Source organism: Chiroxiphia lanceolata, chromosome 8 (assembly GCF_009829145.1).
Source record: "Chiroxiphia lanceolata isolate bChiLan1 chromosome 8, bChiLan1.pri, whole genome shotgun sequence".
NCBI classification, from domain to species: domain Eukaryota; kingdom Metazoa; phylum Chordata; class Aves; order Passeriformes; family Pipridae; genus Chiroxiphia; species Chiroxiphia lanceolata.
In genome coordinates, this window is record NC_045644.1 from 33,898,488 (window position 1) to 33,953,192 (window position 54,705).

The following is a 54,705-nucleotide window of genomic DNA, read 5'->3' on the forward strand; positions in this document are numbered from 1 at the left end:
AATCCTTTATGTCCTCTCTCACACTTCTCCAGAATTCCCGTTTCCTTGTGGGGAATGTTGTTTATAAACAGAAAAATGTTGCTGTAAACAGAGTGAGTTGTCCTAATGTTGAAAGTTTGCCTCACATAAAGACTTTTTTTTTTCCTTGAAAGGCCTCCCACACATTTGTGTTCTTATCACACAGCAACTATTTGATGTTAAACTGGGAATGTTTTCAAAAACTTGAGATGCTTATTTTGCCTCATCTCAAATTATTTTTGATTACAAAGCTATGTATCACACGCATGATTGTGAGGGTTATTGGATGCAATTATTTGTATCTGGAAATAAGACAAATGTAAATACTTTACTTCCTTCTTCACACGGGTTTTATGTTGTCATTTATTTTTATGCTTAGTGCTTGAAAATCTTCTTCAGATTCCTCCTGCCCTCCCAGTATGGTTCAGTACACTGACAAGTCTTACAGGTATCTTTTTCCTTTGCTAAATTCCAAGCCTCAGCAGGGAAGATCCAGGTAAGACTTTCCATTACCTGTGAAATAAAAGTCACTCACACATGTGAGGTTTTTCTCTTATGATTTCAAAGCACCTTGACCTTGTTTTCAAAAAGAAGTGGGGAATAGACTCTAAAGCATTAATCCACAGAAATGTGCTAAAGCTCTTACTCATCGCTTAAAAAGAGGCAAGATATTTTTATTTCCATTTTAATGACAGTCAAAATACAGCTGTGTGTATGAAATGCCTTACTCAAGGTCACAGAGTAGCCCAGGAAAACACAGGTCCTCACCTCATGCCCTTTTTCTTCAGGAGATGGTGCAATCCACAATTAATATAACCTGAAGGAATATTCCATTGCTTCTTTTCCCCACCAAATCCAATTCTATACAGATACAAAATTGTTTACTTTGGCAGAGCCAAAAACCAAACTCCAGCGAACCTGCATGATTTTTTTACAGCAACAAAGGGAAAGCTGAAACCATGGATGACTCTTTATCACTCCGTTGTTCCCAGACACCCTCCTGAAGTAAAACCGCGGGTTGGAGTGGTCTGGGTTAATAATGTATCTCCCAGTGCATTACAGTAGCCCTCAAATGTCTTTATTGTGAAATTGGTGCAACGACACAAAGTATTTGTATAGGCATGATGATATAAACCCAGTTTCATATAACAATGTACCTGAGTTAGAGGTAACCCGCACTCTTCTGTCTGCACCATCCCGCGCTCACGGATTTGGCGCTGCCAAGGCTCGCAACACAATCGCTTATTGCGTCTCTCGGAGTTCAAGCTCCTGAATCCGTGTGACTGCGGGGAAGAAAAGCAAAGCCCTCAGCTTTCGTTCAGAAGGGAAGTTTGCAGCCCCCGTGGATGAGTTGGAAAGCCTGCGAGAGCCCGGAACGCCAGACGACACAAAGAGCCGCCGACACTCTTTGTTACGGCCGTTCCCGGCCAGCTTGGGGATGCTGGAATATTTGGGCTGGAGGCACCGTGGCGAGGCAGGCAGGTCACCTTGCTAAAGGGACAGAGGGACGGGTGGCTCCCCGTAACAAAAAACAGGCGACTCACGAGCTTTAGCCCAAGCTGGGGTTGCCTTGAAACCTCTCCCGTCTCCAAACTCCCCCACCCTGGGAAAGGATGGGAAGGCTTTCTGCCTTTATGCTCCCGACCGCCACAAGCCCACTGGGACCGGGGCCAAGGGGACCCTTTCCCCGCTGGGCGGGGAGGGGGTTCCTGCCCCCGCTGCAGCCCTGGGGCCCGGGCAAGGAGGGCGGCAGCCGACAGAGGGGGGTTGTTGCGGGCCCGGGCTGCAGTGACTCCTCCTAGAGGCGGTATGTGCGGAGCGGGAGGAAGCCCCTGCCGCCCCCCTCAGCAGCAGCCGCCATCGCCATCGGAACATACAATACGGGCAGAGCTGCCGAGGCGGAGCGAGGGCGGGGGGAGCCCGACAGGGAGAGTGGGGAGGGCAGGCGAGGGGGGGCCAGGAGAGGAGGAAAAGAGGGGGAGGAAAAAGAGGAAGGGAGAAGAAGAAGGAGGAGGAGGCGGCGACGGCGGCGGCAGGTGAGGGGAGCGGCGGCGCGGGGGCTCCGGGGGCCGCGGCGAGGCCGGCCCTGCTCCTCTCCTTCCCCCTCTGCCCGGCCGCACGACCTACCTCCTCCTCCTCCTCTTCCTCCTTCTCTTCCCGCCGCCGCCGATGCCTTTCTTCGGGAAGGTCCGGCCGGGGCTGTGAGGGGAGGGGGGGGGCGGCCGTGAGGGGGGCGGGGGTCGCGAGGCGGCGGCGCGCGCGGGGCCGGCCCCGGGGAGGGTGTGTGTGTGTGTGTGTGTGTGTGTGTGGGGACGGGGGGGCGGGGGGGGCGGCTCTTCCTCGCTCGCTGCCTCCTCCTCGCCCCCGCCGCGCTTCCCATGTTGAGGCCGCGGCGCCGCCGCCCCTCAGCGGGGCAGCGGGAGAAGCCTCGGCGGCGGCGGCGAACGCTGAGGGCGGGGAGGGGGCGTGGGGGGGGAGCGTTTGCGCGGGAAAGCCGCGGCCACACCCCCCACACCACACCCCGCCGCGCCCCAGCGCGCCTGCGCGCCCGGGCGGCACCGCCCGCCCCTCGCCCGTCCATCAAGCGGCTCGAGGCCAATCAGCGCGCTTTCCCCGCGGCCCGGGCTGCCGCAGCGGCCAATCAGCGCGGGGGTGGGCGGGGCGGCGGTGTCTGGGCAACGTCGAGGCGCGCGCGGAGCGGGCGGGCCCAGAGGGGCGCGGGGCGGGCTCTGAGGCGGGACGGGGCGTTCCCCTGGTTCGGCCGCGCTCAAACGGCTCCGGACATTCGGTCTGGGTCTCAGTAGCGAGGCCCATCCCCTCAGCCGCTGTGCTTTGTGAGGGGGAGCTGCCCAGGCAGGGCCCCCGGGGTTTGGGGTGCTCGGGAAGCTGCTTTCGCAGGAACGCGCTCTGTGTCTGGTCCTGGGGTCCGGCGGATACCCCACCTGCCCGCTGCACAGCGCTGTGTTTGTGCCCTGCGTGTGCCTCACTGCGGGCATTCGCATAACCAGCACTTGCTCTGGGGCTCCTGGATTATTTTTCACAAGTATCTTGTGTGTATATGGGTGTGCAGCCGACGTTGGCCCATGATAAAACGTTTGTGGGTTCCTTGTCAGCTCGTAACTGTTCTAGTACATCTTTGGCTGGAGATGAGGGCAGTGCAAGTGTGTTGATAGTCCCACGTGTCCTTTGTTTCAGTCTTTGCCTGCCGAGTTCGAGCTCTCTCGGTGTTTGGAAGTCAAGATGCTCCGAGGGCTGGCGCCCCTCTGCTCTGGAGCCAGGCTGGGAGAGATGGGGGTGTTCATCTGGAGAAGAGAAGGATCCAGGGAGACCTTATTGCAGCCTTCCAGTACTTGAATAAAAAAGAGAAAGAGGGACTTTTTACATGGGCAGGACAAAGGGGATTGGTTTTAAACTAAAAGAGATTTACATAAGATATGCGGAAGAAATTCTTCCCTGTGAGGGTGCTGAGGCCCTGGCACAGGGTGCCAAGAGAAGCTGTGGCTGCCCCATCCCTGGAAGTGTCCAAGGCCAGGTTGGACAGGGCTTGGAGCAACCTGGGCTAGTGGAAGGTGTCCCCGCCCATGGCAGAGGGTGGAATGAGATGATCTTTAAGGTTCCTTCCAATCCAAACCATTCTGTGATTCTAGGTACCGCCAGCCTGGTTCTGCAAACCACTCTGCTGTTCTGGGGTAACTGCTATTAAATAACAGCCAAATGTTTTCAATCCCTCTTGGGAAATCCCACATCACCTGTGTAAAATCCACTTGGCTATTTAAAAACAAAAAGCAATTCCTCCTCCTCAGAATTTGCTATTCTCTACCAGTGTTGCAAGAGTTTTGGTGCTATATTGTTCAAACTAATCTTTCTTTTACTGTTGTCTGTGGTTTTTCTTAGAGAAAAATTTAGATTTGGTGTCTCTTAGGCATTTTGTACAGCACTGAACTCTCTGATGCGAGTCCCTTCTTTCTGGCCCCATCTTGACACGCTAATTTCTGAAATTGTTTTCTGGCCAAGTCCAGGTTCTTTGGGGGGTTTCATCTGTTTCTGTGTCAGCAAGTTGTTCATATTTTCCAAAAGTTATATGTGCTTTTCCTGTCCAAAGATGATTCTGTCCTGTGTAGGACGGACAGAAATGTAGTTGTAAGGTGGCTGTGGTAAAGCTTGATCCACTGGGATGTGCTGTGAGATGCAGATGGCACAATGGTGAGAGGAATATCCCAGGGCAGTCTGTCATCTCAGGGTCCTTGTGGAGCAGTCCTCACCCTCTGCTGATAACTGTGGTGGGAGAAAAGAGGGTGGTCACATCTGCAGAGGAGGGACCCTACAAGTGGCCAAAGCAGACCTACCTGAGAGAGGTGAGGAGGCAGAGCTCTCTCCAGCAGGCAGAAGGAAAATGTCACTGGCTGTCTGGGCTCTGAAGAAGGTAAAACTCAACAGATGAATGCCCAGCTTGCAGAAGTCTACCCTGTTTCCATCACAGAGAGCTATGGGAGATGTGGTAGCTGCTCAATCCCCCATAGCAACACAGGGATGTTGGAGTCATGGCAGAGTAGGAGTGTGCTGTGACCAATTAAGGGATTGGGAAAATTAATCACTTTAAATTGCCCAGGCCTCGTGATGTCATGGTAGCCAGATATAGACTCTTCCAGCTCAGCGAGGACGGACTTCGCACGAACGGCACAGGCGTATCTTTAAATGGAGGCTGTGCTTTGTGAGGACAAACGTAGAGATGATGAATCAGCTGGCACAGAGGGAATTCATGTGGGTAGACTCGAGAGCTTTTCAAATGAGAAACCCTTCAGGCTTGGCTGTGTCATCAGAAGAGAATAATTAGGATGGCAGTGCCCAACTTGTAGTTCTTTACCTGTTGGTTGCAGTCCAGGTGAGTGCCCTACCTAACTGTGGCAGGGCTGAGCTCAGGGGCATCCTCCAAGGTGATGGTGCTGCAAAGGAAACCAAACCCTTGCCTGTGGGATTCCTTTGTCCAGGTCCACAGGAGCTGATGTGCACATTTCTTTGTCCAGGTCCACAGGAGCTGATGTGACTATGCCATAGCTTGGCTTTCTACCAAAAAATTGCCTCCTGTAGGATTCAAGACAAGACAAGAACACAGTGTTGTCTGTATTGCTCCTCACTGTACCCTGGTCCACGTTAAGTTGCAAAGAAGAGAGAGAGAGAGAGACAATGCTAGCAGAGTTTTGAAACCTCTTTTGTATTTACAAATATATCTCAAAAAGTCACACAATCATAACCTGCTCTGTCAGCTGCAGTGTATTTGGAAAAATATTTTGGGATTCCAAAAGTTGGCTTGGCAGCAGGGGATAAAAATTACTGAGGCTTGCTGTGAGAGAGAAGGGGAAAATAAAGGAGTAGACGGGGTGGAATGTTCAGTGAGGCAATGGAAGAATGAGGCAGAAGCGAGTAATTAAACATAAATTTATATAATGCTACAGCATGCCCAGGGCAATGTGGTTAGTTATATACAAATATGTTTAGATTTTCTATCACAGACATCAAGTACAACTATGGTTTTTCTGTGGGTGTAATCTCTTGATGTTTGCCTTTTCCCATTGATTTACAAGCAAGTGGGATTTGATACTATGGGAACAAACATATGAGGAGTGAGCTTAATATGATTTTGATACATGTAGTGTACTCTGCCAGCATGGCTCTCTGTAGGGATTTCAGTGGTGGACTGAACTCTTGGGTGGTGGAACCAGTTCCTGCCCTACTTGCATACACTTATTAAGTTCCACCTTAAAATGAGTTACTGTTGCTCGTATTGTTCAGAAGTGAAGGCTGTTCCAGAAATTGGCTCCTCTGATGGCTAAGAAACCTACTTCCCTACGTTTATTCAGTAGTTTGAGTGTCGGTTACCTCGAATGAAAAAGACACATTTTAAGGGTTGTTATTATTATGAAACTGAAAGTCTGTAAGGAGTTTGTCACAAATTGCAAGTTTCATTGAGGAAAGGGCCTTGGGAGATCACCTCCAGTCCCAGGGCAGATCCAATGCTGTCCAGTGATTTCTGGCATTCATTCTGTAACTGTTTTAAAGCTGTGGGAAGGTTCTGCTGCCTCCTGTCTGACTGAGTCCGGTGCTCTGCTCCCCCCCTGCTACACAGCTTCTGTGAGAGCCACTGCTGTAGGGAACACTCACTCTCTCCACCTTCGCAGCATCCTCTTACATCTCTGAAGCAATCTCTTAAACTTGTCATGTCTCCCCACTCCCCTTTCTACCTTCCCTTTGAGCTCTGTTACCACCACTCGTGATTCCAGGCTGGCAGTCAGCAGGGAGCTTGGAGTGGGATGATGAGCAACAGCAATTTTGATGTGTCCCTGTCTGATAGGTTTACTGCTTTAATCTTTCCCAACTTTTCTTATCATGCCCACGTAATGTGTTGCACACAGAATAAAAAAATTGGCTGATCCACAAGGACATGCCAGGGTTTTATAGATCCCTGCTGATATTGTTTTCCTTGACGCCATAAACGAAACCAGTGTTCAAGTTGGGTTATTGTAGAAACTGCCCCTTGGCTTTGGCTGTTATGGAGATGGTTTCTGGGAATGCCTGGCTTTGTATGGACAGATGACTCTCTTTGTACATGCACTTCATTTATATTAATCAGGACAAGATTGAAACAGGTTTCTGTACCCTGCTTGGGTGAACGTTGATTGTTCCCGAGGGCTTGCAGTGGTGTCAAATGAAATGTATTTTTATTTTTCGGGAAGGCTGTTTAAAATGAAGATTGTAATAAAGCTTAACAATATCACCTAAATTCATAGTTTATTTTTTTGCCCCCAAATTATCTCCCTCCTTGTGTTTCCTTGTTTCACTGGGGTGAATGAATACTGGGAATGAAGTAGCTGTGCCTTCACTGACAGAAATACCACCTGTGGCAGACCTGCTCTTCGTTGGCTTCAGAGGAGTAACCAGGCTGGTAATTTGGCCTCCAGGGCAGCTGTCAAAATGGAGTTAAAACCAAGTTTTGTAAACAGAGTTAAAACATCCCCATTATTTGGCTGAGAACTAGGGGTGTAATAGGACCACTCGCATCCTTTGGAGTGGAGTGGCAGATTCCAGGGTTTGTTGCCTGTTTGCCTGTAATCTCATGAAAAATACGGAGAAAAATGAGGTTTGTTTTCTTTATTCCTGATATTGCTTTTTTGACGGTGCAGTTCAAAAGCAAAGTTACAGCAAATATCCCAGTTATCCAACTTGTAATGAATAATGCCTCAGGTATTGAGGGCGGGCTTGGATTTTTTTTCCTCCTGGAACAACAACAACAATGCACAAAGATGTTTCCCACGCGCTGAACACCGACCCTGTTTGCCTTCTCTTGCAGCTTGTGGATTTGGAGCAAGGAGTTCGGAGTCACCAGGGGGGTGAGAAGCACAAGGCTGCGAGATGTCGGGCCGGAGCGGGAAGAAGAAAATGTCCAAACTGTCCCGTTCGAGCAGGGCTGGTGTCATTTTCCCCGTGGGGAGGATGATGCGCTACCTGAAGAAAGGGACGTACAAGTACCGGATCGGTGTGGGAGCGCCCGTGTACATGGCAGCTGTCATAGAGTACCTCGCAGGTAAACCAAGAACCTGGGCCTGCAGCTGCTGAGCACGCACAGGAGCCAGGCGTGTCCAAGGGATGGGGCAGGAGCGTGTGGAGCACTTCTGAAAATCAGGCTCTGCCAGTGCAGCACTTGCTGATGTTTGCTAAAAATGCTGAGGAGGTTAACTTGTTTCTTGAAGAGACCAAGTGTGGAAGTTTTCTCCTATAGAGGCACCAGCTGGACAGGATAATAACTGATAGTATATTATTATGTTAAGCTTTTGACACACCTAAATGTGACCAGTGACAGGACCTGAGGGAGTGGCCTGAAGTTGTGCCAGAGGAGATTTAGGTTGGATATTAGAACAAGGTTCTTCCCCTAGATGGTGGTCAGGCACTGACCAGGCTCCCCAGGCGGGGGTCACAGCACCAAGGCTGGCAGAGCTCAAGGAGTGTTTAATGATCCTCTCAGGCCCATGGTGTGACTCTTGGGGATGGTCCTGTGCAGGGCCAGGAGCTGGACTCGATAATCCTTACGGGTCCCTTCCAGCTCAGCAGATTCTGTGATTCTGTGAATAACAGGAGAAAAAAAAGTAAACCTACCTTGTACACCTCTTGTGCTTTTCAAGTGAGCTACCTGTTTTGCTGGCTGTGTTTCTCCTTGCAGGACAGTGTCAAAAGTGTTATGAAATACAAAGGTTGTTCTTTTGTATTTTAAAAACACTTTTGCTTTGCCTAAGTGTGTAAAGAAAGTGCTTCAGGGTTTAAACCTTCCCACCAAGTACCCCAAGTTTTCTTTTTCCTTCCTTTCTGAAACTGAACTCAGAGGAAGGGGCAGGTGTCACGTGGTGATACAATATCCTGTGATTCTGTACAGTAATGTTTCGGAGTGTCCTGTGGTCACATCTGCTCAGTTTCTTATTTAATTATGGAAAATAACACTTTAGGAAATTGTTAGAACTCACGGTGCAGGGAGGATTCTGGTTCAGGTTACTCAGGTGTTACAGATCAAGACTGAGGTGCATTAGAGAATCAGTGAGGAGCCACAGCCTGGATGGAACTAGTTGAGTGGATTGTGTTTCAGGAGCATAGTTTATTGCCAAAGTGGCAGGAAGAAGCTTGCATGGAGTCTTGGTGTCCATGTAAAAGCATGCCAGGCTTTACATAAACATCTCTGTCTTTTTTACACATGAAGGCCTGTTCTCACTACCAGGCAATAAAAGCACTATTTTCTTTCAAAGGTGTGGAGAAAATGTAAAATCTCTCTATTAAATTTCACTAATTTCACCATTAAAATTAAATTTCTGATGATGTCTAATAGCATATTACAGAAACTTCCATGTTTGTGCTGGTGCATTGCAGGATGAGAATTGACTATTTTTGTTGTTTTCTGAGGCTACTTCTGGAACTGGAGTGACAAAGTATTGCTTGTGTTGAAGAAATCACACTAACTTTTATAACATAATATGCTGCACTGTGACTCTGCTGACCCTCTGTCTGGGGGGGAATATGTCTTTTCTTTTCCCGCTCCACATGGATCCAGAGCATTCAAAGGAGCTTCTAGGATAAACATTTGGAGATGGTTGTTCTGAACTGTGGCAATTATTACAAGGTGCAGTAATAAATTGTCAGCAGCACATCTGGTGTGTGCAGCATTTCAGTAGTGCAGACTGAGTTATGGTCAGCACTGTTGACCTATTACCTGAACTAGAACAATGTATATCTTGGCTCTGCTCCTGGCTAGTAAATGCAGTTTAATTTGGGTCATTAATATTATATGGACAGATTACGTGTGGGCCTACTCTTTGTTTTAGGAAAAAAAGGAATGTGTAGTGAACTGGGCAAGAAAATTGCTAGAGGTGTGGGCTGGGAGCCCACATAAATTGTAAAGGAATGCTATTTTAAGCTGCTTGGTTGAGCAGAGAACCCAAGCCTGCATATATTGTCATAGAATGGAGTAATATTTCTGAGCAAACACCTATTGTTGGTGGATAGTGGCCTTTCCAAAACAAAGTTTCTGTGCTCTGTCCAGAGTTTTGTTTGGAAATACTACAAAGGTGGAGAGTTCGATTAAAAAAACAGTGTGGCAACATCTAACCCTGCTGATTTAGTTATTCCTAATACTTTGTGTGAATAAAGTCTTTGGTTTTGGTAAGCCTGTAGAAACAAAATGTGTTTTTCCAAGGCTGTTGTTAAAGGGGGTATTACATGTCAAACTGGCAAATTTTCTTAACATTATCTGATGCTTCCTGTTACAAATGCCATTCTTTTCTCGTGGACTTGCAGCTAGGAAATGCTGGTTACTCAGGATGAAAGGCTGCATGCAGGGGAACTGCTTCAGGCTAAATCTGGGACGGTGGCAATAAGGGAGTTTGGCTTTTTAGCTGTTTCACAGAAGCAGGTCAAACCATATATTTTTGTTGTGTTAAGGCATTCATGAGAACTTCTTTAAATCCCTGAGTGCTTCTCTGCATTTGAGCAGAGATTTGATGCTTTACAAAAGGGGAAGGGTGATCTCTATGCCTTTCATTTAAATCTCTCTATGCTGTTTTATATCTTAGGCTGGAAAATCATATTGCAAAACTGCAGCTTAATTCCTGTCTAGAAAGTTTTGTTTGCTGGAACAGCGTTGGGCTCCACTGGCTTCAGAGTTAAAGCTCTGGAAAATTGGACTCGGTCCCATTGGATTTATGGAGTCTGCAGCAGACTCATGCTCTGAGTGTGCACAGGGCTGACTGCAGTCACAGTCATCTAAATCAAACATCAGCTGCATGTGTCCCACAGTGCACCTTCCCAAAAAGCAGGCAGAGAATGCAGATGCCCCTTGATTAGGAGGCAGAAGTCATGTGAAGGGGGTGCTGCTCAGAGGAACTCATGGAAGATGCCAATGGAAAGCCATCCCCTCTAAATTAGGGAAGAACACATCACCAGGAAAGGCTTCTTCCTTTACAGAAATCACCTGGCATGATCTGCCTCACACAACTTATCCCAAAGGGGAGGTGGAAAACAAGATAAATAACCTGTATGAAGTCTTTCCAGTTTGCTATCAGTAATTCTCATAGACCTTTCTTATCAGTCCAGCTTCACAGAAACAGGCTGAGCTCAGCTGAACAAATACCTTTGGCCTGGCTAGGAGGCTTTTACTTCACAGGTGCTCCAAATGTGTTGATCCATCAGCCAGAGAAACCTCTTTTTTCTGGTATGTCACAGGATGAGGAGATGTAATCCCATTCAGGTCATGGCTTGGCTGCTGCTCGTGTCGGCTGGAAGGGAGTTATATCCTTCCCTGGTCTGAGTGCTTATCAAACAAGAGAAAAGGCTCCTTTAAAGATACTTTAAAAAGAAGTGTTGGGTAGAGCCAGTGGAGAGTTCTGGGCGCTGCTCTGTAGCCCAGCATTCGATGTGTGCCAGAGTCCCTCAAGGAGCTGGTTTGCTTGTAGCCCCCCTGTGCTGAAGACGTCTGGACTTGAAGTTACACTTCTGGTGTGGAGGCATCTTTGTGGGTTTTGAATCTTGAGGGAAGCAAGGTTGTTTCACATTTTGCTTTAATTCTTACTGCCTGCTGCTGAGAGCACATAAAGTAAAACCAATTTATGGCTGAGAATATCAAGATGCCCGATTCCCAGAGAGCTTGTTGTAGTACCTGCTTTTGTTATAGGACCTATATTCTCGGACTAGTCTTAGAATTTAGGTAACCTCAGCTGTTAAGATGTTTCTGCTTGAAATGTAAAGCACTTTCTTTACAAATCTGTTATTATCAGCAGAGGATGTGACAACTGAAGCCTCTAGTTTTGATGTGTATTTTGCAAGTGCCATTTTATATTATTAAGACTGTGAGTCCCTGCCTCTACCATTAGAAAAATATGCATATAAACCACCATTAGAAGGAGGTAATTTGATTATTTACCTATGCAGATATTTGGCGTCCTTTGGTAAGTTGTATATACATTTTCCACAATCTGCCATACATCACCTCTGCCTCGGATTCCCTTCTTCCCAGTGTCCTGTGGTGGATGGCTGGCATTTGAGTGTTCTGCCTTTTTTGCTCTTGACATTAGGCAGAGGACATTTGGGTGCACCATCAGGATGCTGCTGGCCAAAGGACCCAAACCTGGGGGAGTGGGGTGAGCACACAGGTAGCAGGATGTGCCTGTTGTTGGCACACCTGAAAGAACTTCAGTTCCCATGCAGGTAAGTATGTGTTGCTTTTTTGGATTTCCCCCCCCCCCCCCCGATGCAATTTTCCTCTGCTATCAGCACACATCTGCAAAACCCACTGGAGAAGCCTGGGTCTCTTTTCTTGTTCTCTGCTGGTCTGCACAATGGATGGAATCTGTTCCTGCTGTCTGCTGCTGCCTTAGCTCCACTGGCAGAGGCCTGGGAGAGGGTCTGAAACTTCCAGCCCCGTGGGGGTGAATATAGCTGGATTATGCAGAATTTCTTTTCAGTCTCTGTTAAAATCCAGGACAGACTCTAGGAAATGCTAGAGCTGAGAGGTTCCTCCCCTAACTCTTACAATTCACTGTGAATATGCACATAAATTTAAAAAGACAGCCTTTTACATCTCCAGCATTCATTTAAATATGTTCACTGTGTACTAGTGAAAACTGGAAGACAAATATGTACTTTTGTTATTCTTACTGAGTGATATTGAAAACTTGTATTTTTCCCAAGAGCCAAGAGCTAAGCCTCATGTTGAAATCATCTGGATTTTAGCCAGACAGCATTATGTACGTTTCCACTAGATTCTTCATTAAAGTTCTTCTTCTTATAATAGTTACAGTTCTTTATTTAGGAGTAAGGTATCATTAGGACACTGATAGGCTGTAGTTTTCATACCCCTGTATGAAATGCAAAACACAAACAAATGCAAACAACAAACCCCAAAACCAAAAGACAGGGACACTGTATGCTTTTAAAATGAAACAAAGTTTAAATATGATTTTTGTGATTATTTGGAGGGGAGGGGGGAAAAAATCCCTTCTTCCTTCCCAGTGTTTCAGTAGAGTTCTTACCTGAGAAATAACTTCTGAATAAGGGCCAAACTGTGTAAGTTAATGAATTCTAATGATTGTTTACTGCAGTCCAAATAAACTTAGAAAGATGTGTCTGTATTTCCTCCATAACACTTAGGAGAAGCTCGGTGACTTTGGTTGCAGTATAAATGTTACTGCTAATTTAGAGAAACTACTTTTGAAGTGACCTCCTGTTCCCAGAGATGTAGAAGGAACCTTCTGTCAATATTTCGTGCACTGAAGCTCTTACGTTGTCTCTGCTTGCACCTAAGGCAAACCTCTTGTATCTTGATCTGAAATGAAGCTTCTCACGGATTTTCAGTGCCCTTTTATTCCAGCAGTGCCTGGCTAGTGTGTTGGCTTTCCAAGTATTTCTTCAAATGCACCTCAGTCTTCATCTTACCTGGTCCTGAGAATCCTTGCTGTTTGGCAGAGCTGTCTGTGCCAGGTTTGGGGTTTCACTGCATGCTTGACTGTTCTGTTGTTACAGTGCTACTGCTAAATTTTGGACTGCTGATGTACATTTTTATAGGGTAGTTCTTTTGCCTTTTTGAAAGAATTATGACTTGGGGCTTGTAAAAGAAATGACGTGAACCGAGCTTAGCATATTTTCTGCTAGCTCTCCTTCAGGGGGTACTGGGAAGGACAAATTAATTGACGTAAATTTACAAATACATTGAGTGGGATTTGGTTTCTGCCTTTCCGTAGCAAAGACCCTTTAAATCTGAAAACATCCCGAGAAGGTAAATGGATATTAAGAAGGAATGTAAAGCGTGACTGCAGCGTGTACCTGAGGTGCATTTTTGTTGCTCATTTTTATCTCGGTGTGTTGCAGCTGAAATTCTAGAGCTGGCGGGAAACGCGGCGCGGGACAACAAGAAAGGGAGAATTGCCCCCAGACACATCCTCCTGGCAGTTGCAAATGATGAGGAACTGAATCAGGTACCTGTTCACTTTTTAGTGCAGGAGTCAAGTGCTGTGGCATAGGGGAAGGCTGGAAACAGTTTAGTCTGAGACATGAACATGGTTGTCAGAGCAGAAGGCAAGACCTTCTTAAATAAAAGCAAACAAAACCAAAGGTTCTGAGATACCTTATCTTAAATCTTATGGACATAAATTTTGCTTCTTTTGTAGCCTGTGGGTCCTGTTGAAGTGTGTAGGCTTGATGCTTCATTCTTCTCAGGGACATGCAACACTTGAAGAAAATGTACCTTCTGCAAGACCATTTCCCAAAAAGCTTAGAAATGTGTGTTTTCTATTATACTGGCTGTGAGGCCGTCTTGGGTAGGGATCTGGCTCACTCTGTTGCTGCCTCCCCACCCATTTGCCCATTAGCTGTGGTTTGCAGTGCTCTGACTCTCAGGATCATGTGCTCTGACTCTCAGGATCATGTGCTCTGACTCTCAGGATCACTTCTGCTAAACTTGGTGAGTGAGGACAGAAATCATCAGGATGGCCTGTAAATAGTACTATTCAGGGATGCCAAAAAGGTTCAGGCAGCATCAGAGTATCTCTTCTTGGTGGACCCCATGTTAAGATGGATGACATCATTCACACTTTGAATACTCCCGCACTTATTTTATCTGCTTTAAATAATGAAAATGTGGTGCCCATGAAGTCATGTGACTCTGTTTCTACTCAAGCAGACTGAAAAGTCAAAGCAGAGGCCAGGAGAGAAGGAAAAGCATGCTAACACTACCAGCCCTTTCCCAGCTCTGTGGTTCTGGCTGGTGACCTGTGAACTGGGATCTATAGAGATCCAGTGTTGTCTGTTAGGAATTAGCCAGACATCGTCCTCCACATAATATCACAGCCCACTCCTGTTGTTTGTCTCTGCAGAGCAGGTCCTTGGGGCTCTTCCTTGCTTTGTCACTGCATGTTTCCCTGCCAAAGGGGTCTGCATCCAGTCCTTTGAGCAGGGCTGTGGGACAGGCACTTTCTTAAGCAGCCCACAGGCACTTTTCTTATTTTACCCACACTCAGTGTTTCTGAGTCACCAAAGACAAGTTTGCACAAGGATCACTGCACTGGAAGAGACAAGAGTGATTGTACAGCAGCAGAGTTCCCAGGATGTGCTGACTGACTTTGCTGTCACCTGCCAAGGTCCTTTGTATTGTGGATTTTCTCCCTAACAGTTTTTTGGTGGTGCAGGCTAAGAGGATCTGTAATATGCTCCTCTACACTGCTTCTCCTGGCAGTTGCTGAAAGGTGTGACTATTGCAAGTGGGGGTGTCCTGCCCAGAATTCAGCCTGAGCTTCTGGCCAAGAAACGGGGTGCCAAAGGGAAGTCTGAGACCATCCTTTCCCCTGCTCCTGAGAAGAAGGGGAGGAAATCCATGGTGAACAAAAAGAGTGGGAAGAAGGCAAAGTCTCCCAAGGCCCGGACATCCAAAAAGGTAAGCACAAGGCAGGTGCACATTCCATGCTGCCCTTTGCAGTACTTTCTTGATAACTGTGTGGAATCTCTTTACCTCCACGCTAACTGTGTGGCAGTGAGCTCTTGCTTTCAAACATTGTCTACTGGAGGGATGTCATGCCTTCAGCCTTGTGCAGTTGCTGAATTGCTGTTAGAGATTTTCCTAACTGCCCAGAGAACTTGTCCTGACGTGCTATGGCAGTGCCATTGTGACAAGCTCTTTGTTCCATGTGTTCTTAGCTGTGCTGTTGTTAGTGGTTTTTAAAAGAAGAATAAATGAATCAGAACTTGAGCACTGCACCTTCCCTCGTGGTTGCCCTTCCTCTGTCACTATCCAAAATGGTTTAATTTGGTAAAGCAGTAACCCAGATCAGTGCTCTTGGTTTGTTGTTCCAGAGCATGCACCTTAAAATGCTGCTTGGTTTTGTTTGGGTAGGATTAGATGATATTAAACTTTGACTTAAGCTTTTTAAACTTGCATTAAGCACATTTTTCTAGAGGCCTTTAAGCTTTGATAGAGTTCCGTAGCTGAGGATATGCAGAGACAATTTTTGAAAAGAAAACAGGAGTTGCTTAATAGGATGTTTATTAGGATGCCTCTGTGTATTGATCTCAGCCACCACCTTACTTTGAATTGTGCACATCAGAGTTTGAACTTGTTAGGAAAAGTTAGCTTCTTGACATACCTTAAAGCAAATACTGAAAGATGTGAGGAGATGCTCCTGCAGCCCTCTAGGGCTGGTGTGTTTGCTGCTCCTGGAGCTAAGCAGCAAGAAGGATTTATGATTTATTAACTGAGACTTAACAGGGTTTTTTTCAGATCACAAAGTTGTTTTTTCTTCAGATTGGGATATTTGACTGGGTTACTGAGTTACTAAATCTGATTTATTATGAGCTCTGCTCTGTTAGCAACAAAAATAAACTAGCACACACCCACCCATAAATACAACTTTAATTGTTAGTGAAACTACAGATGGCTGTGGGTGCCCCGAATCTGAATGTAACCACAAATGTATGTAATACCTCAGATGAACCACTGATGTTTAGCATTATATAAATAGAGCAGACCTCTGTTGTTATATAATCTTTGGGATTAGAAGGCTACAAGTAATATACTGATCTGAGAAGATTAGATTTATAGTAACTAATTAAATCTATCCATTACTCAATAATGGTATATGTTGATTTTTTTTTTCCCTTTTGAGAGTCCTTGCTTCCCTGCTTTTTTTGTCCCCTCAAATAGAACAAACAAAAAGACAATGAAAAAGAAGGAGCTTCAAACTCAACATCTGAGGATGGACCTGGGGATGGTTTCACTATCTTGTCCTCCAAGAGCCTTGTGCCAGGACAAAAGGTAATATGAAGTTAGAATGGATTGTGGGGCCTGGCATTAACAAAAGGATGAGTTTGATCCAACAGCACTGCAAAATCTCTGTGTTCTGCCTTAGTGGTTCCAAATTTAAGGCCAAAACTCACTCAAGTCATTGGCAAGGTCTCAAAAGTATGTCTGCAGATAAGTGCTGGTCAGCCCCTCTGCAGAGATCCACACTGAATCATTTCTTGGCCTAAGCAGGACTTGGGTTTTGATCGGTTTGGCTTTGTCTATGTTGTGCTGACATACTGCCAAACCAGGTTTAAACTTCTAGGCTATTTATTGTTTCTAAAAGAGTATTTCTGGGCCAGGTCCCAGGATCACCCAGAGCTTGTTGGTTTGTGCCAGAAGCCTGGATGCTCCATCTGAAAGTGGGCTGTGGGACTCTGCTTTGTCAGTGTTCCAACTGAGGACCTCACCAGAGCTGCAGAACATTCCTACTGCTCCATCTCAGCACAGGCTGTGGCATCCTGCCTGGCCAGAGTTACAAAACTGTCCCACCAAAATACATCTCCTTGGTGTTCCATCGACTGTGCCCTGTGTTTATTACTTTTTGTTCCCCTGTAGTCTCCAAGAACAAGAGGGTTTTTTTTGTCTTCCTTAATTTTTGAACCCTCTGAATTAAATTGGAGGTTTTCTTACAGATTTAGCTATGGGAATATAATTAATTTTTTGTTATTATTTATGCCAGGAATGAGTAATTAATCACTGGGGTTGTGAAGCCTTCATAGATCAGGATAGTGCTCAGCCCATCTTCTCAGCCCCCTTACAGTAGTTCTCTGAGGGCAAGTGCTTCTACAGGAGAAACACTTTTTAGTTTCCTTATTTTTCTCTTTAAACCAGAGCATTTCCAAAATCAGCCCTTTTTTCTCCAAAGTGTGATGCTAGAACACTGATTTTTCTAGCAGTAACTTCCTCTGGAGCAAACTCCCAAGCTGTGGGCATATCACCAAATAATTGGAGCGGTGTGCAAATTAATTAATCAAAAGCTGAAAATCAGAATCACACACACTGAACACAATAAAATAACTGATCTCTGAAAGACTGAATCCAGACTTCTTTCATTTTAGTTTTTTTGTGGTATGAAAATGCTTTTGCATTCGCATTACTATTTTATTTTTTTCCTATCCCCTCATTATTATTTTTCAGCTTTCTCTGACACAGAGTGACATCAGCCATATTGGCTCCATGAAAGTAGAAGGCATCGTTCACCCCACAACTGCTGAAATAGATCTCAAGGAGGAAATAGGTGAGGTTCTGCTACAGGCAGAAAAAAACAGGTCTAGAGTTGGAACAGTAGCTGGTCTACTGGCTGCCTGCTGAGATCTCATCCTGTTTCATCTGAATCTTCCCCAGGCCATAAATATCATTTACAACACTTCTGAAAATCAGGCTGGATCTGACTAGGTATAACAGGCTAATCACTAATTTATCTTTGTTTTGTTTTTTTTAATGATGCCTTGTGACAAGCAAAACACAGATAATTGGTTGAAGCACATGAGCAGCAAAGGTGTAAATAATCATTACTGCTGTCTTTTCTTGGATTATTTTTATGTTTACCTCTGAAATTTCTCTTACAAAACTTATACATTAATAGCACTGCTAATTATGCTTTTCAGTATAGGATATGACATAATTTAGAAATACTCATGTACAAAGCCTTATCCTGCTCATGTGAAATAAGGAAATATTATCATTACAAATACAGAAATTGAAGCAGGAGGGAGGTAAAAAGCTATTAGTCCCTCAGGTAGGGGGGCACAGAATCTAGGCTTTGGGATCATTGTTTTGTAGTCATCAAGACCTTCACTGGCATCTCAGCTGTGTTTGTTTCAGCAAGTAGTAGGGTTTGTATGCTGAACTGATTCTGGAGGCTGAAAATCTGAGTCCTGAAAATTCTCACTATTTTAGCCATAAATCAGAGTAAGTAAGATAGCTTTCTTGCAGATATTTATATTAAAGTAATTTCCAGTAGTATAATAGAGGGCTCTTCAAAATCAATAAAAAGTAACTTTATCTGTGTCTAGGCACAGTGGCAAACATAAACATCAGCTGCTGCTGATACAGGGAGACGGGATAATAAGTGTACAGTGTTCTTTGAAAGAATGCAGAGTTGTTTTTCCACGCTGATGCTCTGAAGCCAAGGCCTTTTGCTCCGTGTCCTTGCAGGCAAAGCGTTGGAAAAGGCTGGAGGAAAAGAGTTTTTAGAAACAGTGAAAGAGCTTCGCAAATCTCAAGGACCTTTGGAAGTTGCTGAAGGTAAAAAGGATACTGCAGTCTGCCTTGGAACCAGCTCATTTCATATGTTCTTTTCTCTGGACATTCTGGTCTGTTCTGGATTATATATGTGCCTTTGCTTGTGTGATGTAAATGTTTCCTCTTCGAAGCTGCTGCTGATGTGAACAACCTGCTGAGGGGGCAAAAAAGGAGGAATAGGATGCCTGTGTGCTGTGTACGTTCTGTCTTTGGGCTGATTAATTTCTCTTAGGCAACTTCTGTCTGCAGGAGCCCCAAACCTAAGAAAATCTTGTGCTGTCACCTATGTGCCGTCTTTCCTGCTCTGTTTGTACTGATTTTTGGAAGAGCAATTGCTTAGGCACTACAACTAAACTATTAGAAGAACTCCCTGCAAGGGTTTAATGCATCTGTAGCAGTGAATGGGTTGAGACTTGAGCTTGTGCTTTCCTTTGTGGACAAATTAAACCAGTTTATAGGGATTAAAGGTGGCTGGAAGACGGATTACAGAAAGTTATAATATGTCTTATTTGACTTAGTATCTCAATACTCAAGAAAGTAAATGCTTTAAATTGTCTCATTTTGGAAATTTTCTAAATGAGTAGCCTACTTTTATAATCTCAAATGACAGGGAAATTTTTATACGAGATAATGTGCTTCACTTTCACATCTAATCAAATTTATCTGCCCTAAAATCAAAGTAAACTGCTTTTCTCTGTAATGGTGGACATGTGAATACATCAAAGTTTTTCATCCTTGGGCTAATTTCATCCTGCACAGCTAATATCAGAGAGTTTAACCTGAGTTTCCCCAGACCCAGATTTCCAGTAGTTCTGATGGTCACAGTTACAACAAAATCAAACTGATACCATGCTGTGGACTCTGCAGGTCCTGGAGAAATATTAGGCTTTCTGAAAAATTAATCTGAGTTTCCTAATTGGACATAACTGGTGGGGACCTTCAACAAGCATCTTTGATTTTCTTGTCCTTATCTGAAATTACCCAGCTGTGTAAATATTACTCCCCAACACTCTGGAGCTGTAATATGATGGTGATGATGATGCAGGATATTTGTGCAAAGCATTCGGTGACAGCACTGCAGAAATGTCTGTTGGAGGATGAGCGCTGCCGTGTTCAGGGCAAGGTTTCGGTACTTTGCATAAAAAAACCTCAGAGGCCATGCTGAATGAGAGAGCTGAAAACCATTATTGAATAACTGTGTGCTAACCAAATGAGCTCTGGGTTCTTTGGTCTCCAAAGAAATAACCATTGATCACAAAGGTAATGATGAGACAGTCAGATTATGATTGCGAGCGAGCCACTGTGGCGTGTCGTAATTCCAAATGTATTTCTTTGGAGAGGTAATGTAATTAAGAAGTGCATTGGGTTGAGAGGTCAGCGCAGGGTGGTTCCTGTTCGACACTAAATGTTACGTTTCCGTTTGTGTTAGCTGCACTCACTCAGTCTAGCGGCCTAGCAGCAAAGTTTGTCATCCACTGTCACATCCCACAGTGGGGCTCGGACAAGTGTGAAGAGCAGCTCGAGGAGACTGTCAAGAACTGCTTAACAGCTGCAGAAGACAAGAAGTTGAAGTCCGTGGCGTTCCCCCCGTTTCCCAGCGGCAGGTAGGACTCTGGCTGCACAGGAGGGTTCTGTGTCAGGGAGCAGTGGTGTAATTAGCTGTCAGAGAGCTGCTGCTGTGGCAGAGAGGTGCCCTCTGCTCTGTGACCCTGCCTCTGCCCCTGCCATCCAACACCGTGCTGCTCCAGGGGAAACCAGCCTCGAGGGCAGCGCTGGCAGGACACTGCCAGAAAGCCTTTGTGAAGAGAAATTAGCCACCTCACAGGAGAACTGACTGAGCTTGCTGTGTTTTATATTGCTGGGCACTCGTTTTCATTCCTCTGTTACGGGCCTACACCCCCTCAGGTCCCTTCGTTTGGCTGTAGGGGTCTTATTAAAACTGAGGGCAGGTAACAGGGATGCAACCTGAGGTAGGTAAGTAGGTGTGGGGTGCTCACTTAAGTCACCCTGGCAATATATATTAAACAGACTAGTCACACAAAATCTCTTTTTTTCAAAAGAAAATGTTTCTCAAATGTATATTTGCTTTAAAAAGGGAACTATGAAACTAGCTGTGAAGCTACGTGTTTCTGTCTCAGTGACTAGCAAACAAAATGTGGTTGACTAAGAAATCCGAAGTATTTATCTTTTTCTTTTTTTTTTTTTCTTTTTAACTTCTTTTTAAACCAACAGTTTGTTGGTCTCTGATCACAAGAAACGTTAGACAAGCCCTGCTAACTGCAGAACTTGTTCTTCTGTGTTAAGAGTTCGAAGGCTTATATTTGATTTGAAATGTATCTGCTGGTTTTGGTAGTAGGGCCCAAAGAGTAGAGTACATAGTACAGTCCAGTTGTGTTGGCCCGACAGTGACTAAAATGAAAGTAAAACTGTGTTTTGATCAGTGGAATCACCCCACATCACTGAATACACAGGAGGTGAAAGTGCCATTTTTACACAGACAATTTTCAAAGCAGAATAATATTTTTATGAATCAGGACAAAAGAATAAATAGAGAGGCAGTGCAATATTTAGTGATTTTTTTTTATATACAGATCTTTTTGTTTATGGTTTTCATTTTTAATAATAAAGAGCACTTTTCAAAAATGAACTGTAGCTTTTAATGCCAATAGAAATAGTTTTGAGACCTCTTGTCTTCTGTGAGCATAGAATTAGAATAATCCAGTCTTGGACCATTAGTCTTGATGCAGATCCTTCTGCTGCTTTGTTCCGTGTCACTGTCTGTTGCTCTTACAATTACTCCTGCTAACAGAAAATAGAATAGATCTTATCAAGTGGTAAGATTTATCAAAGGACCTCAAAATTTTCTGAAAAAAGGGAAGAATTTTTCAAATTGGACTTAATGGCTTTGTTTTCGTTTTATTCTCCCTACATGTCTGCACAGGAAATAATAGTTTTGTGAGCAGATCACGAATTATGCTGCATCAGTCCTGTGAATTTTTTACATTTTCCTCTGTCCCATCCTAGGGACTGTTTGCAGTAACTGATGTAACGCTACAATAGATGGGATATCTCAGTTGAGCCAGATCTTTTTGATGTGTTCAGTATGAAATCACTCACATAGAACTGAGTAAAGAGAAGTGAGAAGTACTAAACATAGAAAGTGAAATACAAAACACATGAAAATGTTACCAAAAAGTGGGGGGGGGGGAAGGAAAAAACACTGCAAAGGCAGTTCTGGTTGCTGTTAGAAGAAATACTGTAATCTCTCAAGTGGAATGGCTTATCTGTGTATTCTGCTGTAGCCCCACCAAAGATCTGTAAGTATAAGTTAGACAAACCTTTTCCAGAGCACAAAAGTTTTATATGTAATCCTATCTCAGAGGAAGGGCACGGCCTAGGTTGTGCTGACCAACTATTTTTGGCGTGGATCAAAATTCCTCTGGAGCATTATCACACAGCAGAATCTAAATAGGAATTAAAAAGCCCACATACTGTAACAACTGGTAGCTTTTAGGTGTTCAGATTGTAGGTTAGAGAATATTACCATCAAAATGAGTGAATGAGTGTGTCTTGACCTTAATTTGGCTTGGAACTGTAATTTCAATTATTTTCACAGGAGTCCCAGGCAAAGTATTTTTAATGACAGAGTGAGGAAGTCAGCTAAGTAGGTGATGTTTTGGTTTTGTTGGGGTTTTTTTTTCAGTTTTCAGCTAAAAAATATAATCATCCTTTGAACTTTCTAACCTGCCCAGCATGGCACGGAAAAGTTTAATTCTAAGGGGGGGAGCATTAAAAAAAACCTTTGTGTGGTTATAAAAAGGAGAAGCAACTGAAAACAGCAGCTATGCCAGCAAGGAGACTGATATAGCAGCAGGTGAATATTGCTATCAAAACCTTGGGGTTTGCTTCTGGATTTGCCAGACTGCGACTGGCACTGTCTTGGCAGCAGCGCTGGCTGGTTGTTCATCACTGGTACATCACATGTACCCAGTGCCTGCCCTGTGACACTCACCTGTGCTCTTCTCTTCCCCTCCCACACAGAAACTGCTTCCCAAAACAGACGGCAGCCCAGGTGACTCTCAGAGCTATTTCCACCCATTTTGATGGCACCAGCTCTTCCTCCTTGAAGAATATTTATTTCCTGCTCTTCGACAGTGAAAGCATCGGCATCTACGTGCAAGAAATGGCCAAGCTAGACACCAAGTAGCAGTGGCAGCCAAATGAAATTTTATTTTTCAACAAACTTGAGTAGCATTAAAAACATTAGAGGTGGGTTTTATTTTTTCAATGTGATGAGGAGGGGGAGTGTTAGTAGTGTGATGTGTTGTGACTTGATGAAGAGCTGTGACTAGAGATGAGAGGGGTTTAGTCCGATTTCTTCATGCTATCAGCATCCTCTAGCCATTTCTATCACCTTAAGCAATTGAGTTACCATCTGTTTTTGGGAGTTTAGTGTCCCTTGGTACTTTAGTTTAGGAGTTTTTAAAGAGTAACCTCATTTTAGATTTGTAGTGATGATTTCTCCACACACACCACTTTAAAGAAAGCTCTTAAAAATGTTCTGCTCCCTTTTCCCCTCTCTTGAGGGTAGATGGTAAATTGCCTTCAGCCCACAGAGAGAGGGGAAAAGGATTTTAGAAGTGATGCATGAGAAGCTTCTGTTTTGCTTTTAACTCACAATAACCTCTGTAATTACTGAGAATATTTCATGGTGATTTTGTTTGTTTTATAAGAAAAAAAATGTGTCAAGTGTGGTTATTGTTATAATCCCTAATTTTGTTCTGGGAATTTCTCACCTTAAAAAAAAAAAAAAAGAAAGCAGCATCAACTCTAATTAAGTACTTGCTCTATCACAACAGCAGTTTTTCTGGCTGAAGTGTAATGCTATAAGTGACGTGATCAAAGCATCTGTGGTGATTTTGACACAAAGCTGCATTAATGCATTATATGCATTATATAGATATATTATAATATATATAATATATATGTAATAATTTAATAATATTATAATATATATATTATATATAATATATATAATATGTAATAATATAATAATACGTTATTATAGGAATATATATATATTCCTGTCGAATCCCAGGATTATATTAGCCCCTCCCAGGTTTTAGGCAGGCTTTTCCCTGGCAGCACTGAGAGCCATTCTCCCTGCATGCTGCAGAACAGATTCCAGATCTGTAAGAGGCAGGTACTTTTTAGAAGGGCAAGAATAGAGAAAGCCAGGGAAAAAAGAAAACCCACATAACAAATAAAACACGGAGATTCTGAAACCCACAGTGTTTATTGTTACAAATCAAGGTAAGCCAAGCTTCTTGCTCAGAGATATCTCAGCAGGGGAGTAAAAGAGACATTCCTTCCCTGTTTTTTATCATGGGAACTTCTGTGCAAATTGTTTGGGAAGTGCTTCCTTCCCCTTTAGAGCAAGACAGGGCGCTCTGTTAATGTGGCACCGGTGGTCGAGGAGGTGCTGCAGGAGACAGCACCAGCCAGTCCAAGCAACAGGAATGCACCTCACCCTCCAGTGGCTGTTTTCCTTGCTGGCTTGTTCCTGGTGTCCTCCTAAGAGGGCATTGTCTGTCCCATCGTCTTCCAGCTCTTGGAGACGAACAGGTCCCGGCTCTTGGCAATGGTCACCAAGAGACGTCCCACGTAGTACCCATTCACCTGGCCCACACCATCATTCCTGCCCATGGACAGCAGGAATGTTAGTGACCCTGGAAAGAAGATGTAGAGGCTTAAGTTAAGCAACTGCTGTCCAGATCCGCTGCATCCATGTGGAACAGCTCTCAACACAGCTATGGTTAGTGTTTACATCAGTGCTTTATGATTGAGACCCATCGCCCAGCTAGATTTTTGTATAGTTTGTTGTACAGTTGAAGAGGAGAAAGGCAAGCCATCTCCTTGTTCAAACTAGTGTGATGAATAGCAGACTCCCACCAGTAAATTTTTCAGGAAGACATTGGTGAAGAAAGGACACGTTGTGTCAGTAGACTGGCACAGGTAGTAGGCAGCTACAGTCTTTGGCAAGGACTAAGATGAAGTCTGAGCTATCAACTGACGTAGTCAGCCCCAGCTGTCATCAGTGTCCTCTAATCAGTGTCCTAAGCAAGTTGAACAGCTGTTCCCTGCAGCAAAGCAGCCCAACACCTAAGGCCAGGAGCTGGGAGATGGCCTTACCTGGCTCGTAGGTTTTAAGAGGCTTCTGTGTGAGGCTGTTGATGATGTTTGTCACCACGATGTCGGCGTGGAGCCCGGCATGGTAGGCCATCTTGGGCTCTTTGAGATCTGCACAGTCCCCAATGGCGTAGATGTTCTCATAGCCTTCCACCTGGAGGTGCTTGTTCACTTTCAAAGCACCATTACTTGCCATTTTGTCACCTGTTTGGCCAAACAGAAGGTTTTTATATGCAGCTTTGTGTTGGTTCTTGTGGCCCAAGACTCCAAAATACTGCTGATGTTATTGACACAAAGTAAGGAGCTGGCTTTTCACCCTTTTTCTATGTGCCAGGGTAGAGATGCTTTTTGCCTTGCTGTGGTTAATCACTGCAGTCTCATGCAGTGCATCATCCTTTGATATTTCAGTAGAATATCCCCTGCAGGTCGTATACAGTTCATTCCTCACCTCACACCCCTCAAGCACAAGATACTGAAGGGCTGTGCTGGTTCCCCCACCCAGTGGGGTTTTTTTCACTTACCAAATGCAGCAGCATACGCTGAAGAGTTAATCTTTATCCCCGTGCACAGCACCACCATGTCAGCAACCACCTCGGTGCCCTTTTCTGTCCTCACCACCATGTCCTTCTGGAACTGGTTTGGCGTGAGGTTTTCCACATCCCTGACCCTTTCACCTGTTGCAACAGAGAGCCCTGGGTCACAAACCTTTGCTAAGCTGCTGTTTCCAGCTAGCCCAGAGGAACAGGAATTCAAGGGAGCCACACTTTGTCAGAAAGAGGACATCAGGAGATGCTTTGGCTAAAGGAAGAGCAGCCCATAGATCCTCAGAGGCATTGTTAAGTACGTACTTAGCAGGAGCCGCACTCCTTTCCTGAGGAGAATCTCCTTGACCTCCTGACGGACGCTGGAGAGCAGCTCCACATCAGCCAGGGCAGGTTTGGAGTGCATGAGGATGACCTGTTGGAGACAGAACAGCAAACGGGGACACAGGAGTGGGACAGGACTCACTGCATGCCATGTGGGAGCAGCTGTAGCTGGCTTCCCTCTCCCTGCAAGGAGAGTGAGCCAAGGAGAGGCTTTTAGTGCCAGTTGCTGCTGGTGGCAGGCCATAGGGTGCTCTCAGTAACTCCTGATGTGCAATCATCTTGGATACCTCCAGCAGCACCACCACAGAACAGTCTCAGAGAACAGGATGAAGTTCATTGTAACAGAGATGCTCCTACCTCTTTGGCTGGGTACTCCGTTTTGATCTCAGCAGCCATCTCAGCTCCAGCAGAACCACCTCCCACTACCAGGATGCGCCCAGATTTCTCAACCTTGAAGAGGCAACTCGTGTTACGATAGAACCGCAAAAGGTCTGATGCCTTCAGCCACTCCGCGAACGTTCTGAGGCACAGCACAGGCCCAACAGCAACAAACCACTTAGTTCGTTAAGAGGAAACAAAAAGTGAGAACCCTGTGCTCTCCTCCTGCCTACACTGTAACACTGTTGAGCATTTCAGGTTTCCCCTTGTGCAGAATGCTAGACAAGCCTTGATGAGCTCCTTGTCCTGGCCTGTCCCTATAGGCATTTTATTGTGGAATCTTGTTCTAGGACACAGATGGCTACAGATATCCATAGTGCTGCCTGGGACAGGTAGGCTGAACAAAGGCAGGCGGCACCTGCTAGGAAATAAGTTGATTCCTCACCTCTTTAACCATGTCTTCATAGGTCTGGATGGCACTTTCCATGTCAATAACTTTGTTGAACTTGCCGGGGAATGGCCCATCACTGCCTGTTGCAAGAATGAGATGGGAGTAGTGAAGCTCCTGGGAGGGCAGAAAGTGGAATGGGATGTTAGACCTCTTGAAAATGGAGCCTAGGACACAGTGGTTGCCTCCTAGGTTCTAGTCACTCATTTCCTCTTCTCCAGCCCTTCCTGGTAACTAGGAAAGTGCTTGTTATTGTCAGGAAGTGACTTTAGGAGACCTGGTCCAGGTGACACCAAGTAACTGCCATTCTCAGGGTCTGAGAGAAGCACCATTCAGGTGAGCTGGGAGCTTTAAAGAAATTACCATAAGTTTACAGGGTAAAGTTATGTTTATTTTACACTTTATGTTTAACTTATGTGTTATTTATGCTGGACAGTCACAGCTGGCTCCAGAGCATAGCGTCTCTCCTTCACCCTCTTCTGAACAGAAGTGGGATGCTCTGGCTGGAAAGAGTGACTGGAGCTGCTGCCCTTGTCTCTTCCTGCAGTTAAATAAGGGTCTGAGCTCCAGGGTTAATTGCTGAGCTCTAAATCCAGTTCTAAGAATAAAAGCTCATCTGAGCAGGAGATGGGATGGGGTATTTACTGCACACCCACATCCCACACAGCTCTAGGCCACTCAGCTTGGCTGGAAGGGATGGTGCCATGCAGGGAATGACGGGGGCTGTTGCCCTGCTCCTCAGGATGGTGAAAACACCACCTGACTCTCTGCACTAGCAGGTGATCCCATAAGGCAGCCAGGTCATTGCAACACCCACCTCACCGTCACTGAGCAGGACTTGTTGCCTCCCAGGGTCTATGCCCACAACCTTGCCTTGTCGGAAGCTGTCCCCAAAGGTGATGGAGTAGGAGATGAAAGTCTTCTTGGCAAATCCTGTGGTAAGAGGAGACAGTAGAGAAGAGCTCTCCCTCTGTGGAGGCTAAACCCCTCCTCCCTTCTGCCCTCAGGCCATCCTTCCTCAGACAAAAGCACAGCATATACCTGGGACCTTGGGCTGTGCTGTGTGCTATCTCTGCCCAGTAATGAGCTTCAGGACCCTGGCCTCCTGGTGATAAGATCAGCTCCTCAGGTGATGCCCTTGCTTTGTCTCTGCTCCCCATATCTCCTGTACTGATTTGCCAGTAAGTGCTTCTGTGGTCTCTGGAATTTTGGGCTGGGTGTCAGAGGCTTTTTTCATGTTATCTGCCTCTCAGACCAAGTTTTTGCCATCCTTTTGATGCTTGTTCACAGCCTCGAACATGAGATTTTCCCCCTAAACCCCCAGTGGCTGGAGAAATGGGGTTAGCCCAGCCTCCCAAGGGAGATTCCAGACAAGCCTGAGTAGCTCTCCAACATGATTTTATCATCCAGGGCCTCACTGATGAGCTGCTCGACATCTCAAGGGCCAGATACAGAGAGTGATTCATTCAACCCTTCCAGCTGCTGCTGCTTTTAGCTTAGTCACCTACTAAACTCTTGAAATAAACACAAAGGGATCGTCTGAATAGTTTTTGCCCAGTTTTCCCGGCGGATCTGCAATTAAGTTAACACAGACGGGCCGTGGGTCCTCCCGGAGCCAAGTACTTGTTTTCCAGACGGAAAACATCAAGCCTCTCAGCTCGGCAGGGGCGGAGGAGGCAGTGCGAGCACCCCGTTCCCTGCCGCTCGCGGGTAACTCCGCAGCCCCCGGTGGGACAGCGGAGCTGCCGCGGGGGTCCGGGGTGGGCTGAGCTCTTACCGCTCTCCACGGCGGCCCGGAGCGCTGCCACGTTGTGGTGGAAAGCATCCCTCACGTCCACCAGCACGAAGGGCACGGCCCAGGACTTGAGCAGGCTGGCGGCCGCCGTCCCCCCGAAGCCGCCCCCGACCACCACCACCCGCACGGAGTCGTCCAGGGACAGGCGGGACCCCATCGCGGGCAGGGCAGCGCTGGGCTCCGCAGGAGCGGAACGCAGGGGTTGTCCCGGGGGGAACGCAGCCTTCCCGGGCGGAGCTGCGGGGCGGAGCCGGGCTCCCGGGCGCTGAGACCGGCCTCCAGGCCTTGGCTTAGCCGGGCGGGGGGTGGGTGTCCTGCCAGGCGAGTGCCGGAGTCCCGAGAGCAGAGCGCTTCACCTTCCACCTGCCTGAAGTGTTCCCCCCCTCCCCCCGTACATCCCCCACGCGACAAGAGGAGCAACGATCTTACAAACCAAGGGCTGTGTTCTTAAATTCGCAAGTCTGCAGGCCGGGTGAATAGCGCGGCAGAGGACGTCTCACTCCATCTGGAAAAACAACCCCTTGGAGAGGAGATTGACGATCACAGAATCACAGAATCAATGAGGCGGGGGAAGACCTCTGAGATCATTGAGTCCAGCCTATGACTGAACACCAGTATGTCAACTAAACCATGGCACTAAGTGCCACGTCCAGCCTTTCCTTAAAGCACCTTCAGGGGCGCTGATTCCACTACCTCCTTGGGCAGCACCTTCCAGTGTCTAATCACTCTTTCTGTGAAGAAATTCTTCCTGACGTCCAACCTAAACACAGAAAACAGATGTATCCGCTCTGAGTGGAGCAGGAGAGGGGGCTGTGCAAGAAGGATGGAGGGGAGATCACAGAATCACAAAACGGTTTTGGATGGAAGGGACCTTAAAGACCATCTAGTTGTAACTCCCCATGGACAGGGACACAGGATGAGCTCAGCATCACCACGGTGGAGATAGTGGGATGTAAGGAGGAGCAGGGAAGGGCTCAGGAGGTAGCAAAGGCCCCTGCAGAAGGGGAGCAGGGAGTGGAGAAGGTTGACAGTAAAACGTCCAGATCGTAAAATGTCCGCAGCACGGAAGTTTCCCTGAAGACTTTCGGCTCCTGTGGCATTCCAGATAAATATGGCTGCTGGCCATGTAGATAAATATAGCTGCTGTGCACACTGAGGTGCTGTGAGCTGGCAGAGCCGCCCTCGCGCTCCCTTGCTCCTCATTCTCCTTCAGTGAACCACAGCCCGCTGTGCCAAACCCCTTCCCAGCGGGGTCCCCAGCAAAACTCCCCACCCTACCTCGCGGGAGGGAGACGACGAAGGAATTCGCATCTCTTCCCGGGAAAGCAGGGCCTGAACTCAGGATTGCCGCCAGAGGGTGCAGCCGGCTTGGCCGTGGGGACACGGGACGCGGGCGTCCCAATCCAGGGCACTCTCCCCTCGGCCGCAGGAGAGGCTCGGGGCTGGGAAAGGAGGGTGACAAAAGGGTGGTAAGAAGCGGGGGACGTTCCTGAATCCCACACTGTTCAGCCTGGAAGAGAGCTGGAAGGAAAGGGATAGAACAGCCGACAATAAAGGTGGAGGGGAGGAAGGTCCTTGGTGGGAAAGCCCATGGCTCTGCTGAAATACTCCCAGGGCAGGTTGGTGCTGTTTGTTACACAGGACTCGGCTGGAAATGCTGAAGTTTTCAATGGTAGAAAAATCATTTTGATTAATGCGTGCAATATAAATCCTCCAGAGCTGCTAAACATCGAGGCATCTGTCCTGGCCAGGAAATCCAGGAGCTGTGAATGTCCAGAGGCTGGGAAGTATCTCCAGGGTAACAGTGCTCCAGATCTGCTCCCTGTCCTCTCTTCTGGTACTGGCTACCGGGTACCATGGTACCTCTGCGAGGAGGCTGCTGGAAGAGCCTGGCAATGGCCAGCTTTGGGAAAGCACCATTCAACGCAAAAATTGTAAAAAACCAAACCTGCCTCCATTTCTAAAGGGATGAACTCTGGAATCAAAACCTGGTTTAAGCTCTTCCCTCAAATTACATGAGCTGGCTTGTTTGGCACCTGGTGTGTGTGAACCCATCCCATCCTGGCAGGGTTGTCCTTACCTCCATAACTCCCCTGGCTCTTTATCCTGTGGAGCAAAGCTGGATCAAAGGCCCATTCTGAGCAGATGAGGATGCTGAGGATGAGTTACCACTTTCCATGTGCTGCTGCCCTCTCCCCCTTCCTCTGCACCCTTATGCCCAGCGCTGGCTTTTCCAGAGGCAGTTTTGGGATTTTCACACCAGGCATTTGCACATATTTTACAGCACATACCCACTGCTGAGAGCAGTGGATTACTCCAGGAGTATTCCCCTGATTTCCCCTATCATCTGGTATGATCAGGCTGGACACCAGAAGATCAGGGCAACCTTTCAAAAAAAGGGGGGAAATATCTGGACCAGTGAGTTGGAGATGCACCAACAAAGGAAGAAAAGGCCAGTGCCAAAAAGGGTGCCCAAAGCAAGCAGGGAGGGTAAAAGGAGACATTATGAAAACCTCACATCCAGCCCCAGGCAAACAGGAAGAAATTCCGAGTGCCCAAGGCTGCTGCTTGGGTTTGGCAGAGGAGATGTTTTGATGATATTTCTCTGGCTGGCTGCAGGCAGATGGCTGAGGTAAAAGCTGCCCAGCCTCAGAGAGGGGTTTGCCTTCTGCTGGTGATCTGTGGGGCACGGGCAGGCAGGAGGCCAGGAGCAGCAATCAGGCTCCCCGGGCTTTTCCTCACAGCTGCCCTGTGGACTGAACGCTCCCTGCGGGATGGCAGGGATCCAGTGGGAAGGAAGAGGTGTAGAGAAGGGGCTCTGCCACTCTGAGACAGGCAGCATGGGTACATATATGTATCCTCTCCTCATCAGGTTTAATGCAACATCCGCCAGAGCTAATAATCCCTCTGAGTATGACTAACCCAAGGATGGGTACAAAGCTGCTGTGTGGGGAGACCTTACAATCCCACAAGTGGCCCTGCTCTGCACTCACCTAAACCCCCCCTAAGCCAGGTCCTCCTTGTCCTGCCCACCACGAGCACCAGGGCATGTAACTTTGCAGTAGCCCAGACAGGCTGGAAGAAGGATAACATCCTTCTCTTCACCCTCCTCTGGAGAATTGTTATTCTACCTGGGCCAGGCTGAAGGCCCCATCCCAGCTGGTCAAGCCTGAGCTGCTGTAGACATTGTTATTGGCTCACAGCCACCTCTGCAAACCCCCAGATACTCTCCTGTATCAGCAGCCTTGCACAGCACATTCCCTCTGCCCGCAGACGTGTCCTGCACATTGTCCTGCGACAGCCGCAGCGGCACCAGCGTGGCTGCAGTGCTTGAGGCTGTGCTTCAGTGAAAGGGGGATCTTGAGTCTCCCAGGGATGAGGGATTGCTCTAGGCAAACTGCTTTGCCTCTCCTTGGCACCTGCCCCACAGCTCCCCCTTTTTCCTGGGCGATCTGCTCCCCCTCCCCCCCATGCCTCAGGGATCTCTGCTGCAGCCAAGGTGGAACTGTGTCAGTTCAGGGCAAAGAAGCACCTGGAAAAACCAATTCAGGCTGTTCCTGGCTGCTTTTAAACATCAACACTGGCCATTTTATACTTTATAAATAAAAATCTACTTTTAGCAGAAATCAACAAGGTCCTGTTTTATTTATTCTCTCCCCAACAAACTTCATTTCTCATTTTCAGTTTTTCAGTGACACTGGCTTGGGAAGACAAGCTGCTTCTCATGGGCCATAGCACCAAAATCATCTTATTTCGGTCAGACCAGACCAGTCACTTGTATTTATAGGCAGCGCCTCTGTACGTGCCAGCTCATAGATTGGTGGCAAATCCCATCCAGGAAAGGGATTCAGGAAAAGCCCAAAGGTGAAATGCAATGGTCTCTGTGGTTCAGGTGATCTTTGTATCCATAAGAGGAGCCATAAGGAGCTGGTAGCAGGGTTCCAGTCCATCCCAGGGCCGTGCCACGGCTCTGTTCTCCCTGTTCCTGGGATGGCAGCAGGCTTGTGCCAAGGTGCTCCCAGCTCTTCTTTCGCTGCATTGCAGTGGGATGAGTTTGCCAGGCTCAGTGTGCTGTGGTGATGGGCTTTGTCTTACCTGCCATCGGCACCTATAAACTGGAGCTCTCGAGAGGCTCATCCCAAGGCAGGTTTTGGGGGAACCAGGGACGGCCAGGTTCATGTCAGCCCCCAGCATTGGATGAGCAGGGGCAGAGCCAGGGCTGTTCTTCCCCTTGGAGGAAACCCCAGCTCAAACAGCTCCAGCAACTGCCTTGGGGTTTCGTGCCACGCAAATCTTCCCTACCCCTCCAGAGCCAAGTGTGGGAATTTTACAGAAATGCCATTTTGTGGATATTCATCCCTTGTTGTGCTGTGATCCAGGCAGGTGCAACAAAGAGCTTTATCAGGTCAGCTGCCTGGCTGCAAGGATTGTGGGGATCTCTCTGGAAACACTCTCTGCTCCTGCAGCAGAGGAGCCCATGGACTGACAGTGTGGTGACACCTTTCTTTTATGGGACAACATGGTTTGCAGCATTAATCCTTGTGGGGTGGTAGAGAAGCATAAAGGAAGTCAGCAGTTGGGTTTTCCTAGAGAAAAGGGAGAGGGCTCGGGCAAGTTCCTTTGCTCTCAGGGCAGATTTTGAGAAAGAACAGCTTTCACCCATGAATTGTGGGGAATTTTCTCCTCCCTGCCCCCCAGATTTCATTACAGTGAGAGCACAGCATAGAATAAAACTGTGTCCTTAAAAAAATCAGCCTTGCAGACAGGCAGCCTTTGTCCGAAGGTGTAATTACAGGATAAATATGGGATGCAGACCAAGAAATGCAGTCTGGTCAGGCATGCAGTCTCTTAGAAAAACACAACAGAAAACAAGGCTGTCATTTAATACTGAAATATCCACGTGTGCTGCAGCCCTCACAGGGTCCCTCACTGGCCCACGGGTCTCCCCACTGACCCAGTGTTTGGCCGTGAAGCTGAAGCCTGGACCAGCTCCCTGCGGGAACTGCACCGAGCCCTGTGATGGAGTGAAGGGCAAGGGTGGATCCAGCCTCCAGCAGAAGCTGGAAGAGGTCAGGGAGGATGGGTTTCCTTCCCTCCAACCCCTGTGCACAAATCCCATCTGATAGCACTGCGAGGAGACATGAGGGATTAGCTCATCCGATCCCATTAAATGAAGCAGGAGCAAGCGAGGAGAAGGGAATGAGGGGTCAGGACAAGAGCAGAGCAGCCACAACTTCTGATGTTCAGGACAAACCTTGTGCCAAGCTGGAAAAAGGCCTTTTTGTCGATATCTGTGGGCCAACCTGGAGGCTTTGCTTTGTGGCCCAGCAGGGCCACCTGGGTATTAAAGTGAGGGGCATCTAAGGTGGCATTTCAGAGACTTGCCCACCTTGACAACTCTCTTCCTTGGCAATGGCAGCTTCTGCCTCAATCAAGAACTCCATGGCAAGCCCAGCCACGCCATCACAGCCACTCTTGGCTCCAAGAAGGAGGCATAGAAACAGCAGGATGTACCTGCTGTCCAAAGTCAACTCTGGATTAGACCAGTGAGGGAAGCATTACCCTAGAAAGATCCCATTGAGAGGGGAACATTGAGAGCACATCCATCGTTTATTAAAGCTCTCATTGTTGCTACATCATTTTGTGTCACCTGCAATGACCCTCAGGAGAAGCGGTTTTGGCCGGTGGCCCTGTCCCACAGGGCATGTCTCCCCTTGCTGCTCTTGGGCTTCTTGCAGAAAAGGTCTCTCTGGTGACAGTAAGCATCACCACAGTGTGGTCAAGTCCCCACCAAGCACAGCTGTGGCAGAGGCAGTATAGCTGCAGGTTGTTGAAAGGGTGGGAAACAGGGTGCTTACTTTAAGGCAAGCCTGAGCCTTTCAGGTGTGTTTTATTTCTGCAGGCTTAAATCCCTGGAAAAGAGGATGGTTTGGGGTTTTTTGGCATTGGTGTGGATGGAGAAAGGGTAAGGCTGCATTTGTTGCAGCTCCTGTTGTGGCCTTCCTGCATGGTTCGTCTGGATGCAGGTATGTCCTTGCTCTAAGGCTTTGTCTCTTGCCGTGGCCTTCCCAAGGCATGCTTTTCCTCCCAAATCCATGCCTGTCCTCCTCTAGGGAAAGAGCAGGGCAAGGCCTGGCAGCAGCCAGAGCGGGATGAGCGGGAGATCCCTCTCCTAGGGGGACAAACCTCCCCCTAGTCGGCACAGGGGGAATTCAGCTGCTCTGGTCTCGCAGGAGCCTCGTGTCCCCCGTGGCTTCCCGACGTGTCTCGGCTCCGCGGGTTTAATGGGAGCAATTAGCCCCGCGGAAATCTACATGGGTCGGGGGCGTGTTTTTTCTCTGTCCTGTGACGTTTTTGACGGGAAGCTGGAGGGTGTCCAGGAATAAATGCTCGTGCTTGGCTAGAAATGACAGGCTGGAGCCAGCCGGGGCTGAGGCAGCCCGGGTGAGAATGGTTGGTTGTCACTGTCCCCTCTTGGCCTCAGCTCAGCCCAGCACCCGGTTCCCTCGGCACTTGCTTTGTATTTCCCTTATTTGCTTGTCCTTGCCCCTGAACCTGGATTTCCCCAAGCCCCGAAGCGCCGCCTGCACGCTGGGTGGGAGGGGGATGCTGGGCACCCTCTGCATCCCTTCCCCGGCTGTGGCAGCTCAGTAGCTATTCACCCCTTGAGCTGTTTTACAAACGATTAACGTAAATTTTATTTTCTCTGCAAAAGCCAACTTAACGGTACTTTTCCAGAGGCATTTGCCCGTGACCTGGGTCCGGCCGCGTTCCCCCCAACGCTGGCTGAGCTCTGTGAGCTTTTCCCAGCGCGCAGCTGCGGAATATCCATCCGACCTCAGTGACCCTGCTGCTTTCCCAGCAGGAAGCCTCCAAACAAAACCCGATTCACTCAACAAACCCAGGGCTGCTTGTGATGCCGAGAGCTGCGTGTGAGGCAGGGAGGGGGCTGACGCTTTCCACCGCCTGTAAGCGGTGAGGGTGCGCCAAAAAGTGCCAATTTTTGCACCCTGTCCCCATCCAGCATGTGTCGAGCGCCCTGAATTCACACCTTGAGGCCAGATGATGCCCGGCCCCGCTCGGAAAGCCTCCGCAGCCGGGGCGGGCGGGTGGCTGCGCAGGGCTCCGGCGCGGCTGCTCCCCGCCGGCCGGCCCCGCGCTCCTCAATGCCGCCTCTGTTCTCCCTCCGGCGTCAAAAACGCAGCTTTTGTGAGCTCAGCCCAGCCGCAGCCCGTCGCTGGAGCCCCAGCACGCTCCTCTCGGCCGGCAGAAGCACAGCCCAGCTGTGCCCAGCCGCCGCCTCGTTTTATTTATTTATTTTTGCTTTTGGCCAACAGCTCCAGTTGGGGAGAGGGGACGTGTGGCTGCTGGGAGCCCTTGGGGCTCTTCAGCAAGTCTTAGGTGGAGGCAACCCCTCTCCTCCACTGGAACGCCTGGCTTCTCCCTCAGGTGGCTGTTGTAACCTAAAATACATGGGGGAGAAAAAGGATGTGCTGCAAAGAGAGCTAAAAATAGGCATTTTAATTAATGAAATGTGAATTGGATGGGGTAGCTCGGCGCCGGGTGAACGTCTGCATGTGGCAAACACCCTGAAACTCCCTGGGCCTCCACCAGGTTTGGTCACTCACCAGTGCTATTGGCCTATATTTCTGGGGCTCCCCCTGGGGCAGGGGAAACCCACCAATGCTAAGGAGACAGGAGAGGCTCTGAGCTCTGTACTGGTGTTTTTGTTTTTAATCAACTAAGTCCGACCATCTTTCAGCACCGCCAAAGTTTGCAGTTGCTCCCGTGCGGGGCTTGGGGGGTTTACAGCCCATTGGTCCCTGGGGGCTCTCCCAGGATCATACAGCAGGACACATGTTGGTCTCCAGCCAAAATGGGACCTCCCTTCTGGGTGTCTCCCTGTTTCTTTGTGGTATGTTGTGCTGCTCTGATTTTTGGGCTTAGTTCTTTGACCAGCCTCCCCCTCCTTTTCACAAAATAAATAAATAAATTCACCTGGTATGCAAATACACAGGGGAAAAAAAGGAAAAAACCCCAAACCTCCCAAACCAAGTTTGAAGAGCACCAAACCACAAAGTCACCTCATTTTGTTGCAGCCCAAGTGCCGTCCAGGGCTCTGTGGGCAGTTCCCAATCTGTGCTGGTGTATGAAGGCACAAAACCAGTAAGGCCTCTGGGGTCTCTGTCTTTGCTGGCACCACAGCGATCTTGTCCTTGCCCGTCCCAGCTGGGACAGGGAGTGGCAATGCAGAGGTGCTTGGTCTTGTCACCCTCAGCTTGCCCTCACCCTCCTCTTCCTCGGTGCAGCTCCCGGGCTGGGGAGGTGGCCCTGGTGCCAAACCCACCGCCCCTCATCCTTGCCTTTTCCCCGTTCCCGGGAAAATTGTGTAATTCAGGCTCTGCAGGACTCTGGGGTCAGCTCTGCCAGGGTGCTCCAGCTCCTGGGGCTGCCATGTGGCAGCAGCCAGGAGCATTTTCAGGAGCAGGGACCCCCAGGTCGTCTCCGGACCGGCCGGGAGCAGGGCTACAGCCCCTCGTTCTGCCCCGCCGCCGTCCCCCGGTGCTGTTACGTGATCCAGGAGGGCTGTGCCTCCTCCAGCAGGCTGAAGGAGCGGTTGGCCAGCTCGGCGGGGCTGTTGGCCAGCTTGTAGCCAAAGAGCTGCATGGCCGGGGCGCAGGCGTCCTGCACCACCTGCGCCAGCTTGAAGGGCATGCTGAACCGCCACTTCTCGAACTGCTCAGAGGAGTTCTTGCATGTGGAGTAGACGCCATTGCCATCATGGGGCGCCTGCGTGTTCTTGCCTATCCACTCCTCCACCTGGGGGGTGAGGGGCAGCCCGGCGAAGCGGTACATCTCCTCCGCCTTTGGCAGGGGTGCCCGTGCCACGTCCTCGTAGCGCACCAGCATGTACCGGCCCCGCAGCCAGCCCGGCCGCCGCAGCCCCAGCTCGGCCGATGCGCGGATGCTCTCGCAGTTGCCCCGCAGCCGCTGCACCTCCTCCTCGTGCAGGGGAGCCTCCCCTTCGGATGCCCACTTCTTCCAGGTCTCGTACTTGCCCGAGAAGGCCACCATGCGGGAGGCCAGGACGGCCCGGGGGTCCCGCACCAGCTGGATGATGCGCAGGTCCAGACGAGGGTCCTCCACCAGCGGCTGCAGAAACTCCAGCTGGCGGACGCGCACCGTCTTCAGGGCCACGTGCTGCTTGTGCTGGCACGCCTCAGCGGCCAGGGTGATGTTGAGGGGGCCGCAGCGCCTGTTCTTGCAGTAGTACTTCTCGAAGACCTTCTTGGTGCTGGGCGTGCAGACAGGGTCCTCGCAGAGCGAGCGGCTGGAGCCCCGCCGAAACAGGAAGGGCGTCAGATGGCCCTCGGGCGCTGGCGAAATGAAGTTCTCCAAGATGTAGAGGTCGCAGAGGAGGAGTTGCTTGAGGACGTCTCGGTAAACCAAGGCTGAGCCCACGGCACTGGCTCCTCCTGGCAGGAAGGTCACCGTCTTCTCGACATGCCAGAGGGGCTCAAAGAGGTAAAAGATGCTGCCTTGCTGGTTGAAGAACTCCCCCACGAAGGAGGAGCCGGTGCGGGTGGTGGCCATCAGCAGGACGTGCCGCCGTGGCCCGGGGTCTCCATCCCCTGCCAGCTGCAGGGTGAGGTTGTGCAGGTGGGACCTCAGCTGGGAGAAGGCGGCGTCCAGCTCCTGCAGCGAGGCCAGTGAGCCGTTCTCGGCCGGCGCCAGGCTGACCTCTGTGCTGTTGGCCTCTGTCAGTGCCTGCGGGGACTGCTTCAGCTTGTCTGACACCCTGCGGGGAGACCCAGCCCAGCCTGGAGGAGAGCGGGACCACCCCTGCATCCCGGTGGGGGATTTGGGGGGCCCTTGCTGCACAGGAGCTCGGGATGTGGGGGAAAGAAAGGGTGAAAAATGCGGGGTGGCTCAGGTACCCGCTCCCTACCTGGAGATGAAGTTGTTCTCCTTCTCAATGATGACGAGGCTGACAACGAAGACCAGCAGGACGGCGTACTTGCTCCTCATCTTCAAGAAGTGCAGCAGCTCCCAGATATCCTGGGGTAAAGCACGTCGGATCTCCATGGGGAGCACACACAGATCTCTCCTGTCTGCTGGGAAGGTGTCCTGGGCTAGGGCATCCTCTGTCTTGCCAGCCCTGCCTGTGGGGAGAAGAATGGTCAGCATGGTGGTAGTGCCTCCCTGCAGGCAGTCAGAGGCTGAACCTTTCCGAGAAAGGCTTGACAAGACCAGTAAAAAAGGGGGAGCTCCTCCCTACTGCTCTATCCCACCCCTGAGGAGCAGCTGCATGAAGCCTCCATCAGCTGCTCCCCCTCCTTCCCAAAATACGTCTGCCTGACAGGACCCCTTCCCACGCTTCCACCAGCCACCCCTGCGTGCTCTGAAACCCAATCCCTGCTGCCCTGACAGCTGCCTGCTCCCCACTGGCAAAACCTGCTGTCCACAGCGAGGGACCCCTCGGATCATCCCGGTCTGTGGCACATTGTGGCTCCCAGCCTTTGGAAAGAGCTACTTTTGGGGACGGTTGGAGGCTCTGCCATAGGGCCCCGGTGTGGGGCCGCGTGGCTTCCGCCTTCCCCCAGCACAGCAGCAGCAGCTGCTCAGTACTGAAAATGAAACCCAGAGAGTTTCCAGGAATGATGACGGGCCGGAAAACGCTGCTGCTGCCAGTCCCCTTCGGGGTGTAAAATGCTCTGGGTGGTGGTGGGATTTTACCAAAAAGGAAAAAAAACCCTTGGTGTGGGATGCAAAACCAGGAGACTTGGCATCCCTGCCCAGCAGAAAAGATCCCCCTGCATCCTCCTCCCAGTGCTGAAATTGGGGTGTTGGTGGAAACCACTCTGCATTGCTGCAAATGCACACACCAGCTGGGATGTGGTGGAGATTTGGGAGGCCAAAACTGCTGTTTGGAGCTCTGGGGCAGGTCCCCAGCATGTGTCGAGTGTGCACATTTACACTCCTAGGGCTCCTGTTCCCTGCCCACTGGTTTGCACGCCCGGGCAGCTGCGTGGGTGATGCCGTTTGCTCGTCCTGCTTTCTTGGCCAGACTTTCAGTGACTCAGGGAAAGTCTATTTGGCTTTTGTTTCGCTCTGCCAGCATGACTCCAGCAGCCCGTACCACCCCTGCTTTCTGGGGTGAAGGGGGGAGCCAGGCACAGCCCCATCCGTTGGGGAGCGCCGGGGTTTGCCAGAGGGGAGATGCCCCGGCCGAGCTGCGGTGCCCCCATCCCTCGGCAGGGTGTGGAGCAGGGAAGCCCTGCCAGGCATTGCATCACACCCCAACCTCCTCTGCATCGTGCTTGGCCAAAATGTGCTTTTTTTGGTATTGCTCGCTCTATGTCCCTCCCGCAGGGAAGGAGGGAACACAGGCAGGAAGGGAGGGATGTGCCCCGTGGCCAGGGCAACATCCAGACTGTCCGGTCCTCAGTCCTCCCTGTGTGAGGACCAGGAGTTTCCAGGCTTGAGCAAACCATTCAGCCCTCAGGGCTTGGCTTTCAGCCATCCCCTTCCCAGCAAAAGCTTCTAAAAAGAGACACCTGCACCCATGCATCCAGGAAACTCAGGATTCAGTGGGATGCAGGGACTCTGGAGAGCCATGGCAGCTTCCAAGTCCTCCCTCAGGGGCCCCCCGGTTTCCCCCTTCAGCGAGTGGCACCGACATCACCCAGCACGTGTGTGTGTGTGTGTCTGTGTGTGTGTCTGTGTGTGTGTGTGTGTGTGTTCAACAGCCCTGTTGGCTCAGTTTGTCAGCACACTGCTCCTCGGGGACAGGCCAGCAGCCGGGGCAGGTGCCTTTCACCACGTAGCCCCCTGGGTCCCCCCTCCTCGGTCGTGCCCTTGTGATGACAGGACTTGTCAGAGTATTTGAGGAACCGAGGAAAGAAATCAAACATACAAAGCCCTCGGTGTGCGGCTGCGTCTCTCAGCACCTGCCGGAGTTGCCGACTTGGCTGTGGCAAAGGACTTTTGGGTTTGTGGCATCCCAAGGAGCGGCGGTCCCCATCACTGCCCTCGCCTGGGGCTGGGGACAATCCCCTTGCTGCTTGCAGCGTGCACGCAGGGGGATGCCATCATCCACTTCCTCAGACAAATCCATGGGCAAAGCCAGCCTGGGGTTTTCCCCCCTCTAATGCCGCCAGCTGCCCGACCACAAATGAGCCACAGACCAGGAATTATTCACAGGGATGACACAGAGAGCCATGTCCAGCAGTGCTGGCAAAACCCTCATTCCCAGGCCTGGGGCAGACATAATTCATTAAATAAACAGCCGGCTGCAAACGTCCGGCCCAGGACCCGTGGGGCAGCAGCAACAGGCACAGGGGCCCTGTCAGGGCTGAGCCGTGGGGCTGGGTACACCCTGGTGACCTGGCGAGGCTGGTGGGGGCTGCTTGGCATCCCAAAGCTCTTCCTCGCTGGGGCACAGCCCGGACGGGGCAGCACGCAAGCGACAAGCATCCCTTTGTGAGGGGGAACAGAGGGGCTCTGTGTGCCCCGTGTTCTCCCCTCCGGGACTCTGCTGGGATGGGAGGGATGAGGAGAACCACCAGGATGCTGCTGCCGCCCCGGGATGCCCCACCAGTGACTGCTCCTCCAGTGTGAGCAGACAGACGGACGGATGGACATTGTCCCTGGTGATGGCAGGCAACTGCTCTCCTCTTGCTCTGCACATCCCAAAGCAAAGAGCAGTAATTTCCAGGAACTGAGGCGCCCCAGACAGCAGCACCCACGGGTCCTCAGATGCTGCTCCCTGACTTATCCTTCAAGCTAGAAGTGCTTTTCATTTCAGCAGGGACTGCAACAATTCCCACTGCCAAGAGGATAAAGGATTTATGGATTTCCCAGCTGAGTCAAAGCCAGTATAGGGGTGGTTTTTTTGGGTGGTGGTGGGAATTTTGTTCCCATGCAGACCTGCCCAGGTAGGATCTGCTACTACCCGCAAGTTCCCCTAACCCTGACACAGCAAGAAGGAAGGACTTGAACGGTAATGGAGACACCAAACCATTCCAGTCCACTGGAGCAAGTCAGTTCATGGGATGGATGCTCCCAGTGGTGGTGCAGGTGGGGTGAGCAGGGTAGTGTAACTCCAGAGCAAGGACAGCAAGGCCCATGGGAAGAGGAAGGAGCAATGGGATGCTCTTGTCACCCTTCTGCAGAGCATTTTGCAGGACTGCCTGACTGGGAGAGAAGAGCAAGGGTTTTCGCTTGGTTTTGGGCAAGGGAAGGTCTTCCACGAAGCCTTGGGGCTCTCATCCCCCTCCTCTGGCTGCCCTGAACCCACACCAGGTGAGCTCCAGGAAGGAAAGGCGCCTGTGGCTGGCAGGGGAAACCAGCTGGAGGTGAGACTGGATGAAGTCACATTTTCCTCCGGTGACTCAACAGGCAACAACTGAACTTCGGACAAGGAGCAGCAATGAAGCACCTACGTGCAAGCTCCCTCCCTGCCCCAGATCCCTCTGTCCATCCAGCCCCCATCTGCTCCCACGCAGAGCCCACAGGGAGCTGCAGCTGAGCTCACTGCCCCCTGCGCTGCTGCTGCTGCTCAGAGTAATTTCCTCCACGATCCCTTGCTTCATCAGATTTCCAGCAGACACGAGGGCCAGCAAAACACAGGGGTGGAACAACAAAGAGATAAGGAGCATGGGCTTATCTGCTGTCTGCACTGCTCTTTGTCTGCAACCTGGGAAAAAAAATCCTCTGTATTTACTCTATCAACTATTTCCGCTCCCAGCTTCCTCCCAAGGCTGGCTTTGGGAAACGTGCCACCGGAGCTTCCCACTTTGCTTTCATCTCCCAGCAATTTTCACCCTGGCCCTGGCTGTCCTCCAAGCCATGGCACAAGCACAGCACTGCTTCGGTTTGCCCTGCAGCACATGTAAGGAGTCTGTCCGGACAGGTATTTTTTGGTTAAAAACATGTCTAGTCAAGCTAAAAAAAGGAAGGAGGGAGGGAAATGTCACCGCCTACGATGTTTATAAAGCAGCCGAGAATAGCCACAGGCCTCATCAAATTGAAGCCTGGAAACTGCCCATCAGAGAAGAAAGTTTGGAACGGAAAGTCCTTCTGGCTGAGGTTACACTCAGGAGCAGCGGCAGCGGGTGTTGGTACAAACAGGCACCACTGACACAACTTTGTTTTCATTGCGTGAGCTCTCAAACTCCAGATGCACAAGGTTGTCTCCTGTCCACTCTTTATTGTCCCACCCTGAGTTCGGGGGTAAACCAGATGAGCTGTCCTTGCTCCTCGTCTCCCAAGAAGCACTGAATCCCAGATGGGATTTAGAGGCAGGTGTTGGCACAGTAACGCCAGTGACAGGACCAGCACAGGCTTCGTGGCCAGGACAGACCAGTCTGGGCTCTCCCTCACCTTGGTGGTGTCCAAGAGAGGTGTTTTGTCCCAACCCAGCAGAGAGGAGAGCTGATGCTCCCGCCCCCAGTGATTGTGATGGGAGACACAGAGGCATCTGTGCTGGGCATGGGGGAAAATGTGCATCTGCCAGGCAGGGGCCGGCCTCTGGGGTTGGATCTGGACCAGGAGGCGGTTGAAACACCTACCACCTCGAAGCCAGCTTGCTGGAAACCACAGGCACCGCTGGGGTGGGTTTTGCAAATACCACCTGCAGCAAAGGTGAGCGACTGAACGGCAGCTGAACGGGCCACTGAACGGGCCAAGCTGCCGGGCAGCAAGGGGGTCCGGAGCACGGGCCACCAAGGCGGGCGAGGGGCCTGCCCGGCGCCGGCGGCACAATGCCGGCTGCTGTGCGTGCCGGCAGCCCCCGGCCACGCCGGCAACCGCAAGTGCGCGGCCCTGCCTCAATGAGCCCTTTCTCTGGGGCGCAGAGCCCACGGTCCCTCCCACCGCCCCGCGCTCCTTCTCCTCGCTGCTCCGCACTAGCCTGGAAGCTCCTCCGCAAAACCCACCCCAAAACCAGGGACACCGCTCTCTCTGTGCCCTGCTCCGTGTCCCTTTCACCCCGAGACAGGCGTCTGTAGCACTCCCGGGACCTCTGGGAGGGACCGGCGGCAATAGATGTTTGCTGGGGGGAAATAGCGACCTGTGCCCGGGTCTTGGTGCGAAAATGAGTCGTACACTGAAGCAACATGGCAGATGTGGGAAAACTGCAGAGTTAAATCCCTGTCCTGGCGTGGTGTTGTGGGAAAAGAGACACTTTCCCCGAGGCAGCAAAGCCAGGCTCGGCGCAAAGGCAGTGGGGTGCGGGCAGCAGATGTGGGAGCGGCTACTGAAATCCCGGCAGGCTCTGAGTGGGGGCTCTGCTGGGGCGGTCTTTTTCATCCTAAGGTACCTCCATACCAGCCAGGTCCCCTCTGGGGCCGTGAGGATGTCGAAGCCCCAGCTCCGGCAGAAATGCCGCTGGCTCCTCGGTGCCGGGAGCTGGCCCGAGGGCCAGGGTGCCCCGGAGGCCCCGAGGCAGGAGGGGAAAGGGTGAGGACAACTTTCCAGTGCTCCCTGGTAGGGGCTGACAGGCCGGATGATGCAACTCCGGGATGGTTGTGAGAAAGTCTCCTTTTCCAAAGTCTCCTTCTGCCGCCCCAGCCGCGCTTCGCTTCGGACGGAGCCTCAGCGCTGCCGCCGCCGAGCTCGACTCTATTCCATTGATTGCATTTTTCCTGTTTTTCTTTCCCCGAAAGAAAGGCACGGGGAGAGCTGCTGAGGCAGTCATGTGCCGGGAGGACTCTCTCTCGGAGGCAGGGCGCTGGGATCCGTCTGTCGGCCGAGGGGAATGAGGGACGGAGGCACCGCCGGCGCTGCCCCGCTGCGGGAGCGGGCGGCCGGGGCCCCGCACCGAGACAAAGGAGCGGCCGAGGCCGGAGGGCGCACAAAGGACCCAGCGGAGCCCGGGGCCGCCCCGCGGGGGGATGCGGCCGCCGAGCCCCCGGGCTCCCCGCCGGCCTCGCTCCCCCTGCCCGGGGGGGCTCGGGGCCGCGGCCCCTCCTCGCACGCCCAACTTCCCGCAACTCCCCGCCGCGCCGGGAAAGGCCCGACCCCCGCCGCCATCCTCCCCCCCGCCCCGGGGCTCTCGCTGCCCATCGTCCCGGTCCCGGCCCCCGGCTGCGCTCCGGCCCCATCGGTCCCGCTCCCGGCTCCCGCCGCACCTACCGGCAGTGGCTCCGCGGGGCGAGCTCGCCCGGTCCTGCCGTGCGGGAGGAGGGACGGCAGAGGGTCCCCTGCTTTTCTTCACGGTGCTGTCATCCTCCCTCCCTCGTTCCCTCCCTCCCCTCTTCGCTCCCTCCTTCCTTCCTTCCTTCCTCCCTCCCGGTGTAGCGGCGGGGGGAGCGGTCCCGGCGCCTGGACGCGGGTCCCGGGGCGGAGCCGGGCAGGGTCCCCGGGCCAGCCCCCGCTGCCGCCCCGCTGTCCCCTCCCCGACACGCCAAGGCCGGGAAACCGGGAGTTGCCGACCCTAGCCCCGGGATCGCTGGAAGGGGCCGCCTGGCCGCTGGGGTGGGGAAATGGGGGCCTGGAGCGCACAGACACCCCGCGAAACTGTCAAGACAAGATCTCTGCTGGGCACCACGGTGTGATCTGGGCTGCAGGCTCATGTCTTGTTCCCTGCCCAAAGCGGGATCACACTGGAGTGGTCAGGGCTTTATCCAGCAAACCTCCAAGGGTGGATCCAGTATAACGTCTCCCTGCCCGCTGTCGTCCTGGAGAAAATGTTTCTCCTTATATCCACTCCAAATCTCTCCTGTCCCAGTCTTCACCATCCCACCACGTGAGGAAGCTGGCTCCATCTCCATGACCACCTAGTGGGAAGGTTCCTCCTGCTTGTCCCCAGCCAAAACTGGCTCCAGGGTCAGCAGCTTTTTCCCCAAACTCCACTTTCTCCCCATACAGGAGCTTGGGGGAAGTTGTCCCCACTGTGGTGTGCTGTGCCAGTGAGCTCATGTCTGTGTGCTCCAGGAGGGCAGGGAGTGAGAACATCCTACTGGAAACAGCTCAGGAGTTGGGGGACACTGGCTGTCACTGTCCCCACAGGGCAGGCTAAGGGTTTGGAGCATTAAATTGTACAGAAACAGCTGTTTTGGTTTAAGTGCAGAAATTCATATGTACATACAGCTCCCTCAGAGCTCTGTAACGTTAGATACCGAGGAGCTGAAAGACATCTGGCTCTGCAGGCAGGGAGAGATCCAAAAAACTAGTCCCCATAAAAACTTTCAGCCTTCTTTTGCATTCCTGGCATAGTTTTTCTGCTACGCATGTGGCATAGGCAGAGAAATGCAGGTTTTCTTGGCATTGAAGTGTGAGGACCTGCATCACTCCTCTGCGGCTTCCTGTCAGCCAAGGTGACGGGGACAGGTTTGCTCACAGAGTGCCAGTGGCCAGTGGCACAGTTGGCATGCAAACACCAAGGCAGGAAAGCCTGGGTGTGATGTTCATGGTGTAGCCTCCATCTGTCCATCCATCCATCCATCCCATCTGTTTTTCCTGGTTTTATCTTGCACCCACAGCAGTAACTCTGTGATCCAGCTGCAGGCAGACACAGTGACTCCGGTACCCTCCTGCCACGGCTCTGGCTTCCACAGCGTCGCTGATGGAACCGGGGTGAAGGGCAGAGTCTGGGAAACTCTGCCTAAATGAGGCAAACCCGGCGCTTGCAGGATCAGGCCTGTGTAGGCTGTCAGGTTGATCACGTCAAAAAAGAGTGGATAAGTCTGGCTGGCCGCACACCCGCAGGAGTTTTGTGGGGTTTGGAAATGTGGCGAAGCACTTTCAAGCTCCTTGTTTGTTATTTCAACTGAAACAGGGAATTCTGCCTTGGATTTTGTGGGCAGAGGAGATCTTGGTGAAAACACAACCCTAATATGTAAATAATTTTAAGATGAGGGCAGAGAGAGGCTGGTGGGGAGTCAGACACTCACACTAGTGGGGTGTCACTGCCTTCGCAGGATGCTTTTGCGGTGGTCCCAGGGGGTGGCAGGAGCAGAGGAGGGACCTTCCCCACATGTGGGGCACAGCCTGGACTGAAGCCCACCCTCCTGAGCCTGGGATGTGCTCCCTGCCTGCTCTGCACGCACACACACACACGCACACACACACACACACACACACACACACACACACACACACACTCACACAGACACACTCAGGGCTTGGGGTGGAGATCACCTTCCTGCTTCGTTAATAAGTAAAGCTGGCACAGGGAGAAGCAAAGTGTCTTCTCCACCCCTCAAACTGCCGAGAGAGGCGACAGGAGAGGCAGGGAGTTATGTTTCCTCCACCCTTCGCTAGCTGCGGGATCACGTTCCCTTTGTCCCCCATTCCTCTTCCCCAGGGATAACAGAGACTGTTCTCCTTGCTCCCCGTGTTGCACATGTGTACACACACACACACACACACACACACACACACACACACACACATGCCTGCCGTGCGGGAATAGGCAAGGGACCAGTCCCCAGAATGACATCAGGAGCAAGGAAAGGGGAACATGTTACTATGGCAACCAGGATGCTCTGGGGTTTCGGGGAATAGAGGCATCTGATGCTGATTTTCTGCCCTCAGTTCAAGCTGATGATGTGGTGGTGACCACATCGACTTAAAAAAGCCTCCACTGGTCTTTGCCCTATTATCACCAGGGCATTCAGCCTAGAAATTTTCCTGAGAAGACTGTCACCAAATTCTGTCCCGTGGTTCTTGTTAATAGATCCCTTGGGGCAGATTAGACTGAAAGGACACTGAATGACCAGTGTTTATATACATGTATGTATATGCCAGGTTTATTTTGGAACAATTTGGTTGCAATGGAAAGGAGGTGTGTACCTTGTTTTGGTTATTATCTGTAGAAATATAGGAGTATAAAACTATAAAATTATCACTTAAGAAAATATATAAGGAAAAGAAAGAATTAGAACGAAAGGATAAGGGCAGACAGCAGAAAGATGTCAGCACCCATGGATCCAGTGATGAGTCTTGATTGTTGCAATTTAGATGTTCATTGGTCTGAGTCTTGATCCATTGGGGATGGGGGAAGCCCCCAAATAATAGAGTCTAATGGGTTAATATACACTCAGGTTCGGGTGGGAACGCCCAGGTACCTCCCCTGAGAGGGGAGTTTTACACTGTCATGTAACACTGTGGATCACTGGTGGAAGCCCCAGAAATGAATCTGGGGGCACTTCGGGAGTCTTTGATGTTTATGACAGCTAAGACATGACAGCTGCCTCTCATGTCAGCCTGAGTTTGCCAGTGATGCCTTATCAGAAGGATGTGAATGTCCCCGTACCTCCCCCAGGGAGGAGTTTTACACCTGATCCAGTTGTGTAAAGGAGGACATTGGCATGATAAAAAAGCATTATCCCACCCCTGCAGGATCTGCTTCAACAATTTGGGGATAAAACAGAGGTAAACAGTTGTCTTTTGGGTGGGCAAATCTACTTAATCTGTAGGGGACAAAATTAACATTCTGGGGGTAAATATTGAGTTAGTCTGTAGGGAAGAGAATGAACAATTTAAGGTAAAAATGAGGTAATCAGTTAGTGGACAGGTAGGGAAAATTTTGTGTGCAAACCTTTAGGCAATCTGTAAAGGGACAGTGAATATTTTGGGGTAAAATCCGAGATTATCTGTAGGGGACAGAATGAAAATTTGCAATAATCTAGAGGTAATCAGTGGGGGTTTTTTGGTGGCAAAGTGTAGGCAAGCTACAAAATGCCTACAAAGTGAACATTTGGGGGTAAATCTTGAGGCCGTGAACATTTTAAGGTAAACTGTGGTAATATATTGCAGACAGATAGGGAAAATTTGGGGGATAAAACTTGACGTAATCAATAGAGGATAATGAATATTTTTTATGGAAAATCTGAGGTAATATGTAAGGGAGAGAATGAACATTTGGGGGATAAGATAGAGATATTCTTTTGGTATTAATCTGCAGGGGACAGATTAATCTGTATTAATCTGTAGAGGACAAAATTAACTTTTTCGGGGTAAAACTTGTGGTGATCTGTAGGGGACTAAATCTTCATGACAGATCATTGCACAATATCGTCTTTTTAGCTTTAGAAACATTTAACTCGGAGAGCAGCAGGGCTGATCCATGTCCCAAACCACTTCCGTGCCTTTTAAGCGCTGGCAGCTCCATCTGCTGGGAGGAGAAAGAAGGGAACGATGGAAAACAAATGCAGGGAGAGATCACAGAATCATCATGGAATTCCAGACTGGTTTAGATTGGAAGGGACCTTCAGGATCATCTCATTCCACCCCCCTGCCATGGGCCCTGACTCACAGAAGGAGACGATTCTTGACTGGATTAGAGGAGTGAATCAGCCCAGGGTGCAGAGAACAGCACATGATGAGCCAGCTAGACTGTGGGAGCGAGAGCACAGCAGCTTCAAGCTGACAGAGAGCAGGTTTAGATGAGATATTGGGAAGAAATTCTTCTCTGTGAGGGTGGGGAGGCCCTGGCATAGGTTGCCCGGAGAAGCTGTGGCTGTCCCATCCCTGGAAGTGTCCAAGGCCAGGCTGGATGGAGCTCTGAGCTAGGTTGCTACCTGGTCTAGTGGAAGGTATCCCTGCCCATGGCAGAGGCTGGAACAACGTGATCCTAAAGGTCCCGTCCACCCCAAACCAGTCTGGAATTCCATGATGATTCTGTGATCTCTCCCTGCATTTGTTTTCCATCGTTTCCTTCTTTCTCCTCCCAGCAGATGGAGCTGCCAGCACTTAAAAGGCACGGAAGTGGTTTGGGACATGGGTCAGCCCTGCTGTTTTCCCAGTTAAATATTTCTAAAACTAAAAAGACGATATTGTGCAATGATCTGTCATGTAGATTTAGTCCCCTACAGATCACCTCAAGTTTTACCCCGAAAAGTTCGTTTTCTCATCTACAGATTGGTGCAGACGTTACAGCCAAAATAACCCTCTGATTACCTTTATCTTATCCCCCAAATGTTCATTCTCTCCCCTACATATTACCTCAGATTTCCCACTGACTCTGAGAGTAGGAAACCCCAAAGGATCCTATTTATTGGCAGAAGAAACTTTACAATTCATCTTTTTTTCCTTTTCCTAAAGGAAATTCCCCATGGATCATAAACAATTTTTAATAGTTTCCCTTTCTGCCTCCAAGAGGGAGAAGGTTGATCTCAGTGCCAGAGTGCAGGTGTATCACCCTGGAGTATGTGCACAGCCAGCCCAGGGCCCCCAGTTTGCCAGCTGAGTGCCTATCCATGACCTGTACCTGGCCTTCCCAAGGAAAGCACTCTTAGGTGTTTTTATGGGAGCTCTAACGACTCCCTGGCTCTGGGCTGATATGGGAAAGGCAGCAGTGGGAAAATTCTTGTACCTTTCCATTTCCATTTGCAATTACTGAACCACCTGTCCTTGGGCTTTTCCTCTTGGACCTTGAGAGGGGTTTTTTTGTTTGGTTTTGTTTGGTTGGTTTGAGTTTTGTTTTGGCTTTTTGTTTGTTTGTGTTTTAATGACCCTGTGAAAAAATTAAACCCTACTATTCCCTCCTATTGGGAAACCTCTCTCCGTGTAACTATCAGCGAGGTGTTCCACCCTCTCTGCCGCTGATGGGTCCGATGCCAAAGGCTGTAAAAGAGCCAGACTTTTTAAACTCGGTGTTTTAAGCCCCGTTTTCAGAGCCCTGGGATGCTGCTCTTCCCCTCCCCATGCTCCCAGTGCTACCTGGCGGCCGCTCGCTGACCCCTCACCTCTTTGCAAACTGGTTCCAGTTTTGTAGCTGCAGCCCTTACTGGGAGCTGGTGCTGCCTTTGGTTTGGGGGGTTCCTCTGCCAAGGAGCCGAGCTCGCCTCATGCTTCCTGGCCTTGCAGGTTGGAGAGGGAAAGCCAGACCCTACATCTGCTTTTTCTGTTTCTCCTTCCCCATCTCTTTTTCAGATGAAACAAAAAAAAGCCCCTGCCTGCTCCCCTGCCTAACCTTTGTCTTCCCCCGAAGTGCCTGTTCCTCTCTCAACATCTCTGCTGAGTGCCCCCGAGGCTGTCCCAGACCCAATACCACGATGCACAGCCCTGGTACATCAGCTTTCGAGGGGAAGGTGTTGCCATTGAAGAAGAAAAAGCAAATTTCCCACAAAGAGGGCAGGAAGCCCAAACAGTGGCCCTGGTGACAGCACCCAGGGACTCGGAGAGGTGACAGCCAGCAAACAGCACGGAAAGGGCTGCCCATAAACCAGCAGCGTTTGCCACCCTCTGCTCAGCACCTGAGGAAGGAGTTGCTGCTCTCTATGGAGAACTGATACTTGCCTGGTTTCTACCCAGTGTCTGCGGCGACAGCTGCTGGCTTGTGTTTGCTTTCCTACCCCAGCAAATCCCATGCTTTGAGCTCCCCTGAGAGATTTTCAGTGGATCTTTCCCCCCGCCTTCCCAGCAGGTATACTCAAAGCGAGAGGATATAATGAGGGTGGGAGCTTGGTGGGATACTCAGTGCTTTTGCCTGAGCTGCCTCCTGCAGCCCACCCCCGCAACATGCGCAGGATTTTCAAGCGACCCCGCTCCACATTTTCCGTTCCTTTTTCAATTCCGCTTCTCTAAAACTGCTGAGGGCGAAATAAAGAAGATGGTTTATTTTTAATCACAGCAAACGCTTTCCAAACCTGCAGCGCAAAAGTCTCGCTTTGACATGATGGGAGCAGCTGAGCCAGGGGGATGTCTGTCGAGAAGAGAGGCTGGCAAGCCTTGAAGCAGTGATACCAGCAGAAAAGGCCTCTGATGTCCCAGCAAGGCCAGTCTGCTGCTCTCCCAGGCGAGCAGGAAGCCTTGTGCTTGCTGGATTGGCTTTTGAAGCCTCTGTCACAGAGAAAAAAGGCGAGTGGGAAGAGAGGGGGGATCACACACAGGCTGCAAATGTGTTTGTAACAGTGTCATTGGCTTTGGAGCAGCACTGCAGCAAAAAAAATGCCATCAGGTGCCCGTGAGCATCTTAGTAAGACTGTCAGCAGCATCCCCAGCAGGGTAAATCCTTGTGTCCCTGCTCTCTACAAACATGGAAAATTCCCCATCTGAGCACCCCGCTCTCCCAACACGCCATTCAAGGAAGAGAACTCCATTTAGGATCAACCAAGTAAAGCTCTTTTTCTTTTTGATGAGCCAGTGTATGGCGAGAAAACCCCAGCAAAAAGGAGCTGATTGTACTAAATGGCACCAGTGACCCACTCGAGCCACAGTGGGAGAGGAAATGTCTGCAAAATCATGACTTGTCCCACTCTCTCCCCTCCAAATAAAAGGAAGTGAGAACCACCTTTTAGAGGGAAGTTCTCAGCACCCAGAAAACTCTAGGGGTGACTCATGTGTTCGGGTACTCAGTGTGTGCTGAACTATTCAGCCTGGTGCCTGCTGGGTTTTACTCGTAAAGTGCCATCTGGGGCCACAGGCACACACCCAAGTGTGGTCCCTGCTGCAGGGTGTCCTCTTCTGCTTCTCACCCACAACACCATGAGATGGTCTTAAGAGCATGAATATATATTCTGGCAACAGTGACTTATTAATATTTTAGCCAAACCCTTGGTGTCAGGATATTTGCAAGACAGTGTGGTTTTATCAAAGTATTCCCAAATGTTGATGAAACCTTTAAGAAGCCTTAGGTTGGAAGGGGGGTCCTCATGCTAAATGCTCTCATCAGTGAGATTTATTGATTAAGCTTATTTCCTTGTCCTAATGTGTTATTGGTATCTCATATTTTCTGTTGCTCTGCCATTTCATGGCTTGCCTAAACCTAGCTGAGGCAGGGAAGAGAAGAAACCATCCTGTGCTCTCTTTCTGTCCCCAACATGTGTTCCCTCTCCCTCCCTTTGTGTCACCTGCAGCAAAAAAGCTTGAAGTCTCTTATTGCCTTTCCTTTGCAGGGGGAGCTTCTAGTTGGATCCCCCTGATACAGCTGGGTCTGGAGCTGATTAGGTCTACTCAGGATCAGTCTGTCCCTAGGCAGGGAAGTAGCAGGAGCACATGGCCAGCAGATATGTATTCAGCACCAGATATGCTTCCTGAACACCACTGAGGAGATGCAGAAACCTGACTTGGCACTGTCCAGACAGACATATGTTCATCCTATCCTGAAACACCTTTCAGGACTGAGATTCCCCAGCCACTGCCAGAAGGATCCACTCTTGCATGTGACTGCTGCTAGTTTGCTTGACTGCCAGGTTGGGCTTTTTTGGGGGGATGTTTTAATTCTGCCTGTGGCTCAGCCCCTGTTTGCAGAAGGGCAGGCAGTGGATTCTGACTATCCCCTGGTAGTCATGCTGTAGCCCTGTGGGTCTGCTTACAAAGGGAAGATAACATCTGGCTTGGTGATAACCAAATCCTTGCTACTTTACACAGAATAAGGGCACCTTTGAAGCCTTGCTCATAACCCCCCAGAGAGGGGCTTTTCCAATGAAGAGTCTGAAACAAAAGCACCAGCACAGATAAAGAACAGAGAACCAATATCTGCCCAGAAGCCTGGGGACTTCACTGAGATATCCATAGGGGCAGCCAAACCCTGCAGCTGGACTTTTGGAAGATCCACCTCTAGGAAATAAGTGGCACTACTGCATCCTGGCAGCCTGTAGGGATGAGATATGCTTCTACACCTTGGGTGCTCTGGTCGTGGTGGGTGTCATTGGAAGGGTGTGTTGTGGAATGAGAGATGGTGTGTGACATAGGGCAGGACCCTCCCGGTATAAAACCCATAGGTCTCAGGGAGAGAGAAGGACCAGATCCACCAAGGAGATCCTCTGGGGATTTGTGGGGACACCTGTAGGAGGAACCACCACTGCCAGCAGGGAGGCTGACACTGGAACAGCTGTTCAGAGCAAGCTGGGGAAACAATTTTACTAGAAATCACTATACATTTCTCACATCTTCTGATGACCCCAGGCAGCAATGGGAAAACCAAATTAGAGCAAAACCTGTTTACTTTCTAAGCTTCCCGGTGAAATAGGAACAGCTCAAACCTGATAATCCTCATTTTTATGGAAAAGGAACCGACCAGTTTTCAAATCTCTCAGGGTTAATTAACTCTCATTTGCAGGTCTGTTAGCAAGAACAGAACATGGCTCTGAACCTTGTCCCACTAAAGGAGCACAGAGAGAGATCAGCTGCAGCTGAACATGACAATTACAACCTGAGGGGAATCAGCTGTTGAATAAGTTTTAAAAGGCAGCTGCACTGTGGCCTAGTGACGGGAAGTTGGTAAGGTTTATTTTTTCTTCCCATCAATGGGTTAGTGGTGAGTGCCTGAGATGTCCTAGGTCAGTTTTTCTCCCTGTCCTTCCACAAGTGGTGGATGTGACCCCGAGTGTTAAGCCAGGAATGACATTTGCCGCTCTTTACGGAGTAGTTTCTTGCTTTTTCTCTTTATCTCTTTTCCATGGGCTCAGCCAGGCTTTTGTTCTGCAGCTGGCTGGGCTGCAGTGCCCAAGGTTGGGAGCTACTCCTACGCCTCTCAGCCCTCCCCTGGGGAAGGATAAGAGAGGTTTTGTTTCTCCTCTGATGTCCACCATGGCAAACAAAGCTCAGCAGAATGGTGAGTTTTGCTGCAGCTCTTTCTGGCTGTAGCTGAGTTGGTGTGGGTACATGATGCTGCCTTTCTCGGGCTGAGATTTACAAATAGAGGGTTAAAACAACCTTTTATTGAATTAGTTTGTTTCTGGGAAAAGGTGAAGAGCAAGTGTCAAAGACACATGTTAGGTGATAATCATGGAAACTGTGACTGCCACAGAAAACCAGGCTGTGAGCTGCCAATACTTCATTAGTCCCAGCACCTCTTTTGGCCCATGTTTGCTGTTTTGAGGAGATGGTCCAATGTCTCCTCAGCTGCTGTTGGGTGAACTGTGGGAAGGACACAGAAGGGGAGGTTGCCAGCAGGGAAAGGTGCTGCTGAATCCTCTTGTGAAATCCAACGGTGTTGAGCTGCAGCTGTTTGCCCTCTTCCCGCTGTACTCCAGGTGTGGGGTTTTTGGTTATTTTTCCTGATACAAAACCTGCTGCTTCTCTACGACATTGGAAGGTGAAGAAACACTAGAAGAGGCTCAGGAAGTTTGAGAAGGGATGCCTGTCAGATGTGGAATAAGCAAGGGTTCAACACTACACTGGACAACTTGCTCCCAACTATTTAAATCCCAGGGGATTGCTGGGACAATGGGAGAGGGAGACTGAGTCTCTGACTGTATTTTTAGCCTTTTGTAGAAGGGCACAGGGCAGCTATTCAGATGCCCATGACTCTGGGTGTGGGTTGTGTGCTACTGGTAAAATGATGAAAGACCATGTGGTAGAAGTCACAATAGCTGAACTCGCCACTTCCCCCCTCTGTGCGGCCTTGTGACTTTGATAAATCCTGACCCGTGCCAATTTTGGCCAGGGTTAGCTGCTATTGGAAGCTTCATTGAAATTCACAGCCTGACTTACATGTCCTAGGCTGTGAGTG

At 49.9% G+C, this 54,705-nt stretch overlaps 3 protein-coding genes and 1 long non-coding RNA gene across 7 annotated transcripts; 1 reads left to right on the top strand and 3 right to left on the bottom strand.

The window, feature by feature from the left end:
- Positions 1-350: 350 nt before the first annotated feature.
- LOC116789987 lies at positions 351-2,440 on the bottom strand. Its single transcript, XR_004358217.1, has 3 exons — positions 2,142-2,440; positions 1,176-1,533; positions 351-531 (listed from the first exon to the last, which is right to left on the bottom strand). It is a non-coding gene; the product is annotated as an uncharacterized LOC116789987 (long non-coding RNA).
- Positions 1,810-23,363, top strand: LOC116789986 (core histone macro-H2A.2). Of its 3 annotated transcripts, none has more exons than XM_032694388.1 (9): positions 1,810-1,825; positions 7,364-7,597; positions 13,414-13,520; positions 14,777-14,974; positions 16,238-16,348; positions 17,516-17,615; positions 18,536-18,625; positions 20,052-20,226; positions 22,664-23,363. In XM_032694388.1, exons 2-9 carry the CDS (start codon positions 7,426-7,428, stop codon positions 22,827-22,829), a joined length of 1,119 nt encoding a protein of 372 aa, XP_032550279.1. In that variant the 5' UTR covers positions 1,810-1,825; positions 7,364-7,425; the 3' UTR covers positions 22,830-23,363. The 3 variants fall into 3 exon arrangements, 2 of the variants coding, with proteins under 2 accessions (XP_032550279.1, XP_032550277.1); XR_004358216.1 differs by lacking the exon at positions 1,810-1,825 and adding an exon at positions 2,004-2,054 and having other exon boundaries at positions 20,114-20,226; positions 22,664-22,771; XM_032694386.1 differs by lacking the exon at positions 1,810-1,825 and adding an exon at positions 2,004-2,054.
- A 536-nt stretch (positions 23,364-23,899) lies between these two features.
- Positions 23,900-28,534, bottom strand: AIFM2 (apoptosis inducing factor mitochondria associated 2). The gene is made up of 8 exons (XM_032694385.1): positions 28,281-28,534; positions 27,321-27,436; positions 26,501-26,620; positions 26,035-26,127; positions 25,660-25,768; positions 25,333-25,485; positions 24,815-25,015; positions 23,900-24,351 (listed from the first exon to the last, which is right to left on the bottom strand). The coding sequence occupies exons 1-8, from the start codon at positions 28,453-28,455 to the stop codon at positions 24,197-24,199; spliced, it is 1,122 nt and encodes a 373-aa protein (XP_032550276.1). The 5' UTR covers positions 28,456-28,534; the 3' UTR covers positions 23,900-24,196.
- Positions 28,535-35,487: 6,953 nt separating this feature from the next.
- CHST3 (carbohydrate sulfotransferase 3) lies at positions 35,488-44,532 on the bottom strand. Of its 2 annotated transcripts, none has more exons than XM_032694918.1 (3): positions 44,436-44,532; positions 38,248-38,461; positions 35,488-38,097 (listed from the first exon to the last, which is right to left on the bottom strand). In XM_032694918.1, exons 2-3 carry the CDS (start codon positions 38,382-38,384, stop codon positions 36,867-36,869), a joined length of 1,368 nt encoding a protein of 455 aa, XP_032550809.1. In that variant the 5' UTR covers positions 38,385-38,461; positions 44,436-44,532; the 3' UTR covers positions 35,488-36,866. The 2 variants fall into 2 exon arrangements, with proteins under 2 accessions (XP_032550809.1, XP_032550810.1); XM_032694919.1 differs by lacking the exon at positions 44,436-44,532 and adding an exon at positions 38,754-38,823.
- Between the last annotated feature and the right edge of the window lie 10,173 nt (positions 44,533-54,705).

Bases quoted from the DNA above. Each gene is read 5' to 3' on its own strand.
- LOC116789986 (XM_032694388.1), top strand. From the start codon at position 7,426: ATGTCGGGCCGGAGCGGGAAGAAGAAAATGTCCAAACTGTCCCGTTCG. The intron at 7,598-13,413 runs GTAAACCAAGAA...GGTGTGTTGCAG, and splicing joins TGTCATAGAGTACCTCGCAG to CTGAAATTCTAGAGCTGGCG. The intron at 14,975-16,237 runs GTAAGCACAAGG...CCCCTCAAATAG, and splicing joins AGGCCCGGACATCCAAAAAG to AACAAACAAAAAGACAATGA.
- AIFM2 (XM_032694385.1), bottom strand. From the start codon at position 28,455: ATGGGGTCCCGCCTGTCCCTGGACGACTCCGTGCGGGTGGTGGTGGTC. The intron at 27,437-28,280 runs GTAAGAGCTCAG...CTCTTACCACAG, and splicing joins CCGGGCCGCCGTGGAGAGCG to GATTTGCCAAGAAGACTTTC. The intron at 26,128-26,500 runs GTGAGGAATCAA...TGCCTCTTCAAG, and splicing joins ATGAAGACATGGTTAAAGAG to GTTGAGAAATCTGGGCGCAT.
- CHST3 (XM_032694918.1), bottom strand. From the start codon at position 38,384: ATGGAGATCCGACGTGCTTTACCCCAGGATATCTGGGAGCTGCTGCAC. The intron at 38,098-38,247 runs GTAGGGAGCGGG...GTCTCCCCGCAG, and splicing joins GAGAACAACTTCATCTCCAG to GGTGTCAGACAAGCTGAAGC.